Raw genomic sequence first — 72,089 nt, 5'->3', positions numbered from 1 at the left:
GATAGAGTGGAGCCCTTCCACGACCCTACGACGCATCTGAGCCGGACACACTGCAACGAGGTAAGTAATTTCTCACTTTTATTTGATTCAAACTCCAGGCTTTAGCATTCCTATCCGAACATGATTTGCATGCTAATCCTTAGACTGCCTTAGAGGACTCTAGCTAGAAAACGTGAATTCCTTTATTTACAAGTAGCACTTGTTTATTTTTGTAAGAACGCGCGTTATATGCATGTGAATAGTGACACTGCGAATTTATGCATGCTAACAGTAAAGAACAACGTGAATAGTGAAGACGTGGATAGTGCACGTGAATAGTAAAACATGAATAGTGCACGTGAATAGTAAAAGCGTGAATAGTAAAAACGTGAATAGTGCACGTGAATAGTAAAAACTTAACTAATGCACGTAAATAGTGCACGTGAATAGTAAAAACTTAACTAATGCACGTGAATAGTAAAAACTTAGCTAATGCACGTAAATAGTGAAACCTAAACTATGCTCCTCGTCCCCGCAGACGAGGGTGGATTAAAGAATTGACTAAAGCCTACGTGAATGACCCTACAGGAGAGATTTTTACAGAAAATTGGTCCTAACTAACCGGATGTCTCTATGAAAGAATACATAGTCTTAACGCGTTCTTATCAATTGCATGCTTTAGGAGCTGTATTTAAATTTTCTTGTCTTGTTCTTTTTAGTTCATTGAGATTTCGGGGACCACCGCCGAGATTCACTCGTGGTACGATAGGCTAGGTGCCGCGGCGAGAGTCCGCGTGCGTGAGTTGGGCTTCGAGCCTTTTATTGCAGCGCTGCCCCGCACCAACGGGGTATGCGATCATTTTGGCCTACGGGCCTTATGTGAGCGGTGGGTTGACTCGACCCACACCTTCCACCTTTCCTTTGGGGAGATGACCATCTCGCCCCGAGATTTTTCGCTGCTGACAGGGTTGCGAGGGAGCAACACTCCTATTCCTTTCCATTTCGGTATGATGCGACCACGGGTCGACCTTGCTAGGCTCGCTGCCTTGATTGGACAGAGAGTTCGTCTATGCACCAAATCTACTCCAGCGAAGTTTATTTCCACAGCGAGCCTCTTGAGTTGACGAGATTTCTGCGAGACAGACGATACCGACTTGGCGGTTCGCAGCTTCTTAGTGTATACTCTGAGTGAGACGATTTTCCGCACGAAAGGCGGAAAGGTACACGCAGGTCTCATTCAGGCGCTCAGCGATCTGGATGCAGCGGCTTCCTACGATTGGGCGGGGGCAGGCTTAGCCTTTCTCTACAAGTTTTTGGATCTGACTTGCCGGAAGCGCAAGGATTTCGGTGGTTACGCCTTTGCTCTGCTGGTACGTGACGCCTTCTTGACTTGCCCGTCTTATCTTCTTCGCGTTTTTCACACTCCTAGTCCTTGTTTTTACCGCAGGTGTGGGCGTATGAGAGGCACATCCTTCCCAGCCGGTCTCGATCTCGACCGAGAGTACCGAGGCCGCCTTTCATGACTCGATGGAGGGATTTTGACTTGAGTGCCGAAAGGAGTCGGATGGTGCCACGGCTCCTAGATTGGATCGACTCGCTGACCCTCACACAGGTAGATTTTGCCTAATCATGCTCGGTTTTTGTTTGAGTCTTTCTGACTTTCTCTTTGTGCATTTTTTAGATTAAGTTCAGGTGGGACGACCTCGACTTCGGCCCCGATTATACATATGTATCGATGATCCAGGAGCAGCAGTGTGTGCTCACCGGCCCCTGCGTGCGGGCATGGTATTTAGGGGACCGAGGCATCACTGGAGTTAGGGATGCTCACTGGACACCGGGTGAGATCCCCGTCTCTATGTTCGCGGTGCGGACCATGCCCTTATCGACCATTCGTCGGGACTTGACCCGTCGGTTTATTGGTAGAGTGGTGTGGATTCACGCCGGGGGCCGTGAGCCTTACTTATCTACTCTGCTGAGTGCGAGGGATGCCCCGGCGGCAGCGATGGAGGTGGATCCGGTGGCAGATGTATTTTCGAGGGAGGCTGTCGCGGCAGTCTTTAGTTAGGAGGGGGTCCCGGTAAGTGGTTCTACCCCCTTCTTATTTTACCTTTCGTTCATGAGATGTTTAGGGGTTTTTATTGTGTTTTTTTTTTACAGGAGGGGTCCTGGAGGAGTGCCCATTTATCTGATTTCTTTGACGGTACTCGAGCTCAGACGCCTGTGTGCGAGCAGCCCTACTACGCCGGCGAGTCCTCCAGCGCTGCCCAACCGGAGAGGTCTTCCCTAGGCGTGCCCCTACCAGACTACGGGAGAGATTATGCCACGATTTGCTATGACGAGTCCGGGGCAGCTTATGCGGGATTCGAGGCGGCTCCTCCTATCTTCTCCTCGAGGGTCCCATTTGACCCCTCACACGCTTCTCTGACCACGAGGGAGACTTGTACGGATTACGTGGGGCTGTCTGGTTACCTACGAGATCGCCTCAGCTTGCGCTGCACCGATCACCTGGTATGTATCATTACTTTACTTTAGTGTAGTGGAATGTATGCATGTATGTATGATTTATGTTTTTGCCTATGCTGCTTTTTATCTGTTCTTTTTTTCTTCTTTTTCTGTAGAGTGATCTGCATGCCCACGAGCGGAGGCAGAGCGAGTTGGTGCGGGAGGCCGACGCCCGGGTTGGTCAGGTGTATCAGGAGAGAAATGACCACTGGTCAGGGATGATGCGACGGGAGATTGAGGGTCGCCTTGCCGTCGAGGAGAGGGCGCGTGATGAGTCGATCAGGCGCCTTGCTGCAGAGGAGAGAGCACGAGCTGCTGATGAGAGAGCACGCGCCTCTGATGAGAGAGCGCGAGTTTCTGATGAGAGAGCGCGTACTGCCGAGGAGGCACTATCTGCGGAGCGGGCATCACACCTGAGAGATTTTGAGAACTATTGGGACTTCCCTCCGTATTAGGCTCATTATGTATTGCTTTGTAGCTTTCATTATTGCTTTGTAGCTTTTATTAGAGTTTCCCCGATGTATAGCTGATGTATAGGGAGTGGGGTGGATAGTAGGTAGGCTTTTTGTGAAAAGTAGGATAGGAAATGTATAACTCGTGATTCATATTACCATGCATTCAGTAGATTATGATGATTCCAATCATTCTCGTCAAATATATTCATGCCTTTATTTATTTACAAACAACAGAAATACTTAGTCTCTTATACATTGTTTTTGTAATTGCTCAAGTCATAACTATTGTTACCAGGACCCGCCTTTCGGTTTTCGGATCCCGGCGATTTTTCTCCTCTCCTTTTACTATCCCGGAATTTTTAAATGAGTGCCCTTTCGGGTTTTCACCCATTGGGATTTCCCTTATTGTTGCATAGGTCGCCCTTTGCGGGTTTTCAACCTATCGGGAATTTTTCTTTATTTTTACGAAAAGTATTTCTTAAGCCTATCCAAGTTGGTAGGTTCGGAGAATTCCATGCCGTCCATTGTGGTTAACTTCACCGCTCCTTTTCTTAGTATCTTCTTCACGACGAATGGCCCTTCCCAGTTAGGCCTAAACTTGCCCCTAGGGTCGGTGTGCGTCACACGGATCTGTTTCAGCACCAAATCTCCTTCTTTGATAGGACTGGTCTTGACCTTTTTATTGAAAGCCCGAGCCATCCTTCTTTGATATAATTGTACATGGTAAAGTTCTTCCATCCTTTTCTCGTCAACTAGAGCCAACTGCTCACATCGCCTCTTCACCCATTCCGTCTCGGGGATTTCTGCTTCCACTGCGATTCTCAACGATCGCTTTTCGATCTCAATCGGCAGGACTGCTTCTGTTTCGTATACCAAGGAGAATGGCGTTGCCCCAGTCGAGGTTCTGATTGTCGTGCGATAAGCCCACAACGCGAGTGGGAGATGCTCATGCCAGTTCCAATGTGATTCCACCGTCTTTACGAGAATCCTTTTAAGGTTCTTATTAGCTGCTTCTACTGCCCCATTAGCTTGTGGACGGTACGGAGAAGATCTGTGATGTTCAATGCCATATTCTCGGAAAAGATTCCTTACTTCCCCCTGAAACTGGACCCCGTTATCCATAATCATGTGATGAGGCACTCCGAACCTGGTGATCAAGTGTTTTTCAATGAACTTTCTCATTTGCTTGGATCCCAGTTTGCTAAACGACTCTGCTTCTACCCACTTGGTGAAATAATCGATGGCGACAACAATAAACTTATGTCCATTTGAAGCGTTAGGCCTTACTTTGCCGATGATGTCAATGCCCCAGGCAGCGAATGGCCAAATAGGTGCTAACACATGTAATTCCATGGCCGGAAGATGACTGCAATCGCCGTGGATTTGACAATCATGGCATTTCTTTGCATACTCGTTACAATCTCTTTCCATGGTGAGCCAATAGAAGCCTTGCCTAATAATTTTCTTAGCTAGTACTGCTCCCCCCATATGGGCTCCACAAATTCCTGAATGTACTGATTCCATTGCCTCGCGGGCTTCTCCCGCATCCAAGCATCTTAGTTGTAATCCATCAATGTGCCTTTTGTAAAGCAAGTCGTTGTGGATGACGAACTGACGAGCTAGCCTTCTAATCACAGCTTGATCCCTACGTTCTGACTCTGCCGGATATGTCCCATCTTTCATGAAGTTCACGATATCGAAATACCACGGTTTTTCATCTGTCCCTAACAGCATTACGTCTTCGTAGCACGGTTTGTGAGATCTTCTCAATACCAACGGCTTCGAAGCAAGGTTCCGGGGGTTGTCCCAAACTGACACCAAAGTGGCCAAAGCATCCGCCGCCTGGTTCTGTGCTCGAGGAATATGATAGAAACGACATTCCTTGAATCTTTGTGCCAACCCTTCTAGATGATCTAGATATGGACGTAGCCTTTCTTCCCTTACTTCCCAGTTTCCTTGCGCCTGTTCGATGATCAACTTGGAATCACCCCAAATTTTGACATATGATGCTCCCAATGCTGCTAATGACTCTAAGCCATAAATGCACGCTTCATATTCGGCCATATTATTGGTAAGAGGGAACAACAACTTCTTGGCCATCGGGATCCTTTCTCCCTCTGGTGAGATAAGTAGTACTCCAACTCCAGCTCCATTCGAATTAACTGCTCCGTCGAAGAACATTTTCCACGGTATGACTTCGATTGCGTTCAAGTGCTCATCGGGGAAATCATAACTTATCTCTTCTTCCTCTGCATTCAGGGGTTGGTTGGCTAGAAATTCTGCCACGGCCCTCCCTTTGATAACCTTCTTCGTCACATATTCAATGTCAAACTCGGATAAAAGCAACAACCATCTGGCTAACTTCCCTGTCAAGGATGGAGTTCGGTATAGATACTTCACGGGGTCCATCCGAGAAATAATGATCACTTTATACGATTGGAAATAATGCCGCAGTTTCTTTGTCAACCATACCACTGCCACACATGTCTTTTCGATCATGTTGTACTTGAGCTCGTACTCCAGGAATTTCTTACTCAAATAATACACCGCGTGCTCCACACCGGTGTCTCCCTCTTGAGCCAACATTGCCCCAATAGATCGCTCCTCAATTGCTACGTAGAGGAGAAGCGGCTTTCCCAGTTTAGGCGGTCTCAGCACTGACGGATTAGACAAATAGCTCCGGACGCTCTCCAAAGCTTGCTGACACTTATCATTCCAAATAGCGGGTTGGTCTTTCCTTAGCAACTTAAAGATTGGCTCGCAGATTGCGGTGAGTCTTGCTATGAACCGACTGATATACTGAACCTGCCCCAGAAACCCTCTCACTTCCTTCTCATTTCTCGGCGTCGGCATCTCCTGGATAGCCTTCACTTTATCAGGATCTACCTCGATTCACTTATTTCCGATTACATAGCCTAAGATTTTCCCCGACGAAACGCTGAAAAAGCACTTCTTCGGGTTTAACCTTATCTTGAATTCTGCAATTCGGGCCAAAAACTTCTCGAGCGCGGTAAAATGCCCTTCTCTTATCTCTGATTTGACCATCATATCGTCCACATAGACTTCTACCTCCTTGTGTATCATATCATGGAACAGTGCTGTGGCCATTCTCTGATAAGTTGCGGCATTTTTCAAACCAAACGGCATTATTCTGTAACAGTATGTCCCCCACTCAGTTGTGAACGAGGTTTTTGCTTTGTGCTTTTCGGCCATCTGAACTTGCATGTAGCCCATGAAACCATCCACATTCATGTGTAAGACGCTTGACGCTGCACTGTCGATCAATACGTCGATATGAGGCAATGCGAACTCATCCTTGGGGCATGCCTTGTTAAGATCTCTGTAATCAACGCACATCCTTACTTTGCCGTCCTTTTTCGCGATTGGCACCACATTTGCGACCCAAGGGGGATAGTCGATCACCTCGATGAATCCTGCTTCTAACTGCTTCTTCACCTCCTCCCTGATCTTATCTGCCCATTCGGGTCTCATACGTCGGAGTTTCTCCTTTACGGGCTTTGCTTCGGGATAAGTTGGAATGCGGTGAGTTACGATAGATTGATCAATTCCAGGCATGTCTTCGTATGTCCAAGCGAATACAATTTCGTATTTTTTAATTATTCTCTCAAATTCTTTTCTCTCTTCAATAGTTAATTCTTGAGCAATTTGTATAAGTTTAGGATTTTCATCCGTACCAAGATTGAAAGTTGACATTTCTATTGCATTGATTTCAAATGTAGGCATGTTATATGAATGAGAATGCATGGAATGATCATGATCGACATCAAGCAAGTAAGCAAAATCAGAATTCATTTCATTGATAGCATGGGCGATTACATCGTCTGATTCAAACAAAGCAGTAATACAATTTTCATCATCAAGGTCTTCGGACTTCTCATGAACCTTGGAGGTACTGGGCTCGTCCACCGCTCCCGCAGTTGTTTTGATGGTGATGACCTGCTCCTCGACATTTAAATCCAGCATCATAATCTCCTCGACAAAGCAGCTCGCTTTTCCTTTGCCCCAGTCGGCAACATCATTGAAGATTTCGAACCCCGGCAGAATCTTCCCTTCTGTGCTAGTCCATGCCTCGGGGGTCCCTGAATACGCCTTTCCATGCCCCTCGTTCACGAAGTACTTCCTTAGGCCCACTTTTCCTTCACCACTCACGTTGGACGGACCTCCCTGCTCATATCCCAAACCCCTCCGGGTTTTCTGACTCTTAAAGTCCGGAAATTCTGGCAACCCCTGATGGTGTGCTCCTAAACCCATTCCTGGGATGAAACCTCCCTTCATCATCTTCACCACATCGGTGGTCATGCTTGATTCGTAAATCCCGGAGACTTAGAATCCGGAGAAAAGTTGAGGCTCAATTCCCAATGCTGCCACCGAGCTCAATTTCTCAGCTCTAATTGTCACTATCTCCCCCCCGAAGGGGAATTTAATCATTTGGTGGAGCGTGGAGGGCACACCTCCTAACTTGTGGAACCATGGGCGTCCCAACAATACAGCAAAGGTTACCGGGATATCCAGCACTGTGAACTCAGTTTCTTCTTCATGCGGCCCCACTTTCAACTTGGCCTTGAAGACTCCTTCAATGTGCCTACGGCTATCGTCATATGCTCTAATCACAGTTTCAGAAGCTGTCAAATCTCCTCTCTCCACTCCCAACTTTGACAAGAGTTTCAATGGGCAAACATTAATGGCCGATCCATCATCGACCATCACACAGCTAGTCTTCTTTCCGTTGATTTCCGCTCGGATGTACAAAGGCTTATTGTGAGCCTTCCCCTCTTCTGGGAAATCCTCGTCAGTAAATGTGATTTCAGCCTTCTTTCGGGCCATAATTGCTCCCACTAGCGCTGCCGGCTCAGTATCGGTGGAAATAACCAGATTCTGCAACTCTTTCATCAGGTTCTCACGATGGTACTTAGAATGGCATAAGACTTCCCAGACTGTGGACTTAGCTTGCGTCTTATTCAACTGCTCAAGAACTTGGTCATCGGGCTTAGGAGCCGATCCTTCTCCAATCTCGGTTTCTATCATAGGTGCCTTCCCCTCGGCCACATGGCCTGATCTCGTCATTACCGCAATTTCCGGCTCATCATCCGATTCGTCCCAAATGTTAATAGGAACCCTCCGATTGGCATCTTCCTCGTCCGAAGAACTCTCCCAAATGTCCACAACCATTAAATCCACGACGTGAGGAACATTCGGATTCAAGTAAAAGGGATCCGCCGATCCATACAAGGCCCAACCTATCAACTCATCATAATCCCGGAGGGACACTCTGCTCATCCTTCTGGCGGCCAACAGAATAGCACCTCGTTGTATGCACATAAGCTGCACCTTATCGCTCATTGTTTCATGACACTGCTCATAACGGTGCCTCCACCTTCTAGCATAATCCACAAACGGTTCCTCGGGGAATTGCCTAATCCTATCCAGATCGTCCAGGGATCCCGTCCATGGAACATACATCTCATATCTCGCCACAAAAGCATTCCTAAGAGGTATCCAATGACCCATTTCTTCTTCTGATAGACCCTGGTGCCATAACAAGGCTTCTCCCATTAAAGTTTCCGGGAAATATTCATGTAATTCACATTGCGGGAATCCGGCGTCATACATATGATTGCGGAATAACCTCGCGTGCTCCACAGGATCCTGGTATCCACCATACCTAGGCATTGCTAACACCGCATCAGGTGTTTGGTAAGACGGAGAATCAGGGGTTTGCTCTGCTAGCATCCATACTGTATACTCCTTGATAAATCTCTTCGTCATTGCTGCCCAATCGGTCTTAACATACATTGGCAACGACATGTACCACATTAACGGTTCACCCATCAACGAATTGCAAAACAAGCTAGTGATCTCTTCCTCTTTAAAACCCAAGGGCGCCATAGCCGACAAGTAGAAGTGAAGGTGCTCCATTGGGTCCTTATTGCCGTTATACTTGCTAACCCTAGGCAACGGACGCTTGATAGGTCCAATCTGCATTGCGAAGCGCTCCGCAGTCCTGTCCTCAACTTTCTGGTACTTTTCTAGAAACAAATCCGACAACCGATCCCAATCATGCTTGCAAGAGCCTGGTAATGAATGGAACCATTCCAGAGGCTCGCCTACCAGCAAATGGTGGAACCACTGGGCAATCTCGTCCACCCCGAAGGATTCAACAAACATGTCGCGCATATATTCACGAAAGTGCACCTCGGGGTTTTCTCCACCACTAAACAGACCCAATTCTGGCACAATAGTCCGAGACGACCCTTCCCCGGTCTCTTCGGCACTATTTTCATCATACGGTGCTCCACCGTCCAACCCTTCATCCATTAGTTCATTCTCCTGTTCCTCGCCAAGGAAGGACACATATAGACCATTTCCCACATTGTTCTTTTCGTCGGAGTCCAACAACTCCTCTACATTCTCCTCAAAGGATTCCATCACTACAGTTTCTGTAAAACCAGCTCCGATCACGCTCACCCTATGATTAGGCAATGGATTGCGCCTAACGGAAGGGTTCGCTGATGAAGGATCAGCTATCTTCTTCTCTTCGATTAAATCTTGGATTTCGTGTTTCAGCCTCTCACAATTCTCTATTGTATGCCCATAACTGCTATGGAATTCACAATACCCTCTAGCATGTATCTGTGGAGTAGGTTGAGCTTTGTTATACGGGGTAAGGGCTTTCAACAATCCCTTTTTCTGCAGACGCTCAAAAACTTTTGCGTAGGTCTGATCGAACTTGGCGAACCGCCTCTTTTCAATAGCATTAAGATCAACCACTTTCACTGCTGCGGATTCCGTACTCGCGCTAGGCCCTCCGGCACTATATCCAGACTTCGTCCACTTGGTATAAGCTTTCTTCGGCTCTCCATCCCCTTCAACAGTCAAGGCACAACTATACATCTGATTGAAATCCGTAAATGGCATATACCGCAACTCATTTTTGATATACGGCAACGTGTTGCCAACCACCATTCGAATCTGATCCTACTCGAGCGGCTTTTGTTTCATCACTGCGGCCTTAGCCCTCCATCTTTTCACAAAATCGGAAAAGGATTCCCCAGCCTGTTGCTTAGTGCTTTCTAACTCTTTCAAAGTGACCTCAAGCATGGTGTTAAAGCTATACCGAGCGATAAATGACTTCGCTAATTCCTTCCAATCCCTCTTTGTCACCACCGGCAATGCATGGAACCATGTGAGGGCAGCCCCCTCTAGGTAGGTGTTAAACAGTCCCAAGACTTGATCCTCAGTCAGGATCGTGTGCTTTATTACAGCGACATACTGATTCATGTCAGCGGTGGGATCTCCCGTTCCATCGAACTTTTTCATGTCAGGGAGCCGAAATTTCAAAGGCAAAGCTGTTGCCGACAAACAATTCTTCAAGTTATAGAAATCCTGACTTCCAGAGCTTCCTCCGCGCAAGTCCTGCACTTCCTGTGTGATGTGTTGCTTCCACTCCTCTTCCTTAGCTTTCTCTTTCTCTAACTGTTTTCGGATATAATCCTGATAATCCTCCTCATTCCCAAAGCGAGGGCCACCGTTCACCTCATTCTCAGCACGCTTACTACCACTCTTGTTGTCCTTCAGTGCTAACTCAGCTAACTGGGCCAAGATTGCGGCCAGCTGATCATTGATATTGTTCACAGAATTTTCCAATTCAGCCACTTTCTCGTCGGTCGCAGACATACTGACGGAAGACTGAGTATACCCAGACGAAGATGATTCAGAAGCCACAACTACTGATTCTGAACTGTCTACTCATAGCTGATCAAACTGTCTGACAAGCCGATTACTCTCGCGAAACCACAACCGCTTAATGATGACGTCTGCACGAACGGTATCCATTAGTATGTATGCATGATTTTGTATGCATGATTCGTGGTGTGTGCGTTTATTTATTTACGATTATAAGATAAGAAAAACAAACGTTAGTTCTATTTACACGTATCACAACATCTCTCTTCCACCCTTATTCCTCCACACACTCGTTGGTCCAGGTCTCTTTCCTAGGATTTTGGTTTTTGGCTCACATTGCGGTCCAGGGGACGCGTGATGCCGTCGATTATTGCGGGAAATTAAATCATCCATCAGACAATACAGTTCGTTTTCGACGCATCAGCGTTCAGTGACTAAGAAATCGACCAAGTTGGATTGTCCTTTCAGAATAACTCGTCTTTTGTCCTTTCGCGAGACGCATTAATTCGGGTTTTGACTCCCTTTGAGCGCATCTCAGTTTTTAGACGTGGTACGAGTTATTCTTCTTAGTCCAATCGTTCGTTATTGTCAATGATTCGTTCCCTTTTGTTCGCGCGGGTTCGTGTCTTGATTTTTGGATTACCACGGGATCTTTTGGATCTATCGAGAGACGTAACCACGTGTTTATTTAGTGATGGAATCACTTTTGGATTTTATTTTAGGGAACGGACTCATCGCGTAACGCGTTTGTTCTTAGTGTCGAGGATCCATTTGCTCATTTTAGCTACGTGAAAAGACTGCGAGTCTTATTTTGAGCACACGGTAACCTTTCGGCTAGTAACAGTTCGTTGTTCTTCCCAATTCACGGGATATATCACCTTAGTGTGGTTATAGAAAATCAACGTTTCGTTGAATCGCATGTTTATTCGAGGTGAGGATATCACCGTTCTCTTTCCTTTAGGCGCGAATTAAGCAAACACATATATCGGGCCATATTTCTTGCAGTTTTGGTAACGGTCGAAATGATCGAGTCGTTAGTCAAAACCCGCAGTCTTGTCCATATGGCGCAATTATATGGTTTGGCTTAATTCGGCTTCAAAGTTTTAAATAGGGTATACACTCGTTCGAGTCACGTATTCAACGGCATTGGTTTATTTTCTTTAACTACTCTTGAGATTGATATATATCATAGACTCGGAATGATTTTGGTCGTTTAGTTCAGTTTTCTTTTCTTTTATTTTCTTAGTCACCTTTACGGACCATCCATTTCTCTTAAGAACGACACGAGGCATAGCGTAAAAGCTCATCTTTCATTCGGAAGGGACGGGCTACTCGTGCGAAACTTTTCACGTTACGACAGGGTCGTTCGAAATAGAAATGTTCTTCGTTTTCGTTTCGTCATGATCTTGTTTTATCCTAACTTATTTAAAGAATGTGAATAACGGCTACTGTTAATATAGTCTTTTGTATCGAGATGTAACTATCTTTAACACCGAACCGATTCATACTAATACGTGCTTACGTCTTAACGCATTTTCTGAACACGTGCCTTCGTCGGGACACCGAAAGGGACAAGGCGGGTCGCACATGTTCATTCATACGAGATAACTAAGTCGTCTTTAGTTCAAATCGTTTCGATGTTTTAGGGTAATTAGTATGTCGATTCATGAGTATATATTAATGCATCGTCTCATTTTCTTTACATACTTTAGGATTAGACACGTATCATGGCGGTTTGAAAACACGAACTGATTCATTTATCACATCAAAAATAGTAACAGGTAATCCTATAGAAACTTCTAAGGCTACTATATGCTGACACGGCTGACCGCGGGACCTCACAGGACCGCACAAATTCGCCCCTAACGAATGGATGGGGACCCTTTGGCGCCTTACTGTAAGGGGGAACTTACACTAGCCTCTTTCGAGCGACGAACGGACTCTCGCTAGAGGTTTCGCGGAAATTACCCAAAGGGTTTGCAATAATGCACATGAATGCATACGAAAAGAAGTAAAACGATCCGTCCCCGTTAAGGGCTTAATACACGCCTTCCGGAATCAAATTTCTCGCTTCCCCAGCAGAGTCGCCACTTGTTAGACGAGGTGCCGCGGCCTAATCTCCCGGGCGGATCGGGGGGTGGACAACCTCATGGCGACGTAAGCGGTGATTGGCGCCGAAAGCAACCAATCGTGGAATCAAGCTGCTCGGCAGGACCGGAGCTCGGAGATATGGAAGAGTCGCCACCCACGAATGGGAAAATGAACATCGATCCCTTGCGGGAGACCGGTGTGGGTTCGGAAAACTTAGGTACGAGCCGAGAAGGCTAGCTCCTTTCCGGAGAAAGGCTACTAGGCACCCCGACATCACCCGGTTATGAACCACCGGCCTCCTACTCAGCATGTTAGGCGATAACGGACTAATTGTATACTTCTTTAAGTTTAAAATTCATTTGAAACCCTTTTCTTTCTCTTTTTTTGGAACCGTTTTGAGCATATATTATTGAAAAGCCATATCAGTAAAGAATCACCCATTTATGTTATACATACACAGAGAGGGGGGAGAAAGAAGTGATTTATTTACAACCATATTTAAAAGTCATGTCGTGTGTTTATTCTACACTAACTTATTCCCCAAAAACGAGTTTATTTACATGGTTCGCACCTTAATCGTCGTTGGAACGATTTAGGTGCGTTTTAAAACCCCGTTTGATGAGGTTTACCCGAATCGCCGTTGGAACGACTCGAGTATTTGAAAACGTTTGAGATAAAAACCTTTTAATGAGAAAACGTGGTTAAACATACAAGTCAATTTTATTTTGTACAAATCCTTTAAGAAAATGATCCAAAAATTCTATTATTCACAAAGAAAATGATTTTAATTACAATGTTCGCTTAATCCGCCTTTGGAACGGATTAAGGTTTTAAAACGTGGTGTTTTGAAAACGATTTGAACTATTGCAAAAAAACAACTCTATTTATTTACATTAGGAGTCTCTAAAAATTCATTAGTTTAAATGATTAAGTTGAAAAACTCTCTTTTTGTGATTTATTTTCCCCACTTATTTAATGGACTCTCTATCTATTATAATTACATTAATAAACTTCTACCAAAAAAAAAAATAATTACATTAATAAACCCATTTAAACTAATATTCACACTCAAATATTACTCATTTGGAACATGGACCCATGAATGGGCCAAAAGAATAAAGAAAATAATTTAGACATATATATATACACATTTAAATCAAAAAAAGAAGATACGAAAATAAGAGTTAACACAAAAGAAAGTATATGTATATGAAAATAATAGGTACAACACATTTATACAAAAAAATGTGAAAATAATAAGTAAATCTTATGAATAAGAAAATAACATTTACCCAAAAATAATTTCATTCAATAATCAACAAAATAACCCAAATATCCCAACACTATATATATATATATACATAACTAATATAGTTTTAAATACCAAAAATAACATATACTAATATCTATCAATTATTTCTCAAAATGTCAAATAACTATCATTTAAAACATAGCCTAAATTAATAAAAAGGAAATACATATACATAATTATACTTATATTGTAAAATAGAATAATAAAAAAGCATACAAATATTCTAAAATAATTACATATACTAAAGGTCTAAAATAATTTGAAAAACATATATTACATAACTATACATATATATATTAAGAAAAAGGGACTGCAATGACATCTTTTACGTTTTGGCAGATTTACCGACGGAAAATCCGTCGGTAAACAGCATTTAGTGACAGAATAGGTAAATTACAGCAGCACTCCTAAATGTTTCCAGATTTATTCAAAAGCTTTAAATTAAATCTAATTCAATCGTTTTGGATTTTCGAACTACCAAAGATGGATCATAGTCGAAAACGGAAGTTCCTAAACGACGTTTTTTATTTCAAAACATTATTTAGAAATTTCTTTTATATTAAAAACTTATAATTACAACGTTTTCGATACCTGAACTACCTTTTTATCGGATCACGGTTCGTATTGGGATATCAAAACGAGGTTTTTTATTCTAAAACAAAACCGAATTTTATTCAACACGAGATGAAAATTAAATAAATACGCTAATTAAATAAAATGTGACAAAATAAATAAATATCTAAACGAATAAAAACTATAGCATAAAAAAAATAAATAGAAGAAGAGAATAAATTAAATAAAATAAAGAGTCTAGTCCTCGGATAATACCTTAAATTCGGTATCTGACGGTCGAAGCCGATTGATTCCACGAACCACGATCTTCCGTTTTTAATGAAAATTTAGTAAAAATTGAACTTTAGGAAATTTGAAATTTTTAAGAAAAAAATATTTTTTCTCAAAAAAATCACTCTCTCTCTCTAAAAATGTTTAGAGTGAGAAAGCTCTCTCCAAAAATCCTCCCCTTCTTGCATGGGGATCCGTGCCTTTTATAGGCAAACGGGTCCCCGGACCAATGGGCGACGCCCAAAGGAAATTGGGCGTCGCCCATTGGGGTTGGGCGGCCGCCCAACCTTGTGTTGGGCTACCGCCCAACCTTGTTGGGCGATCGCCCAACTGCGTTGGGCGAGCGCCCAACGCAAGGTTGGGCGCCCGCGCCCAACCTTCGTCGGGCGTTCGCCCAACGGTCGTTGGGCATTCGCCCGACGTGGTTGGGCGCCCGCCCGACGACCCTCGGGGCGTGCCTCGCGCCGTCGGGCGTGCGCACCCCGCGGCCGCAGAGCGCGCGTTCCGCGCCGTCGGACGCTCATACGTCGCGGCCGCCGAACGCGCACTTCGCGCTACCGGGCGCGTGCGCTCAGCAGCCCACGAGAGCGCGCACCGTGCCATCGGACCCGGGCATTGCTCGGACGTCGAGAGCGTGCCACTCGCGGTGCGTCCGACGGACGCCGAGCGCACGTCCCGTGCCGCCGATTTTCCTTCGCTTATTATTCTTTATATATTTTTTCAAAACTTCCGGAATCAATCGCTTCAACCGTCTTGTTTTCAGGTTTTCGTCACAGGTCCTCCGACTCGGTGTCTACACCGGTCATACTGATGTCACTAAAGGCTCTCAAAGTTACCTAAATGCCACTGAGTCTGGCAAAAGAATAATCGACTCTTGGGTAAGGCCAGTGAGAAGACAGTCAGCGTGCCTCCTATTCAACTACCAACTATACCTGACTTTACTATTCAGAAGCCAACCCAAGACCCTTCTCAACTCAAGCTGAAATGTTTCAAAAGACAACCAACTTCTACTACATCGGCATCTATCGAAAAGCAAGCCTCTGTTTCTTCACCAAAGGAACACGCCGACTTGAATGCTTCCGCCAACTCAACAAGTCAAGTTGAGCAAATTCCTGTCAATGTTGTTACCTCAAGCACTACACTGACTCAGGACATTCCTGCTCCAGTTAGCACCGACAGCATGAGAATTACCTCTTCTCCAATCCACATATCTGCCGATCAATCAGTTATACCAGAACCTCAAGTGCAGATTAGAACCACTCTACCGGTCACTGACCATGTCATTTCCTTGACTCCTCTTCCTACCGGTCATACTGATGTCACTAAAGGCTCTCAAAGTTACCTAAATGCCACTGAGTCTGGCAAAAGAATAATCGACTCAGTGCAAGCTTTGATCAAAGACCTTCAACAAGTTACTCCTCCTGCTGTTGGGTCTTCCACTATTGAGACTACTCAGCTTTCCCAAGTCACTCAGCTTCTCAACGAAGTTAAGGGATTCAAGGATTTGCTGAATGTCATCATTACTTTTCAAGCACAGCAAGCTAATCAGGATTCCATTGCAAAGCTGGCTGAGATCCAGCTGACAACAGTTCAACACTTAAATGCTCTTCAACAACAAGTTCAGACCTTATCAGCTGCGAACACACGCTACGCTACCTCTGATGAAGTGAAGATGCTCTTTGCTCAACTTCACACCGAGCAACTCAAAACCAATGAGCAAATGGCTTCTTATTCTCAGTGCTCCGTTGAGCAAATTGGTGAGGCTGTTCGATTGCTGAATCTGAACAAGCAAGAGATGGATACTGACGCTATGAATCAAAATGAAATGCTGTCCATCACCAGACAAACCTTCAATCACATACGTCACAACAATGTTCAGCGTCAATACTATGACACCTACTTACTCAAGACATTCCATCAAGTCATTGCGGGTCTGACTGATGCACTTACATGGATAGGCAAAGCTGAAGCCTTCACTGTTAGCATGATCAACGCTGCTGAGCTTAAAATACCCACCGAGGTTTCAGACAGTGGTGTGGCTATTTTTGATGGTGTCAATGAAAGCGCCGACCGACTTAAAGCGCTGTCCACAGAACTGACCAGAGTCGTCTTAATCGATGCCTTTAGGAATCCTCCTCCCGATGCTGACAAAACGGGGGAGAAAGAACAAGCGAGAACACAGCATGAGTCTAGTCAGTCCAAACAGAAGAGAAAGAAATAGATATATGCTAGCTCAGTATAGGCTAAGTATGTAGGTCTCAATCTCTATGCCTGTATGCCTGTCTTCAACTTTTGTTTGTAAACACTGACTACCTATATTAAATATCAATACTTGCATCTTTTGTTCAAACACTGAGTTATGAATTGTTTTCATGTGATGCTGTGTATTATGTCATTATGTATCTTCAATTAAAATCAGCTATGTTTAAATGCTTACAAAATTTATTGATTGAACCAAATGCTGATAACATGTTTGACATTGACTTACATGTAGTCTTATTAAACTTATTGAACAACAAATTACTCAGGGCCCTCTGAATGATAAAACCTTCCGCTTAATACTGAGTAAAATAGAATATGTTCCATGAGCTGACCTATATCAGTACCTCATCCCTTACGGGGGAGTTTGCTAAGTTATATTAGGTCAACTATCATGGGGGAGCTCAACACTGAGTTCCTCGCTGAATAGTTTTTCCAACATCAAAATGGGGGAGTTTGTTGAAACACCTTTCCACATAATTTTGATTTGACAAAATTATTTAAGTATAATTAAAAACATATTCTAAACACACTAAGTTTAAATGCTTTGATTTATTCTACTAATGTGTTTGTTCAATGTTGAGTTAAATTGTTTATAAGACATAAGGATTAAAAAGGCCCAAGCCTAATACAACAGTCAAAGCCCAAGTCAAACAGTTCAATACAACTCGGCCCGCGTTTATCAAAACGATGTCGCTGTGTACCAAAACGCAACTCAGCAAGAGAAGGATCTAGAAGACCTTCAGGGAACAACTTCGGAACGAAGCTGCTGAGTTGGTTCGACAAAGCGTACAAGACAGCAGCTGGCTAAGGAAAACTTCCAGACAAAGTATTTCTACTTTGGGTAAAGTTCAGACGACACAGTATGCTGTCCAGTTGACTTTACCATAAAAGGAGAGACATTCTGCCGAGCTGACCAAAAGCTGACCGAGGACAGAAGATACTCAAATCCGATTGGCCGAGAGCTCTGAGCAAGTCAGGATGACAATGACAGGAAGCCGTTTCCCTCCAACGGTTATTTCGAATTTAAAATGACCGATGCCTCAAGACGTCTCTATAAATAGTGCCATCAGAAGCTTCATTCAATACAGAACTTGATCAAGCCATTACGCTGACCAAATTTCTACGCAAGTTCTGCAAGCAAAAAGCAAAGCAAATCTTACACTACATTTCATATTTTTGTGTAAAAGTCTAGAGTGATTATTCAATCATCTAAGGTGTCTTATCAATCATTGTTTAGGACAAACACTTATCATTTCTAGAGATTAGAAAGGAGAGGCTGAGTACTTGGTTATAGTACTCAGCGAGAGATTAGGATTGAGTAGAGGTATAGAGGAAGGTACTCTTGTTATACTCAGTTGCTAAGATTGTAAAAGGTTTGAGGCTCTACCTTTAAAGAGCTCAGTAGAGGATTCAAAATCTCGGAACGTGTTCCGGGGACAGGACGTAGGCTTAGAAGAAGCCGAACCTGGATAAATCTGCTGAGTAACGTATTTCTTACCTTAAACTCCTTATATATATTGCTTGCTTAAATAACCAAAAACTGACCATGTAAAGAGGTCAAGCTGAGTTGTGCGCATCGAACATCTGAGCTCAGGAATAGACTTTAAGTGCTATCTTCTGACTCAAGTCAAGAAACTGACCTAGTCACCAGTTGACTAAGCCAGTATCTTACTGATTACTCAGCGCCGCTGTTAAAACCTTTTCTCTTAAGAAAAGAAGTCTGCCCTAAGAATTAAAAAAGTTTAAATAGTTCCTAACCCCCCCTTGGAACTATACTTGTAACGTTATAAGGGACCAACATAATGGTCATTGAATTCAGCCAACTGTATTGTTTCTTAAAATCTACCAAATTCTTCTAGGTAAGAGATGAGGGGTGGTTAGGAACCCTAGGGTTTACCTTTTTTGGTTTCTTGACTTCCTCATCCTCTGAATGGGGATTTTGGATGGGATTATAAGCTTTGGGTTGACGCATTTTCTTGGTTGTAGCCCTAGGTGCCATAAAAATCAAATTCAAAAGAAGAAAGAAGAACTTACAAGTTGATCGAAGACAGCAGAGAGGAGATGAAGATGAAAGCCTTTTCCAGTCTAAAGTTGGGGAAATGTGAAGCGATGTTCTTTTAAAGAGTTTTGAATCATTAAGAAAATTAATGACTCAAAACGGCGGGGGTAGCTAGAAAGGATTCTTTTATGAAGCTGATGTCATCAACACGTAATCGTAATGATGATGATTCACTAATCAAGAAAGTCATAAAGAACGGTTTCAAAGCAAACTGGGGGGGCTTCTGATATGGTGTATAATTAAGATTGGGCTCCGAATGGTTCTCAAAAGCCCATTAGTCCATACTTTTGGACCAGCCCACTTAAGGTCCCAAAGGCTTTTGACAGAAACAGCAGGGATAAAAAGCCTTGGACCTCAAACACACGCTAAAGCCATTTGGTGAGGGAATTTAGATTTCGGACCAATATGGTGATGACACATGTATCCAAGCTCAAGTTCAAATATCTATAAATAGGAGCCAAGTTCAAGAAGGAATGTACACAATTCTTAATACTACAATACTATTTCATTCTCTCTAAGCTCTGTACTATCATACTCACTTAGGCATCGGAGAGGGTTTGCTGGTCACCGGCCCCCTGTCTAATTGTTTTCTCTTACAGGTCTTTGGAAGCTACATTCAAGTACTTTGAGGATATTCCGATATCACTAAGGAACCGTAATCGATTTATGCAACGCATTTGATTGTGGTATATTTTATGTTCTCTAAATTTCTTCTTCACATCTCACCTCTATGTCTCCTATATTTCTTCATCACATCTCACCTTTATGTCTCCTATATTTCTTCATCACATATCTTCTCTCTTTGTCCTTTATTGATTTTTCAATGTTGAACCCGTTAAATTCAAAACATAAAATCCGTAATCCTAAAAAAATTAACAATAATCAAAGAATCCAAATGTCATCATCTTCATAAAATATGAGAAACTTCAAAAGGGATATGTCATTGTGGAATCCAGGCACCCCTATCAGCTTCTTGAAGTAATTTGATGTATTTCAACTGCAAGAATTTTGGCGTAAGTAGTTTTTTTTTTTTTATAGAATTTGAATTGAGCTTCCCATTCATTCTTCTCACTAATAACATTGTTGATGGGGTCCTAGTGTGCTTGTGCTTAATTACTAAGTATATGTTCGTTATGTGTTTATTAGAGGTGTCAAATCTTGAGCAAGCACTCAATACACCCACGATCAGGGGATAGTGTACATTATCGTATCAAGTCATAATCTAGTAAAGACTGGGTGTCAAATCCACGAGAGTTGTCGGTAAGCAAGTATTATCCTAATAGGTTCATTATTATTTAGGCCAGCGATTAAGTTGATTTTAGTCCTAAACTAACACTACAATTACTCTTATTCTAAAGTGAGACAAATTTTTAGCATATCTATTCCAACAAATGCGAATAAAATAGATTGCGGTAAGATTAATTTAATTGGTGTGTTCTAAAGTTCAAACTTAAGTTTCATGCAAGTAATCATAATGCTCTAATTCTAATCCTGACAACCCCTTTTGGCACAAATCTACTCTTTTTAGCCCGTTAGAAAAATGTTGAACCTAAACTCATAAACTAAGAACCCGTAAGTACTTGTAGAGTTGTCAAGCTTACAATTTTTGAAGGTATTAATCCTGATAAGGCCTCAAATAGACACAAATAGATTAGAGAAAGTAAGCATAAAGATTTAGTAAGAATCAAAAGACTGAAATTGGAATTAAAATATGTGTTGATAAATGATGAATATGAATATTTAAAAGTAATAATCTTACTAAGTTAATTCTAGCACTATAAGTCCTAAGAGAATAAAAATATTCCGTTAAAGCACTTGTTAACTCGGTACTATGTCCCGATGAACTGACCACATGAAATTTAGGTGGACAAAACGTGATTAAATCTCACTTAGGCATGCTCATGTCTAATTCATCACTAATGTTACTAATTTGTGATATTATCAATCAACTAATTAAACATAATTTAAATTGAATGAAAAGAGAAGTTGACTATTGGGGAAAACACCCAAATTGTAGAATAATCGGATTATTCCACCAAGGGATAAAATCAGTTTTAGAAATTCTGAGATTTAACAACAATGCAATTTACACTCTGAAAATGGCAAATGTAGATAAAGTGCTCCCATTTTTTCCCAAATTCCAACATAACTTCTCAAACTTGGACATATAATAAACTTCCACTCCCATTTTCCACAAAGCATTACCTTAAAGTTGTCCTCTTTTTTATTAACATATTAGGTCTGACATGCTATGCTATTTGATAAGTATATATGTGTTGTATTACAGTTAAATACTATATTATAGTTAAATAGGAAGTATAGTTGAAATAGGAAGCAATTACGAGTCTTTGTGTTAGACACGATTTAGGAAGCAAGGGGTTTTTCGATTCCCCTGTTATGTATATATATTTGGTTATATTCATTAATAACATAACATAAAGTATTGCTCTTAAATCTTATATGGTATCAGAGCTTCTAGGACCAAACGTTCGAGGGTTTGAGTCCTAACTATCTCATTAATTTGTGGAATTAAAAACACATGGTGGGATGAGCTTGTGTTACACACGCTGCAAGCCCAATGGGCATTTGCGTGTGGGGGTGTGTTCGATATTAATATATGATCTATGATTGAGCCTTAATTTTGCCATTCGGAACCTTGGAAGGATACACTATCTCGGCCGGTTGCCAGCCCGACCATCGTTTTCTGATGCTTCTTTATATCGGAGCATTGTGGGCAGCCTCCAATACTTGACAATTACTCGACCTGACATTGCTTTTGTGGTGAATAAAGTCTCTCAATTCATGCACGCACCTATAGAAGACCATTGGGGAGCGATCAAGCGTATTTTGCGATACTTGAATGGTACTAGTTCTCATGGGCTTCATTTTGTCAAAGGACTGACAACGCGTCTCCATTGTTTTTCTGATGCCGACTGGGGAGGTGATAAGGATGATCGCAAGTCCACTAGTGGATACACCATGTTTTTCAGGTCTTCACTGTTGTCATGGTCCTCTCGGAAGTAGAAAACGGTATCTCGTTCATCCACTGAAGCTGAATATCGATCCATTGCCACTGCTACGTCGGAAGTCAGTTGGCTGCAAATGCTTCTAAAAGAGACTGGGTTTCCTTTGACACAACCTCCAATCTTTTGGCTGACAATCTTAGTGTAGTGTATCTCTCGACCAATCCGGTCTTACATAAATCGAGCAAGCATCTAGAAATTGACTTCTATTTTTTCCTCGGTCGGGTACGATCCAAGTCTCTTGTGGTGCAATATATCAGTACGGCTGATCAGATGGCTGATGTGTTTACCAAGCCTCTAGCCCGTGGTAGATTTCAGTTCTTATGAGACGAGCTTAGTACAGCTTGAGGGGGTGATAAGTATATACGTGTTGTATTATAGTTAAATACTGTATTATAGAAGTATAGTTGAAATAGGAAGCAATTACGAGTTTTTGAGTTAGACACGGTTTAGGAAGTATAGTCGAAATGCCTGCCTGATAAGGTTTCAACTTCACGGAAGAATTCACAAATTGAAACCTAACTTAATTCAATCCAAATTGATCATTTTAGATACAATACTAAAGATTTGTGGATGAGCAAATGGCATCATCTATCAAATTTAAACTACATTCTCACTCATCAGTTGATGAGCATCTTTCTGCAGTTATCATCTCCTACAACAACATCGAAGTCGAAGTCGATCTTTTCCTTTGCTTGTGTTTCAGTTGATGTAGGAAAAAGGATCTCTATTAGGTGATGCAGAGATTTTGCTCACATCGTAAGCCCTTTTTGATCCTTTGTCTTCCTTTACATTTTCATTTGCAGATGTTCTCATTTCCTCTATGGAGGCCAAGCTCGGAACTGCTATTGCTCGCCTTTTAGGCGTTGTCCCCGTATTTTCATCAACCTGCAAAAGTAATCAGACAGTTTACTCTTGACACTTAAGTATGCATCAAATAGACAACATCATCCATTAATACAATCATACCAAATAATCTTGTGTTAGACACTTCTCTGCTGTGTTTCTGATATTTGATATATTTTCACCATGAATTTCTTGTATTGACTGGAGCTGATCCGAGCAATGTGTAGCTATAGATTCTAATTCTTTCGTACTTTCTTGGTCCCGGATTAGTGAATCTAACAGATAAGAGATTCCACAAGGAATTAATTACAAATTTCATAGAGAAAGTTTGATGTTGTGCAGACAATTAAGCATATATTACCAGAAATAGCAGCCTTCATAGCACAAGTTCTGTTATCAAAATCTGCAGAAACAGCAGAGCACCTGGATAAAAACTCTTCATGTACAATGCAATTTTTGCTCACATTCTCCCTGCAAAAGAACCATAGTTAGTTGGTGACTCAATAATATACTGCAGTTTGAGAAGAAATTGAAAAAAGAAAAAGACTATTGCACTTACTTCACAGTAGAATCCAGCTCCAGAATGCTGCTTTTATTGAGATTACTTATGTTTGATTTCGCATTTTCCCATTGTTGCCACGAACAGTCCGCCCACTTTGAGCTGCAATTCATGAGAAGATACAATCATAAGAATGACAGAGCTACATCAAAAAGAATTATGTTCTTACAGCTAGGACATCAAATTAACTGAATTTACATGGAGAGAGAAATCAAAACCTAAGGGAGTAATATGAATGACGTGTCACATTCCATTATCGAGGCCTAAATTGGTACCTTTTTTAAACGTTAAGCCTGTATCGGTGCTATTTTGGTACTTCCTCAAAAACCACAGGCCTATTTTGGTACCTTGTCCCCGTATGTATAGATATTCATACAAAGCATAAATGGCATAGATAATTGTTTGGTCCTTCAACATTAGCTTGTAATTGTAGAATCCATATACAGCATTTTTTTCTCCCTTGATATCAAAAATTCGAATGGATAAAAGGTCAGTTCGGTCCTTCAACTTAGCTTGCAAGGCCAATATGGCCCGAAGTAAACTTAAAGTATCATTTTTAGTCCTTTAACTTGGCATTTCATTTCAGCATTAGAAATTGACATGTGTCAAAATTCCACTAATCATATATGAATGTCACTTTTGAATTAATTTAACCAAAAATTCCAAGTTGTGGGACTAAATTGATATCTAAATTTGTTCTATAATCGAAGTCAAGGCACCAAATTCACTCTTGAATTATCCAATTCAAATACAATTTCCATATCTAGAAGAGAGTTAATTTATATTAGACTAGTAACATTTTGGAGATACAAGCCAAGATAACAACATACCATTCCTGGAGGATGTCTTCCGCAGCATCCCTTGATAGAGCCACTGAGAATGTGTCTCCTACCAAATCTGTTTCCACGTTTTGTGCATATTTAATTATGTCCGCCTTAGCTTCAGCGGAAACCTGTTGTATGCTTGACATCTCTTGCTCAAATCGCTTGTTCTCTTCTCTGCTCAAATCCTGGATGCTCTTGGAGGCTTCCGAGACCTAGCAATACATGCAAATTACAAGAATCACACACAGTATATCTTATAGTACCTTATTTGAACAAGATTAGATCCACTTCATACACACCTCTACATAATCAATCAGCACAGATTAAATTTTGTTTTATTAGCTTATACATACCTCTACATTCTTAAGCCCTAAGATTAGAAAGATATGTTATCTCATGATATGAAATTGTCTAAGTATCTTAGCCATATACTCACCATAGCTGTTTTTCTAGATGTTAATGCTGCTAATATCTCTGCAATATTTTGCAATGCTTGTTTTTCTTCTCTGGCAGACTCTTCCTGTTTCAAACAAAAGTTCATCAAACATTCAGTGGATGCCTAAATCAATTACTTCAAAGTGCAACATATCTCTGCAAGTATAGCTTACTTTAAACTTCTTCTCAAACTCAGTTAATTGGTTAGTTGTTTTCATTTGGCTTTTTTGGAATGCTGTCGTGATCTTTGATGCCTGATGATTGATGTCATTCAAAAAGTCCGTTGTAGCCTTTGTAATTACTTTAGAAGACGTCAAGCTTCTTTTTAAGCCCTATTATTTCAACATGTTATAAAGAAAACTCAATAAAAAGATCAATTAAAGCAGAAACTAAATATTGAAAAGGCAACTTATACAGTACCTCCTCCTGTTTTTGAGCAGATAGAGCTAATAGCTGCTTTTGCTCATTAAGCATATTCTGGAGTTGCTCAATGACCTCCTTGGCCTCCAGTACAGCAGCATCAAGAAACTGCCAAGAAAAAAGAACATTCATTTTATTTACCCCAGTCAATTTTAGAATACAAAATTCTTTTTAGTGCAATCACATACATGCTCAATGTTCATTGTTTGAGATGAGGTTGTAGCATATATATTCTCTAGGTCAGACGAAGCTTTGTGTTGCATTGTGTTGGCAACTTCCTTGAATGCTGCTACCCCCGAGGTGCATGTCTCTGAAATTTTCTTAATCCTTGATTCTAAAATTTCTGTTGCCTGCAGTATGATTGGACACAATCAATGAGATAAGACTCATAAATTAGCAGTTAACAAGGATTTAGAAAAATGATACAACATATTTGTCTTACATCACATTTACTGGCAAGGAATGATTGGGCATGTTCTTCCAAGCATCTTATTTGTTGCTGTTGCTGAGAAACTGACCCAAGGATGGTCCTGTGCAGGTCTTTTAAACTCTGGTCCAGATGGGAACCAAATATCAGAATCTGTCTCTGATTTTGTGCTTCCATCTTGTCTTTCTGATCTGTTGCGGAAAAAACAACTTTTGCTAAACCCATAGATTTTAGAAAGAAAAAAAGGAAAAAGTGCACGATTTCAACATAAAAATATGTGCAACTCTTGGAATTCATGTAATAGCTTTCATTTAACATTTATTCAACACTTACAAGAGTTAAATACACACACACAATGTATGGTGCAAATCAAAAGTTCTCTCTCTCTCTCTCTCTCTCTCTCTCTCCCAGCTCCAGAATTGTTTTATGAACTATGAAGTTCAATCTTCATCACAATTTTTTCTATATTTCGATTTTAAAATCATTTTTTAGCCAATTGTTATTCCTGCAGAGCCTTTACCAAAAGCAACTGCTTTCTTAAGGAAATAGACTTTCTTGGTTCTTATATAGTACATCTGGATGGACATTATTAAAAGATTCTAAGGAATAGTTAGGAACGGTTACTCATACCCAATTTTCCAAACAAGGAAGTTATGTCCTCTGATGCAGTTTGCAAATCACAGCGCATCTCCTTTGCCCGTTCAATTAAAGAACTTTCTGATAACAGAATTATTACTATTAATCAAATGCTTGGATAAAGAACGAAATTGGATTTAAAAATGCTCACTAAGTGGACTTACCAGAGCATAGTAGCTTGGAAATGATAGACTCCTTTTCCTTTAGCATTGAGATAGCTATCTTATGTTTCTCTTGAAGATTAAGCAGTTCCTTATTACTTTTCTGCAAATTCAACTGAAAAAGTACCATTTGAGAATATTTTGACAAACTGCGTGGCTCAGAAAAGCTCACAAGATTTAAACAGAACTTTCAGATCACAAGTACCTTGCAGTCCTTGAGCTCACTTTCTATATCAAGTTTCTCCTCCTGCTCTGTGATATAGAGGTTGCGGAATTGAACAACTTCCTACATTAAGAAGAAAGCAATTGAGTATTGCAATCACCTAAAGAATAGGAAAAGACACAGTGTGGAAGTGGAAGTGGAAGTCAGCTATACCTTGTCCCTGAGGTTGAGATCATTTTCCAGCTGCTCTATCTTCTCAATCCTTGTCTGCAGGTTGTTGCAAAGTGGTTGAAATTCAAAGAAATGAAAATATAATTGGTAAAAAAGAATAACCATTTTGATTCTTATTAAATGGATGTAAAAAATTCTGGTTTTCAAAAACTCTGTACAGTTTCCTTAATCTAGTAGAAAAATATTCATCACAAGTATTGTGTATAACTATTCACCTTCTTGTCAGCTTCATCTTTGACAAATCTGTCGTGCGGAACATAAACACCATTTTTTTCCCTTGCTGCCCGCACATCTGCGTGAATTTGTTTGTAAGCAACAATCTGGTTTTGATGTTTGTATATACACACACAAAAATAAGAAAAAAGAACACACAATATGAGAATGCTAGTGTATCATCTCCAAACCTGCTTTCATTCTCTCAATTTCCAAATATAGATCCTTGAGCAATACAGCTTTGGACATTTTTTGGTTTGCCTGGAAGATGACTTGTGATATTGATAAGAAAGTAATGATAATGAGCCAAAATCACAACTTTAAATACGCAAGCCAGACAAACCTCTGGTTTGTTTTTAATGTTTTTAGCACGATGAGCATAATCCAATGTGCTTAGTGTTTCTTCCAAAGAATGAGCAGAAGGAGAAATTGTAGCAATGATGCATGTTTTTGTCTTTCCACCCAATGAGTCTCTTAAAAGCCTTGTCAGCTTACTATCCCTGCATTATAACACATGAATGTCAAAAAGAGTTAAAAACAATAATCAAATAACACCGAGTTGGATAAAGAAGTGTAAGGAAGACCTGTATGGTATATGGGCTGAATGTTCCGCAAGTGCATTTATAACACGACCTAGAGTAAGTAAACTCTTGTTTATTTCTCCAGCTTCTCTTGCACGTCCCTGCAAATTGTTTTAACATTTTATCAAATTTAAATAGCTGCTCCAAAGTCTAAACTGAGAGGGCTGAAATCAAATAGATGGCTTATATTATAAATTTGAAATTTTGGGTGTTCAAACCAATTCATCGGTTAATTAGTGTTCAATCCACTAGTCTGCAGCAGATTATAAGAATGTACATTGTATCAAAGTTTCATGATCGGTTAATGTTATAGCTACTCCAAACTGAAAAGCTTAAACCAAGTACTGCTAGAAAAATATTGTGCTACTGCTTCTGAAATTTGGGTTTTCAGGACAAATCAAATTACAGCTAGCATTCCATTACGCTGAGGAAAACCATAAAGATGCTAATTAACCATAAAAAGTAGTATTTTCAACTAAATTCCTAGTTAGAATAAGAAAGACATTATTGTGTTAAAATTTGTGTCTGAAACTACCATTACTTCTGGATTTTGTTAGGAAAAATCCCCTCCCTACACACTTCTCATATTCTTTACACGCTCCGCGGTTTCTAAATATTAAGGTACCTAATGGATGTTTCAGCAATGGGCCTGTACTATTAATTTTTATACCTATCTTGACCTAAATGTGATATGTTTTCTGATTCAGCCAAATGTTCTCTTGCACCTCCCTTGATAAGACTTATTAAAATGCACAACACTTTAAGCTAGTTATGTATTTCGGGTATGGACCAGTACTAAAATTTGTAGAGTGAATACCTCTTTTGCACCAGAACGTGATATGTTTTCTGATCCAGCCAAATCAACAAGATTAAGCTTGCCACATTTAATAATATCCTCCTCTCCAACAGTAGCTTCTTTTACATAGATGGTAATAGAAAATACTGAATGAGACCGACTGCATGAGAAAATAATTAATGAATTTAGTACTTTCTCCTATTCTCAATTCAACTATTGGCAAAATCAGACAATTTAGATGATGAAAATAACCTGCTCCTCTTATTTAACAAAGTATCTGCTGTGCGCCTTTTGGCTGCTCCTCGTTCCAAGAGAGTGTAAATTTCATTAGCACTGTAGACAGCTTCTTCTTCAAGGCCCCTCACAACCACACAACCCTTTCCATCCTCCATTAATGAAATGGGTTTCTTTTGCCTATCTTCTGTAGATCTCATAGATTCTTCTGGAGCTAATAAATCAGTTATTTCTTCATTGTACAGCTCTAAAAATGTGACTTTCATGCTATAGTCAGCATTTTGAGCCTCCAATGTATCAAAAATGTGGCGAACCGCACGTGGAATAACACCAGCCTCGGCAGGTAAGTCGCCACCCTGCATATAAAAATAAAATGTGATAAATAGAACAAGGGAAAATACTCAATTGACAATAAAAATAACTAAATACACAAAATGATATCCTCCTTACCTTATTTCTCATTCCACCCTCCATAGTGTAGGTTTTACCTGTGCCAGTCTGCCCATATGCGAAGACTGTACAGTTAAAACCATCAAGAACTTCATTTACAATGGGCGCAATTGCTTGATCGTATATGGATCTTTGTTGTGATTTGGGCCCAAACACCTGATCAACATTTGGGAAACCAAGAAAATGACAATTGATCTTTTGATAGAAATGCAGTAAAGCAGTGAAATTGTACCTTGTCAAAGGTGAAGAGTCTGTCTACTTGCTTGTTAGCTATACTTTGCAAAACAGTGACTTCTCTTTTATGCTCGTTACATGATATAACTCTTGGAACGTTGATCTTCTGCTCTTCATCACTCAGTGGTCTGATTCACAAATATTGGCAAGTCTCAATTAATTGGATATTTGCACTGATATACAACTAGAATTTTCTACTTTCGGGGTTCAAGTATTAGTTAGTGACCTGATTTTCTGCTTAGTTCTTTTGGTCTAAAATTTCGGTCTTTGCTAAGGAAGAAAGGATAATTGCCTAGGTTTTTTTGAAGTAACTGAAGAATTAATTAAAAGTTAAAAAAAAATATACAAACCTGCATCTGAGAAGAACTTGAACATTAACCTCTTTATCTCTATCCTGACGATTGTAACTCCAATCGGACCCTCTAGAATCTGGTCTTCGCCTCTCCGGGCGAGGTGTGAGAAAGGGAGATGGAGACGGCGTTACCCCCAATCCTACTTTCTTAAACTGGTCCGGAGTCAATGAAAACATCTTCTTTTGCTTGAAAAAAGAAATTCGGAACTAAATGTCGAAAAAAATCAATCAATCAATCTCGAATTTTAGAATGGAATTTGAAGGAAGTATGTCGAAGAGTACACTTACAGACTTGTTAATTAAACCGAGAAAGGAACAAGAAATGAACTTTAATTTCTATAGAACCGAGAAAGAAGTCTTTTGGGTGAAATTTTTCCTTTTGGTTTGATGAATGCTTTTGGTGATTGTGGAGCAAGGGTTTTAGTGTATGGCACTGCGTTTTCAAATGAAGTTTCCCTTTTTTTAATTTCTAACGGCTACTTGGAATATTTGAAAAGTAGAGCACCGGCATCATGTTTTGGAGCTTTGGAAGAAGTGGGTCCAGCTAGCAGTTAAAATTCAAATGAGCCGCGCACGTTCGCCAAATTGTTCATTCTTGGATTGGTAACTCCTTCCTTGTGCCATTTGGTTTGCTGTATAAATTTGTCATATCATCCTAAATCTTATGTTTTAATTCAATCCTAACGTTCATCAAAAAAAAAAAAAAAATCCATCCTAACGTGAAGTGCAATTTAGCCTAAACGTGAAGTAATTTGTTTTACTAAACAATTTTTTTTAAATGATATTATCAAATAAGTTAAAAATTTAAAAATACTTAATGTATCAATTTTAAATATTGAAACTTGGTTATTAAAAAAATTACTGAAAGTTATTATCAAACATGTCTTATGTATTTATTGGTTTTCATCTTGTTTAATAAATCAAAATATCTAATTTAAAATTCTACGTTGAATATTATCAATAATAAAAATTTAATATCATTAAACTTCTATTTTATTGTAATGATTTATCAAACCGTTATATTTTTCACAGTTTCAACATTTAACATGCATCACCATTTAATTTTCATTTTTATAAAATAAAAATATAAGCCTCTAATCATTAACTTTATATAAATTAATTGATCTCTTATTGACATTCTCATTGCATTCGTAATTCATGTTTTGAGATTCTTGACTCAATCAGTCTTCCTCTCTCTTCGGATCAGGTTGATTTCTTTTCTCGTCCTTTTCAAACTAAAGGAGGTAGTTTCAGCTCTGAGATATATGGATGATTCTAAAGCTCCCAATCCAGATGGCATGTTAGGTAAAACATTTTGGAATGTGATGGCCTTATTGCTTAATTTGCTTAATGGTTTTTTGTTCCCGCCTAAATTGAATCATACTTTTATTACTTTGATCACTAAAGTTAAAGAGTCGTGTACTTTGATGGATCTTCGTCCCATTAGCTTATGTAATGTCATTTACAAGCTTGTGTCGAAAACTTTAGCTAATCGGATGAGACATTAATTTGCAATCCATTATTCATCTCTCACATAATGCTTTTGTTTCCGATTGTTTGATTACTAACAATGCTTTAGTTGCTTTTAAATTATTCCATTCTATAAGATATATAATCAATGGTAAGAAGGGGGTTTGTGCGGTGAATTAGATATGAGTAAGGCTTATGATAGAGTTGAATGGAGCTTTATCAGGGATATGAGGTTCCTAGAGGTCTTGTTAAGCCTAATAGAGGTCTTCGTCAAAGAGATCCAATTTCACCATATTTATTTTTTATCTATGCGGAAAGTTTTTCAACATTGATTAGGAAGGCGGGAAGTAATAAAGTTTTTCATGGTATTCATGTTAGTAATTCGGGCCTATAATTTCTCATCTATTTTTTTTCCTGATGACCTTGTTCTCCTTTTTCGAACATCCTTTATTGAGTGTCACGTTGTTAGAAGATTTCTTCAAGTTAATGAAAGTTCTTTAGGCCAATTTTGACAAAACATATATGACTTTTAGTTCTGGGGTGGATTTGAATTGTAGAGACAAATGTTATAATATTTTGGGGTTCCTGAAGTGAGCTCTCTCATAAAATATTTGGGTCTTCTGACAATTGTGGGTAGGTATAAGAAAATGTTTTAAAATTCCTTCCGAAAAGACTATCAAAACCAATTTGTGGTGGCAAGAAAAATGTTTGTTTCGCGGTGGTAAAGAGCTTCTGATTAAAACTGTAGCACAAACGGTGCCAAATATAGAATGATTTGTTTTTGTGATGACTTGCAAAAGTTAATGGCATAGTTTTGGTGGAATGATGAGTAGTTCTAATAGAATTCATTATATGATTTGAAATAAGCTTTGTGTTTCGAAGGTGCAAGGAGGGTTGAGGTCAATAAATGTGCCAGTAAAATTTCTACACACCGTTTGGAATGTAGCAAAAAATAGTGTGTCATGTAATGGGAATCTGGTGAAAATGGGTGGGATCGATTGATAGATGTTGGCTTTTGTGGTTTTGTAGTAAAGAGAGTGAAATGGTGCTCCATATTTTGAAGAATTGTTCAGCCTCATAGGTTTACTAGAAGCAAGTGAATCTGTCTATTAAGGTTTATAAAATGGCGGGTTGCTCTAGTGCTAAATGGGTTGATAATGTTTTTTAGGAACTGTCTAATCATGACCTTACATTTTTGTGTGGATTAATATGGTATATGGAGCTTGAAAGAAACATAGTTGCTCACAATCAACAATTGCTTGGGTTTCAAAGAGTCATGGATTCTTTGGAAGGTGTTCTTAGAGCATGTCTAGTGATATGCTTTTGGACCAATTTGTAATTTTCAGGGAGTCTCCAATCAGTATAGGAGAAAGCTGGAGACTCTCCAAAACCAAGCAGGTCGCTGAATCGAGCAACTTGTTTGGAAAAACAATGACTGAGCACATGCTAATTTACAAGGAATGGAATTGAAGTACACCGCCTGTGTTGTGATGAAAAGGTAAAGGCGTGGGAGTTAATTGTGTAAATTGACGCATGATTTGTTGAAAAACCAAAGATAGTGGCCGACAAGTTCTTCTGTACCACTTGTTTTCAATTTTTTTAATTTAAGTTTGGTTGAACAACCAATTATTAATTATACTATTTTTTTTTATGCTCTCAAATACATACAACACAAGGGTAATATTTGAGTGTTTCTTTTTTTTTTATAATTTGATATCAACGGTAAAACCATCAACGGTAATATTTTTTTATACTATAAAACATCCCATTTAACTCATAAAAATCATATTCAATTTAAAAACCTTCTTCTACTCTTAATATATTTTTTGTGCAATGGATTCCAATGATGAATACAGTCAATATCACTCTTACGTTCCAAATTCTCAAAACGCAGCGAATCCAAATTTCCAAAACCCGACCTTAAATACTTATAATTCTCAAAGTTCTCCAATCCGATCTATTCCACATAATTTTCAATATGATCCTAATATGTCATATGCTTCGAGTCCTCTGATTTATTATAATCCTGACGGTTACTTTCCTCTTGTGAATGCAGCAGATAATCGGCCAATGATGTCGGGACACTTTCCTTGTACCCCGTATCCTCAAGAACCATATATGGTTCCTGAAAATATGAGAAGAGACAGCTTCGGATAATCCACCATGCCAGATGAATCTCTAAACACCGGTTCCGTTGCCGAGTCTAAAGTTCCAATAGTTCGGGAATCAAATGCAAACAATAAAAAATTAACGAAAATGAAGTAGACCAATGTACGTGATGTACATTTATGCCAGAATTGGTTGATAATAACCACAGATCCAATTGTGGGCACAGATCAAGCGAAGAGAGATTATTGGAAGAAAATTGCAAGTTACTGTACTATAATAAATGGAAGAAGGAAGGTCCTGATGTGAATGACCAAACAACTTCCTGTCATTGGTACAAAATTAGTAAGGATGTATCTGGTTTCCATGGAGCATACACTACCATTAGGGATAGTCATCCAAACGGTCACAATGAAGCACATGTAATTAGTAAGGCCAATGAGCTATTTACTCAGAGATGTAATAAAAAAATTACTTATATGCATTATTGGGAAATCCTCAAAGGACAACCTAAGTGGCATGAGTTTTCAGATAAAAACAAAGCACAAGGTTCTTCAAAAAGAACAAAAAATTCTGCTTCAGGTGCCTACACTTCTTCAGGCTCAGCTCAGGAGGCAACTCAGGGTGGAACACAGGAAGCGGTCGAACAACGTCCAATTGGTTAGAAGGCGGCAAAAAAAGCCGCTAAAGCTAAAAACACTATCAATGTACCTGATGGCTTAGATTGTGATGAGTCAAAAGTGGATAGAGAGAAACGACAATCATCTCTTGATATTATTGCTCGTGCAGTTCAGCAGGGGGAAGAAAATCGTCTTCAGGAAATTCATTTATAAGATTTCGCAATCCTCGGTAAAGATACCTCGACTATGGATGATGAAGCTCTAGCAGATCACCGTAAAATGTGCCACTATATTAGGACTAAGTATGAATTTTAATGCATGTTATGTTATGTATTTATTTTTATTATGTTATATATTTATTTTTATTCATGTTATGTTATTTTAATGTATTTAGAATTAATCTTATATTATGTGTATTTACTTTAATCTATGTATTTACTTTAATCTATGCTACGAACCTATGTGTATTTATTTTAATCTATGTTATGTGTATTTATTTAATGAATTTTAATTTTTAATTTTTTTAAATAAATAAGTACTTCATTAAAAATACTGAAAATACATTGAAAATATTAAAAATAACATTGAAAATTACACCGAAACTACAAAAAAACATTAAAAATACTAAAAATACATGGCTTGAAAATACTAAAAATAACATTGGAATTACCAATCCCTCATATTGATAGGCTCATGGCTTGGCGACAAATTCATAAATTCATAATCGATATCGTCGTCATCATCTTCATAATATTCCATGTTTTCTGAATTAGCATAAACCCCAACAGACTCCTCTGCAAGATATATCTCTTTATATTCCTCTATTATTTCTGAATAGTCGTTTGGAAGATTTTGCCAAGGACCATCACTCCAATTTTAACCAATGAGGTAGTTATTTTTCTATGCACAAGCTTCTTCCAGTTGTCTACATACGGAACGATGTTCATCCCATTTTTCACAAACAAAGAATGGATAAGCTTCATAAATCTCATAAAATGAATTAGATTTTGACAATTTTAGAAAGAAGATGGCATGAATTTTCCTTTCTGTCGCACGCAATGCACGGTATTGCCTTATTTTCACACTCATCAAATTGATGAACATATCTTTCCATGCATCAATAGGCATAAATCATTTTAGGAATGTCTTAACATTCGCTGGAATATTACCTCCGATGAAAGCATTACACCATTCTAGCATGCAAAATTCAAACGGAATGTAATGCATATAACATAGGAACTACAACATGTGAAGAGATCGGACTGGAAATTGGCCATCGACCGGAAGCTTAAAACAAAACATATATGGGAATAGAGGATGAAACATGCATGGAGTAACAAAAGTATCTCCATGAAAACGAACAGCATCATATTGATAAGATAACATGGGTTCAGTGCAAGTTGGTCGGTCGAGGGTTTCGACAATACTCTGTTCAGGCGAAAAATTAGGGAAATTTTCATCTGTAGTAGCATTATAGTGAGATGCAGCCATTTATGAATTTTTCAGTTGAAAATGAACTGAATGTAGAAGTAAGAGTTCTGAACGAGTCATAATTTATAGATGTAGGATAAGTTATTATTCCTTTCGAGGAATTCAATATTTGCATCATTATAGTATGACTTCAAACTCCCCTTATTGATAGTTTGACTTCAAACTCCCCATAATTATTCTTATGACTTCAAACTTTCCTATATATACATCTAAAATATGTAAACAAAAACTCATAATCTAAAATATCATCAGTATCTCACCAAAATGTCTTCTGATAGTAGTGCAGAATAAGAGCTAATGATATAGAGTGCGATTGAAATGATTCAAGAGGATGATGAACTTGATCTTTATCTACTTCAACAAGTACAACAACAAGTCAGCCACAATTCTGAACCTCGAAGGAGAAAATATGTAAGACGCGATCGAGAAGCTGTTGTAGAACGTTTGTATAATGACTACTTTGCTCCTGAACCTGTTTATTCAGCTGAAGTTTTTCGCAGACGGTTCCGGATGAGTCGAAATTTGTTCCAACGTATAGTGGAAGACCTTGGAAATCACACAACATATTTCCAACAAAGGGTCGATACGGCAAAAAGAAGTGGTTTGTCTCCACTTCAAAAATGTACAGCAGCTATGCGTATACTTGCGTATGGATCTTCGGCTGATGCTTTTGATGAATACATAAAAATTAGTGAGTGCACAACGTTAGAATGTGTGGAAAATTTTTGTCGTGCTATTATCGAGGTGTATGGGCCTGTGTATATGAGGAGGCCTAATGATGCCGATGTACAACGTTTAATTCAGATGCACGAGGAACACTATGGGTTCCTTGGGATGCTTGGTAGTCTTGACTGCATGCATTGGGCATGGAAGAATTGTCTAGTTGCATAGAAGGGACAATATACCCAAGGAGATTATGGATATCTAACAATCATTTTTAGTTGCTTTTGTAGATCTTTGGATTTGGCACGCATATTTCAGTGTTGTTGGGTCTAATAATGACCTTAATGTTTTGAGCATATCTAATTTGTTCCAAGATAATTTAAAAGGAACAGCACTGACGGTTCAATTTACTGTTAACAACAAGACATATAATATGGGCTATTATCTAACTGATGGTATCTACCGAATGGGCTGCTTTTGTGAAAAGCTTTCCACATGCTAATGACTCTCAACGGATATGTTACAAACAAAGGCATGAGAGTGCATGGAAAGATGTTGAACGAGCATTCGGGGTACTTCAAGCCCGATTTTCAATAGTACGTGGACCATCACGTACTTGGCATAAAAAAAACTCCACGACATTATGGATGCTTGTGTAATATTACATATGCATAACATGATTATTGAAAATGAGAGGCACACTTACTCAAGAAACTTTCCAACTGAGGAATTTTCTCAGCCCATAGTTCCTGATGACATTCAACATGGGCCTGTTCCGGATTTTGCTGCTTATCTCGTAAGGGTTTTACAAATCCGTGATAGAAACCTGCATGGTCAACTAAAATTTGATCTAGTTGAGCACATTTGGGAACGTTTCGGAATCACCGACCTTACTACTTGAACATCGGAAAATTTACACTTTCAATCATGTATTCCGTTTAAATTTTTTTTCATATATATGTTTCCTTAATATAATGCACTTTTGTTAATTACTGAAATCAATTAAAATTCGGAGAAAATAAATTATATTTACCTATTAAATTTTAAATCCAATTAAATAAATTATTTAAATTATAAATATTTATTCAATTAATATTAAATATTGATAGATTTTTATTTCATTAATGATTTTTATTATTTTTATAAAATAGGTTATTTGATTAAAAGTAAAGAAAATTAAATATGACGTGTGGGACATGTGATTGTGAGTAACCACTAGAGAGGATTTTTTATTGGAGTTGTTTTGTGGAGAGAGTTGTTAGAAATTGGTGAGGTGTAATGACCACTATAGTTGCTCTTAATGGTTTTATTGCATGTTTTCAGGTGGATGATGTGTCTACTCCTACAGTTGTTGTTTCAGATTCAATAATGCATCGGTCTCCTTCGTTGGTTGTTCAAAATTAATTGTGATGTGAAGTTCTCTCTGAGTAATCGGAGTGCTTTCAGTTTTTTCTGGTCTAGGATTGTTTGGTTAAGTAGCCATGTCTAGCGAAGGACCTTAGATACTACTCTGTCTACATCACATGCTAAGCTTCAAAGAATGCTAGGTACTTATAAATGAGTTGAACTCAAATACAAGTTTGACCTCAAACCGAGCTCGAAGCTTATTAAAATTATGACAGTCGAGTCTGAGCAAATAAAAATTCGGCTCGATTACTTTTTTTTTTTTTGAAAATGCTCGATTACAGCCTTAAAGGAGACTAAATCTTTCGTTTATCTAGAGTTCATTCATGAGCGGTGTCAGGCGAATTCGGCTGCTCATAATCTTGTTATCCGGATGGTTTCATTTTCAAATTTAGAAATCTTTATTGGAAATTTCTCATCTTGTGTGATTTCTTATTGTGTTACTTCTTACTTTGTTGGTTTTCTTTGGTTTTTATATTGGATACTAAATTGAGATTATTATTGACATCATAGAGAAAAACAAATTAATCAAATTAATTTATGAAATGATTATCGCAATTATACTTCACATTCTATCAGAAATAACTCATTACTAATGAGCATGGTTGTCAAAATCGGACCGGTCAAACAACCGAAAAAGATAAGGGTCAAGGGTTTGATGTTTAATCGGGATCCAACCGGAGTTCAACCGATATTCAAAAATCATGTGCAAATTATATTTTTATTCATATGTAATCTTATAACATAGTATAATATCAACTATATTCATAAAAATTATACTAATATAATAACATTTATTTAGTATCAAAACATGATATCAAATTAATAAATTTAACATGACAAATAAATATAAATTTTTTTAAAGGGATAAGTACAAAAAAAATGCATGTGGTATACCGGATTTGCGAACTCGGCCATGTGGCATTTTTTTTTTGCAAACAGAGGTCTGTGTTACAAACCGTTAGCAAACAGAAGCTAAATTGACTAACGGTGTTAAAATTCAAAGAGAAAAGAGTAAATTTGGTCCTTATATTTATTTATTTGATAAATTAACCCCCCTAATTATCTAATTATCACAAATAAACCCCAAAATCAATTCTTCTTCTTCTTCTTCTTCTTCTTCTATTTTTTCTTTTTCTTTTTTCGATTCCAGATTTCCAAAATCGGAAATCTGAAAATTCGAGATTCCTGGAAATTTCCAGGAATCTGGAATTTCCAGATTTCCTTCCTGGAAATTCCAGATTTCTGGAAATTTCCAGAAATCTGGAATTTCCAGATTTCCAAAATCGGAAATCTGAGATTTCCCAAATTGGAAATCTGGAAATTCTAGATTTCTGGAAATTTCCAAAAATCTGGAATTTCCAGATTTTGGAACTTATAATAATAGAAGAAAGAGAGGAAGGAGGCGAGAAGAGAAGAAGAAGAAGAAGAAGAAGAAGAAGAAGAAGAAGAAGAAGAAGAAGAAGAAGAAATTAATGGAAGAAGAAGAAGGTATTTTTTATTTTTATTTTTGATTTTGGGGTTTATTTGTGATAATTAGATAATTAACTCTTTATAAAATAAATAAATATAAGGACCAAATTAACTCTTTTCTCTTTGAATTTTAACACCGTTAGTCAATTTAGCCTCTGTTTGCTAACGGCGTTTAGCACAGACCTCCGTTTGCAAAAAAAAAAAAAAAAACCACAGGGCCGAGTTCGCAAATCCGGTATACCACAGACATTTTTTTGTACTTATCCCTTTTTTAAAATATATATACTTTTAAAATTAATAATGATTATTTTTATTAATAACTTTACATATGCTAATAGGATATGTATTTTATAATTCAACTTAAATTTAAATTTATTATATTTTTAAAATTTATTTGTATATATTTAAAATTTAAATGATAATTAAACTATATTTTTTTTTTGGTAGAAACAGGAAAGGAAAAACAAACGAAAAGAAACTCTAACCTGGGATCAGTCTAGGAAAACTGACCCCAATTCTATCATCTAAAAGAATAGAAGAGATAAAGATAGGAGGATCCGAAAGGGTAGTGTCGCCCAACATCCCCTCATGACCAGCCGCTGCCAATCGATCAGCAACCCGGTTCTGCTCTCTGAAGATGTGGCTGAACTCAATAAGCTCAAAGGAAGAGCAAAACCTTTTAATAGCTTTGATAAGGTTGCGGCTATTAAGACAAAAAGCATGATTATCAGAAATCATTTTAATGGCCTCCATGTTATCAGATTCAACAGATAACCTCTTAACACCTAGGCTTTTGGCAAGCTTGATACCAGAGAGGATACACCAAAGCTCCGCTGAAAAGGAAGAGCCCAGCCCTAGATTCTGGGTGAACCCAGACAGCCAGGCGCCCCCCGCATCTCTAAGCACCCCTCCGGCAGCAATCTTCCCATCATTGAGACAAGAACCATCAGTGTTCAATTTCACCGCCCCCTCTCGCGGCCTGCTCCATCCAAGGAGGTGGACCTCTCTCTGCTGGATAGATCTGGCAAGGGAGTCCCCTTTGAAACTTCGAGTAATAATAGAGAGTTTATCCGAGATGAACTTAGCTAAATTAGGAATAAAAATAGTTTTTTCACCGAAAATCTCCTCGTTCCTCCATTTCCAAATTTGGTGGCAGATGATTGCAAAGAAAATATCACCATGCTCCATGTTAGCCAGAACCTTCCCACAAACACCATCAGAAAACCAGTCACGCTCAGAATGTGCCAGGAAGGAAGGAAGAATGTGGTGTGGGAGAACTTTCTTCCACACCTCTTTACTCTTTGAGCAGTCCCTAAGAGCATGACACAAAGTTTCATCATTGCCCACGCACCTACTGCAAGCTCCAGAATCCACCATATGCCGTCTGTGCCTATCCGAATTAGTAAGCAACCTGTCCTTAACCCCAAGCCACAGGAAACTCCTAATACGGTAAGGGATTTTAAGGGCCCAAATGAATTTCCAAGTATCAGAGAGAGGACTAGACCTGTTAAGGGAAAAAGCTTCAAAGGCCGACTTGCAGGAATAAGCTCCATTATTAGTCAGGGCCCAGCAATGCCTATCCTTATCTTCCTCTAGGTTACTTATCTTCACTCCTCTAATTCTAAGGAGGGTATCAGGGCTAAAGAAGGATTCAAACTTAGTCCAAATCCAGTCCCCCTCAGAGTCCACCACATCGGCGATCCTCCAATTACGGATATTACTAGGCGGAGGGGAACTACACACATCTAACAAAGGTCTGTCTCCAATCCAGACATCATACCAGAAACTGATGGATTTGACATTGCCCACCTCCGAGCCAACCCCCGAACAGAACTCAGCAAACACATCGCTAAGCCCTTTCCAAAGGAAAGAACAATTGACCACTCTCTCCTTAGGGCCCCCAAAAATTTTATCTTTTCGATACTTACCAGAGAGAAGACGAACCCAGAGAGCGGAGGGGTTTTTCCATATTCTCCAGAGAAGCTTCATTAATAAGACTTTGTTGTTGTCCTTAGCTTGTCTTATCCCAAGACCCCCCATACTCTTCGGCTGGAAGACCTCCTTCCAAGGGACAAGGTGAACCTTTTTCCCTTCTCCAGACTCTCCCTAAAGGAACCGCCTGTTAATTTTGTCAAGCTCACTAAGCACAGGCTCAGACAGTCTGCAGGCTTGCATGACATGATTGGGGGCAGCGCAATTAACAGACTGAATTAACGTTAGACGACCTGCCAGGGAAAGAGAATTCGCTTTCCAACTAGCACACAAACCATTAGTTTTATCCAAAGTTTCTTTGAAAGAGGCTTTGGAAACTCTGTCGCTATGGAGGGGTACCCCGAGGTACTTTCCCAAAGAGTGAGTAAAAGGAATACCAGATAAATCACTTAGCCTTTTACAAACGCCTTTATCCATATTCTTAGAGCAAAACATCTGTGACTTCTGGATATTGATCTTCTGGCTATTGATCTTCTGACATGAAGCATCGCAGAAGCACTTAAGGATATTCATAACCACACCAACTTGCTCCTCATTCCCTTCCACAAACATCATCACATCATCAGCGAAGAAAAGATGGGTAATATGAGGGCAGAACTTATTGATGGACACAGGATGGAAACTCCCAATGTTCACGGCCTCTTGGATCAGGTGCGACAACCTCTCCATAGCAATAACAAAAAGAAAAGGGCTCATAGGATCCCCTTGACGGATCCCCCTGGAGGGAGAAAACTCATCAGACATATCTCCATTGATCAAAACCTGAAAAACAGGAGAAGAAATGCAATCCTCAATCAAACTCCTCCAGCTCTCCGGGATACCATCTCTCTTAAGGCTATCCAGAAGAAAACTCCAGTTTAACCGGTCATAGGCTTTCTCCAGATCCAGCTTGAGAGCCACAATCCTTTTCTGACCCTTCTTCATCTTCATGGAATGAACCATCTCCTGGGCAACAACCACATTGTCCATCATCTGCCTACCAGGAACAAAACTACCCTGGTTTTGACTGATAATCTCAGGAAGAATACGTCGTAGTCTATTTGCCAAAATTTTAGTGATAGCTTTGTACAACACATTGCAAAGACTAATCGGCCTCATTTGTAAAAAGGAATAAGGTTTTTCAACTTTTGGGATCAGGACCAGGAGGGTTTTATTCACTAGCCTAATATCATTGGATCCGCCGAAAACACATTTAACAAAACTGTAAATGCCTTCCTTCACAGTTTCCTAGTGTTTATGGTAGAAACCAGCAGGAATGCCATCGATCCCCGGAGCCTTAGTAGCTCCAATACTAGAGAAGGCCAGATCAATTTCTTTATGGTCAATAGGATGGAAAGCTTTCTTAATAGCATCCTCCTCCAACCTAGGAAACGAAATCCCAAAAAGGGCTTTATCCAGATCCACCTCATCCTCTTTAAATAAGTCTTTATAGAAGTCAAGGGCCAGGCAACGAATATCTTCATCCTCATAGACCCAATCACCATTGGAATCTTTGATAGCATCGATACGATTCCTTTGCCTTCTAACAATAGTAGACAAGTGGAAAAACCTGGTATTCAGGTCTCCGTCCATTATCCAAGCCTTTCTAGACTTCTGAAACCAAAGAAGCTCTTCCTGTCTAAGAACAGCTTCCAATTCGTTCTGGAGAGATCTAAGATGACAATTAAGACTGTGATCAAAACGGATCTCCAAGCAGCGTTGAATGCCTTCCATTCTTCTTAAAAGTTTATTCTTTCTTCTAATAATATGGCCAAAGATGTTTTTATTCCATCCCACCACACTCCTTCTAAACCCCTCAGCGGCAAGGAGGACATTCGAATGAGGCTTCCAATTGTCCTTGACAAACTTTTTAAAATCAGGATGGGACTCCCAGGCCACCAGGTACCTAAAGGGTCTATTCCCTTTAATCCGATGACATTTAACCAGATTAACGAGGATAGGACAATAGTCAGAGTGGCGGAAAGGGAGATTCAGAACGTTAACTTCGAGGAATCTATAAATTGCAGCAACATTCGCATAGACTTTGTCCAACCGAACAAACACACTATTCCTTTTCCAGGTAAACTTGTGACCAGCAGCTCCCAAATCCGACAACCCGCATACATCCATATTCTGCTTGTGATTGAGGCACCTGTTCACATAATGATTACCCCCCCCCCCCCCCTTTCTGATCACTCATGAGGGCAATATCATTAAAGTCCCCAGCCACCATCCAAGCATCCACCATGCTAGTACTAATAGAATACAGGATCTCCCACAGCCTTTTGCAGTTAGCCAAAACAGGATCGGCATAAACAAAGGTGAAAAAGAAGGGTTTATTACCAGGGTAACAAACCTTACTATGAATAAACTGTTTATCCATACTGATAATATCAATATTAATCCGACCTGCCTTCCAGAAAAGCCAAATCCCCCCTGCCCGACCAGTAGCCTCAGATCTGACACAATTCCAATTCTTAAAATTTCTAACCACCTCATCTGCTTTGTAACCACTAATCTTGGTCTCAAGCAAAGCAAAACAAGAAGGATTAAATTGCTTAATTAAATCTTTAACATGGATGCGGGTAGCCTTACTAGCCGCACCTCTTACATTCCAAATAAGAAAGTCCATCAGAACGGAAGACTACTGACCACAGGCCCAAGCCCTAGACAAGCTATTTGGGGCTCCTGAGAGCCTTGAGGAGGTGCCGGCAGACCCCCTTTTATCCCAGGAGTCCAAAGAACTATTGTTCTTTTTAGGATTAGCCTTAGGTTTCTTCATATTAATCTTGTTGACTCCCATAGTTTTACCAATCGAGACTTCAACATAAGCTTTCGAAGTACTAACCTCATTGGTCTTCAGATTACCAGTTGGGCCAATTTCCTGGGAGCTCCCCTTGGCAACCACCTTGGGATCGAATAGAGGATTAATAGAGTCACCTAAGACAGAAGTTGGCTCAGGAGACTCAAGGCCTGGCATGCTCAACTCCATGTGCTCATTAGAAAGATCCGCGTCCTGGCCATCCTCTGTAGACAGGACCCCAAATCTTGACCCTGAGCCGGAAGCTGCGTCAACACCAGCACCAGTCTTGATATCGGGGGGCCTGACCTTGCTCACAGGAGCAATTTGTAGAGACATCATCTCCTTGCTGATATCAGGGGGGTGGTTACGAACAACATTAGCCCGTGGCTTTCTTCTAACTGATCTTTTTGCCAACATATAGGGCCCCAAATTCCTCCCTTCTCCTTGACTCTCCTCAGTTCTAACTTTATCAGTCACTGTCACCTCCTCAACCACCTTCCTTCTCCTAGGACATCTATCATAGGTATGGCCAAACATGCCACACTCGTAGCAGATATTGTGAATACCTTCGTATTCAATGTGATAAAACGAACCCTGAACACAGAATTTGGACAGAAGAGGCTTAACAAGATCAATGTCAATACAAACCCTGGCAAACTTGCCTCTCACTGCCCCAACGGTAGTTTTGTCCACATGGTGAACTTTCCCAACAAGGCCTCCAATTTTATTCAGAAATCTTTCGTTATAGTATTCAATGGGTAAGCTTGGGAATCTAACCCAAGTAAGGATCCTATTCACAGAGCAATCATGAGGATTAAAATTTGGGACCCATGGTCTCAGAGCCAACACATGATTAGATATGATATAAGGTCCACCATTAACAACTGCATTAAAATCTTCAGCCCTTGTAAACTTAATGACATAATAGTCATTCTCCAGGTCCGTAATGGTAATCTTCCCTTTCTTCGCCCATTGAGCTTGGATCCTCTGAGCAAAGTAATTAAAGCCAATCCTTTTCCCAAGCACAGTGACAATTAAGCCTAATTTCCATTTCGATCTAAGGACTCGTTTATCCTCAGAAGAGAGACGAATCATCGGACACAGCGGGTCCTCTTGCTCACCATCCTCAGCATCAGAATCGGAAAAAAAACTCGTCAGACTCATCCTCGATAAAAACATCCTCCATCATGGGATTCTCCTCAACCACCCCTAAGACCTTATCTCTCCAGGATGAATTCCCCAGACCTTTCTCCAAGGTAAAATTTTCAACCTTGTCCACAGTTTTACACGAGCCTGGATTAGCAATAGCATAATTGACATTTAGCCCCGCATCCCCCTGGGCCAAAGACTCGCCCATAGGGTCTGCCTCAACATTCCTCATTACCCTAGGACCCGGGGACACAACCGGATCCCGCGCCTGTCCATCAAGCATAATTGCCGGCACACCCTCGGCAGGATTGCCCTTCTCTGCCCACGAATTAGGGATCTGCTTACCAACTTGCAAACCGCGGTGCAGATCCGCACCCAAGACAGGGCCACCAGAAACCCTTGCTTGCCCTCCCTCATCACTCTCCGTCACTCCGTCCGCTACAAGTTTCCCTCCCCCGTCCAAACCTAAATCCGCAGACATCTCCCACCGATCAATAACCGGCTCTGATCCCATACCCCTCGCGCCATCCCTACCAGACACAGGATCCGGCGTCTCACCCCCCGTGCGGTCCGGCGGCAGAACCCGTTCCCTTCTACGCTCCCGAACCCTCTCCCCGCTCACCCTTCTCGCATCCAAGGTCGCCGCTGATCTCCAGACACCCCCCTCCAACACCCCATCTGACGCCAGATCCTCGACCCTCTCCTTCCCAGCCGCTCGATCCCCCAGACGCAGCTCCGACCGGCCGCCCGTACCGCCCCTTGCCCTAGCTTTCTCTCGACCGTTCTCTCGCTCTCTCTCTTTCTTTCGTCATGACAATGTTGAGAGAATTTTTTTCTAATGATGTTTTTTTGATAATTAAACTGTATTAATATTGAGAAAATATAATAATTTTTTAATGATATTTATCTAAATAGAAAAAGATAATACTAAATCATATTTTAATTATAACATTATTATTTATTTTTAAATAGTTAATAATAGATATAAGTGAAATAGTAGTGTAATGGTGAGTATTAGAGTCTATAGACCAAAGGACCAAGGTTCGAATCCTACCTTTGTCAAAATTTATATATATTTTTTTAAGTAAACATGTCTAAAAGCAAACTGGACCAAACCGCTTAACCGGCATTGGGTCAACCGGTTCATTGTTGAACTGGACGGCTTGAGCGGGTCTGAACAGTTTTCAAGGATCTAACAACCGGACCACCTCCGGCCCGAAATTATAACCGGTTTTGGTCGAATCAGGTTGGACCGGCCGGACCTTGCTAATGAGTCAACAGACTAAAATTCCGAGCCACCCCAGCCCCTCCAGTTCCGCCCCTGCCTATAACATAACTATCAAAAACTAAACACAACAATTCCAATTTCCAGACACTCTACATCATCTCCATCTATTACCATATATTTTGACAAATGTCGCAAGGTATTTCACTTGTATGCTTGAAATAGGAAAAAAAGGTAAAAAAAAGTCTCCTTTCTTCAACTGGTTTTCCAAAAATTTGTAAGAAATTAAAAATGTCAGGAGTATAATTATTAGAGAGACAAATCAGAACAATCACTTCACTAAAACCAACAACAACAAAAAACTCTCAAGAACATCAGGTGTTGAACAGATTCAGGTGAGGGTACCTTCATGTCAAAAGATTCACCATGAGCTTATTCTTTTTTTGATATTTGATGCCATCAATCACTTAAGCCCCAATTGTATGACTACTACAGATCTTGATTCTGCCAATATACAACTCCATCCTAGAAACTCAAAACAGCATCAGCCTCAAACGACACCGAAATCCACAACATACAACAGCATTAACTCTGCTACAGTGAAACATTCCTTCTGATATTTTCTTCAGCTCATAATTTGTTTAGATATATTTAGTTGAAATCTCAGATAAGATTAATTGATTTCCCAGAAAAGGTGCATCAAAGAGATACTGATCCATAAAATACTACTTCAGCCGGGCCTGTCATGTATACATGGTTGTCTTCCTCCCTCCACTCAATTTCCAACGGTCCTCCAGGTAGATCCACCGTGCAATTCTGTATAGCCATAAATGTCAGGACACTATAATGTAATATTAAAATAATTAAAAGATAAAGTATTTGAACATAGCAACTGTCAAACATCATTTGAAGGAACCCTCCCATCAAAACACACAATGAGGCTGAAACTCATAACTAATAGTTCAAATCTATAATTGAAAAGAACGAAAAATGGAGTGAACAAGAAAATATGTTTTACCTAATTATCCCAGAATGCACTTGTTTTGAGTTTGACTTTGAAGGAGACAAGAATGGGACAAAAAGGGTAAATGTGTCTTTGTTTATGTTTTCCTTGAGTGATTTCTAGTTCTCTATACAACAAAAGATCAACTACTATGAACAGTACATCATACATGTAGAATACTCTTAAAAGAAATTTTATCATTTTGGTTTTCCATATTTATGCCAAACTAGATATTGCCCAACACATGTCTCAGTTCCACATTTTTTAATGGACTCCTAATAGCAGCATCTTATACTTACCCTCCCAGCTTGGCCTTCAAGAACAGCAGCAACCACTGTTGCACAGGCTCCAGTTCCACAGGCTAGAGTTGCCCCTATAATCATAAGAGGGTGCGTTTCAGTCAAAGAATCCAAGAGGATCAATGGTTGCAAAACTGGTGTGAATGAGCCATGATTTTGTAGCATAAGAACTTACCTGCGCCACGCTCCCAGACGCGCATTTTTAGATGTGAACGTGAGTGAACTTGCACAAATTCTGCATATCAGTTACAAGACAGATTGAAAAAATTATATGAGAACAAAAATGATTGACAATAGAATACTGCAGAATCTAATTTAAAACACAGCACGAAAGAAGCCAAAATGTCTAAGGTGCTGAGTCTGAGTTTAAGGTTTTTACTATTGACAAGCTAACTATTACTGCATATCCAACTCAACATTTCCCAACCTAACATCGTCACCTCTCTCTCTCTCTGTCTGTCTATGATAAAAAGATTTAAGTCATTTCTCATAATTTGTCAAGAAATGGACTCATACTCAATTCAGTAGAATAGCAAACCAGGCTAAAAATTGCATCAGGGTTGACAGAAATGGACAAGCGTCGGCTTAAAAGTGAACTAGATATCCCTACTTATAAATATGAGATCAATGACTTAACATAAAGGGTGGCCCGGTGCACTACGCGTCCCCGCTAAGCGAGGGTCCGGGGAGGGGTCCCACCACAGCAAGGGTCCCATCAATGACTTAACATACAGTTTAAAAAATCATTAGATGTTTTTCTTGCATTGTGGGGAGGAAAAGAGAACCTCTCTGTAGTGGAACATAGCCATCAGTTATTTGGTACTATTTCATCACTAGCTGTTATTTGATCTAGTGGTAAACGACCTTTTCACCAAAATCTAGGCTTCCTCCAGCCAATTTCTGTTGGCTAAGCAGGCAAATACAAAATATTCAAAAAAAAAAATCATAAGTTCATACAGGAACATGTAGAAGAAGGGCAATAAATGTAGCCTTAGTAGAATCACAAGATACGCAAGCATTAGCACATCTTCATATCCCAAAGTTACACACCCTCTAACTTGTAAAATCAAATGCTACTTGAATTAAAAGCACATTTTGGAATGGTTTTTCTTTTCTTCTTCTTTCAAAGTTTTTGTATTTCATCTCTACCGCTTGATTACTTGACCATTATTTTTTAACAATAATCCCTCACTCCTTTTCCTTGTTTTCTCTGCAAAAGCCAGCCACGTAACTCAAGGCTTGTAAGCTATGAAGGGTATAAGGTGTCGATCTATAAAACACAGAGATATCAGTATTCAATATTTTCAATGATTCCAGACAGGGCTTCCACACAATAGGATCCACATAGAGTAAGAACTGATTACATCTTTTATTATTTGACCCACATAGAGTAAGCCATGATGTTGCAACAGGAATACAACTTTTCAAACAATGTATGAGCAGGCAGCAAAGATGAGTTTCAAGGCCTACTCCACTTGCAAAACCTTGACCATATAAAATCTAACCTGTATTGGTTCGTGCAGGGAACACAGCATGATGCTCAAACTTGGGGCCAATTTCTGCCAAATTCAAATTATCAACCTCCAGATCCTGTTTACAAGCATAAAGAACAGAGAAGATTATGAATAGAAATCAAAGAAACAATATTTGAACAACCAATCAACTGTTTTAACCTCAGAAAATATAAATACAATAGATGATGTTTATATTATCAATTCATGTTATCAGTACAGTTTCCATCAAATGATATAAAAAATAAACAAATTGTTCAGGACACTAGAAATTTAGTACAAAAATATAAAATATAATTAATATTGTTGCTAGCAAAAACATATAAAATATCCTCAGAAATAGTTGCTTAACCTTTTTGTTAACAAAAAAAGTTCACCCCTTGTTTTTGTTTTCCTGTTCTTTTGGCAAAAAAGAGATAGTATATACATGCTTCAAGCTCTTTATTCCTCATCACTAATTGGCTAACAGGTTGAGACACCTTGGATGCTTACTCTCAAAAAATAGTGAAAAAATAAATGCTAGTTCAATCACATATTGCATTCATTTTTTGCAAGTTTCTAAATTCACTAACTACATAAGGCCAAAAAAGTAAATAAATCAAGAAGAAATGCTCTAAACAAGATACAGCAGATGGACAACATGAGCATTAACATTAAATCAGAAGTGGTTCAATCAATTGGCTGAAGTTAATACCTTGTTTTCTTTGCTCCCAAATGTTACACAATGAGGATTTCCCATACTAACACAAGTCACGTTCCAGGTTACTCCATCTACATTTAGTTCTGCTTTAACAACAGCACCATCTTTGTTTGCAGATAATTTTGTAGGTACATCAGACGCTTTCAGTATTGGCTCACCCATATCAACCTTCACTTTTCCATCCTCTTGAATTTCAGGAACAATTAAACCAGCACCAGTATGAATTGTAAAACTATGCTTTCCATGTAAAGTTTCCAGTTCAGCAATGAATCTAGCAAAGCACCGCACCCCATTACCACACATCTCCGGCTCACTACCATCAGAGTTAAATATTCTCATGGTGTAATCAGTGCCATTTGTCCCCGGCATTGCAAATATCACTCCATCTGCACCAATGCCAAAGTTCCTATCACACAGCCTGGCCGCTTGATCTGGAGTAATCCTAGGTTCTGTGGAATCCCTATTATCAACCTAATCCAAAATTTCAAATCAACACATATTAAACAAAAACCAGCAATTGATTTCAGAAACATGCCACACCAATGGAATTAAGTTCTTAACTTCTTTAGTTTCAAACACAACATCTCACGCATCAATGAGACAAATATAGGCAACTGGTCTTATGAGGCTTAGTATACTCGTTTAACAAAGCAATTTAAGAGTTTAATGAACAAACTGTTATGGAACTTGTAGACGTGTTTTGAGCTCACACATTATCTCTTACACTAATCAATCATCTCTTATACTAGTACCACTCATGTCAAAATTAATAAGAATGACATAAAGAAAAATGTCAGACAACATTTATATAATAGAAAAGAGACGAGTAACAAAATCTCTAAAATGAAACTCAATCCAAAATCATTTCCAAATTTTGAGATTATACCGTCTCTTTTAACATTGAGAAAGTCTCTTCCGCCTTTTATTGGCAAAAAATGTGGAACTTATAACTTCGAAAGTATTAAAATTGTGAAGTTTCTGTCACAAATTGATCTCCCAAGTTTGATGAGGGTGTGTGAATTTAACCAGAAAATAGCTGGGCACTAGACTTTTGAGATCCTATCTAATAATTGATAGTGTTTTTTATTAAAAAGAAAAGAACTTGAATGCATTCAGGAGTCAAACAAAGGAAAGAGTTACCAAAATGAAGTCATTGCCGAGGCCTTGGTACTTGACAAAATGAAGAACGCCACTTTCTTTTCGATCAAGAAAAGACGTAGGAGAGATTTTTTCGGAAACTTCGGCGCTCATGGATGAAGCTACTGACAACCGAAAGGCAGGGTTCCTTACAGAGACAATTGGTCTGACAGAAATGGAGTGAGGAGCAGACAACGAAATAGAAATACAATTTGATAACGAGAGAGAGCGAAGGCCATTAAGTGATGTAAAGGCTTGCTGAGCTGATGGAGCGAAGGAGTTCGAGATGGCGGCTGCTGCTACGGCCATGGCTGTCACTGCGAGTCGTTTTGCTCAGATGAAAACTAGATACGAATTTCTGTAACTTTGTTCGAATTAAAGCAAAGTTTCGTGGAAAAAAAAAGTTTGGTTTAGAATGTCGTTTTACAATGACACTGTCGTTTTGCTACTTCGTTTTGACTCGACCCTTGTTTGAACTACTGCTTTATATAGTCTTGTATTAGTCCAGAGCCAAGGTTAAACAGAAATTTGCAGAGATCGCATGGAAACCCACGGAACTCTTATTTATGGCAATATACAAGAACTTTCATCTTTCTTGTATGTTGCCCCCAAGCCAAAACCTTCGCCTTCGTTATTGCTCCCAATTTAACGCAGCAGCTAATGCAAATAAGCTGTTTGATGAAATGCCTGAACTAGATGTTGTTTCAGCTACTTCTATAATTGGGCGTTTTGTTAAGCAGCACCAATACAAAGAATCCATACATTTTTTCTGCAGAATGCTTTTGTCGGACATTAGGCCTAATGATTTCACTTTTAGCACTGTAATTCACTCATCAACTGCACTAAAGGACGTTTCTTTAGGGAAGCAACTTCATGCTTGTGCAATGAAGATGGGCGCTCACTCTATTGTCTTCGTGGGCAGTGCAATTCTAAATTTCTATGCCAAGTTGAGTTCAATCGAGAAAGCTCGGAAAGCTTTTGAGGATATTGAACAGCCAAATGTTGTCTCATACACGACTTTGATACATGGGTACTTGAAGAAGGAAAGGATGGAAGATGCTCTTCAGCTATTTCTAGATATCCCCGAAAGGAATGTTGTATCATGGAATGCGATGATTGGTGGATGTAGCCAGTTAGGCCACAATGAAGAGGCTGTGAATCTTTTTGTTGAGATGATAAGAGAAGGGTTGATACCTACTCAATCTACATTTCCTTGCCTCTTTAGTGCAGCTTCAAACATTGCTGCACTTGGAATGGGGAAAAGTTTTCATGCATGTGCTTTCAAGTCCTTGTGTAACTTTGATGTGTTTGTTGGCAATTCTTTGGTTAGCTTTTATGCAAAATGTGGAACCATGGAAGACAGTCTCTTGGTTTTCAATGAACTTGTTGATAAAAATATCGTCTCTTGGAATGCTTTGATATGTGGCTTTGCGCAGAACGGAAGAGGAGAAGATGCTGTGATCTTCTTTGAAAGGATGAGAACTTCAGGTTTGAGACCAAATAGTGTTACACTTCTTGGCCTTTTATGGGCTTGTAACCATGCTGGTCTTGTTGACAAGGGTTTTTCCTACTTCAATCAAATAAGGCTCCAGGATACTGACTTGATCAAACCTGAGCACTATGCTTGTATGGTTGATTTACTCTCCCGCTTTGGTCGTTTGAAAGAAGCTGAGGAGTTCGTTAATGATTTGCCATTTGATCCCGGCATCGGGTTCTGGAAAGCATTGCTTGGAGGCTGTGGCATCCACTCGAATACGAAATTGAGTGACTTAGCGGCACAAAAGATCTTGGCTTTGGATCCTGAAGATGTTTCATCATATGTAATGCTTTCAAATGCCTATTCTGCTTCCGGCAGATGGCAGAATGTGTCGATAATAAGGAGAGAAATGCAGGAGAAAGGGTTGAAAAGGATTCCAGGTTGTAGTTGGATTGAAATTGGAAGCAAAATTCATGCCTTTGTTAATGCTGATCAGAGGCATCACCACAAGGATGGAATTTACAGTGTCTTGAAATTTTGCATTGAGCAGTTAAGAGAGGTCGCAGTCTCTGAATTCTTACTAGATTATTAACTTATGCATTTAGTTATTCCTGAGAAAACTTCAAGTCTAGAATGAAGGTGCGGAAATGGGCTAAACCGGACTTGGAGCTCCTTCTCTTTACAGTTTTAGTTAAAATTTGAATCATACATGCATATATCAGCCTGTGTCTGTGAAGAGCAGCGTCAAAGGTTGACCTTAACTTGTTACGTTGTTAATATATTTAGAGATTATTCGATATAAGTTATCTGATTACTTTGTTTGGTATTTTGATTATTCAAGTATTAAGACCTCCTTTTTCTTGTTTCAGCAATAATGGATATTTATATTTAAAGGGTGTTTGTTTCACCTTTTTCTATCTGTTTTTTCTTGTTTCACTCCTAACAGGAGATATAAGACTTTTTGGTTAGAAATAGAGAATCAGTCGTGTTTCAATCAGCAACTTTCTCTACCATTGGCTTTTTTTTCCCTTCAATATCCTTTCCAACATTGGTACCTCTGCCTTTTACCTTACAAAATCACAGATTGATGATACAGTCCAAAGTTTGGGCAAAAACCTGCAGAATCTTCTTCAACTTCTTCTCTAGCTGCCTTGAAGACAAGACAGGTGTTGTTCTATTCCTGCTATCGTAGTGTAGTTGAATTTTGCTTTCGGAATTTAGTTCTTTTGAATTGAATTGTTTGTATTTTGGGTTAGGAAGCATCCATCTCTGAATAGAATTAGGTACTTTCTTTTCTAGATATTTCTGCCTAATAAGTAGACATTCACCCAGGATTCTCTGGAAGATAAGAAAATATAGTAGTGTGCCTCTGTAACTGAACCATCTTGATCAAGAAATCTGATTGAAATTATCACTAGAAAGAAGATCAGCTGACTTTGAGGTTTGTATTTATTTAGGCTATTTGATCTAGCAATCATCGTTCACAAGATGCAGCTGTCAGGCAGTACTAACTTCGTGATGACATTGAAATTATGACTATCTGGCATGTCAATATACAAGTAAAGAAACAATATTACTCTGCGAAATCAGGTCATGAATCATGAGCCTTTTTAATTTTAAAAGTTTCAATGGCACTGCCAGAAAATGCAAGCAGGTCAAAATAGAGTCTACACCAACCTAACCCTGCTCGGATGGCAGCAGCGCATGTGATGGTCAAACATCAAGTAGCTCCTCACCCTTTCACAAAAGTGGAGTAGCCATTGGAACACACTCAAGCGTGTAAAGACCTTTTGTATAAATATCACTACACCGTGATTTCTAAGCAATGTGGGATGCCATAACTCTTCTAAGGCTCCTTGAAGACAAAACATTGTGATTTTTTTTTATAAATTCAAATTGGGGCTAGGCCAACAAGAATTTTATTTTGTTGCTTGTACTCAAGTACATTGTTTTTACTGAGATTATGAAGTTTGACTTTCTGTTTTCTTGATTCAGTTGTTGATGATTATTGTTTTAAACATATGAGGGAACTTCCAAATACTTGCTAAAACAGCAGATTTGCATATTGTCGTGCCTATCATGTATGAACAACAGATTCATTCATGAATAACAGGTTAAGATTAGATGATACTGACTTGATAAAACCTGAGCGTTATGCTTGTATGGTTGATCTACTCTCCCACTTTGGTCGTTTGAAAGAAGCTGAGCAGCTTGTTAATGATTTTCCATTTGATCCAGGAATTGGGTTCTGGAAAGCATTGCTAGGAGGCTGGCTGTTGCATTCACTTGAGTACGAAATTGAGTCACTTAGTAGCGCAAAAGATCCTGGCTTTGGAACCTGAAGATGTTTCATCATATGTAAGGAGAGAAATGCAGGAGAAAGGGTTGAAAAGGATTCCAGGTAGTAGTTGAGTTGAAATTGGAAGCAAAATTCATGCCTTTGTTAATGCTGATAGAGGCATCACCACAAGGATGGAATTTACAGTGTCTTGAAATTTTGCATTGAGCAGTTGAGAGAGGTTGCAGTCTCTGAGTTCTTGCTAGATTATTAACTTAAGCATTTAGTCATTTCATTTCTGACAAAAATTTAAGAAGTGATTCAAGTCTAGAATGAATGTATAGAAGAGGGGACTAAAGTGGCTTACCTGTGCAGAATTAGATAAAACTTGAGCATATCCACTAGTCATCTGAAAATTTCATTGGTCTACCTGTGGAAAATTTCATTGGCCTACCTGTGGAGCTTTAATTTTTTTTAAGGGTGAAAGCACCCAAAAGTTTCATTTAAACACCCATAGGTATATATTAGAGATATTTATTAGTATTTACTGTTTATAGAATTTACTGAATTTATTTACACAACAGTCAGACAGAATTAGAGTTTCACTGAAACGTGAACTGTGTTATGTATTTATACCATTTTACACATCAATGACAATCACTGAGAATCATATTGTTTCATGGTATCAGAGTTTAACCCTACTTCTCCCTCCCTTACCTAAAATTCCGAAATCTCTATCTTCCTCCCCTAAACCCTAACTTCCGCCGCCGCCGGCAGAAAACCCTAAACACACCATATCGCCGCCGTCGACTCCACCTTCCGCAGCTATGACCAACACTTCGGCCACCTTTAACACAAACACCAACAACACCGCCAATTCCAACACTGAATCCCCCATGAACGAAAACAACACCAGAAATCATCCCTCCCTATCCATCTCAAACATATCCACATTCATTAAGATTACCCTAGACATTGAAAAAGGCCACTATCCAACCTGGACAGGCTTATTCAAGCTCCATGTCAACGCCTTCCAAGTACTAGACCACATTATTCCACCATCTGAAACCCCTGCTACTTCCCTCAAAACTAGAAACCCTGACCTATGGTCCCGTATTGATGCCGTTGTTCTTCAATGGATATCCCTTGATCTGTTTCACACTATTATTGAGGCTGATTCCACCGCAGCCATAGCCTGGACTCGTTTACAGGACATATTCTCAGATAACAAGCACTCCCGTGCCCTTTTCCTACAACAAGAATTCTCCAAAACCAAGCTCGACAATTTTTCTGATATCTCCTCCTACTGCCAAAACCTAAAATCTTTGTCTGACCAACTATCCAATGTGGACTGCCCTGTTACCAATGATTAGATAGTTCTACAACTAATATCTGGTCTCACTGATGCCTATGACACCATTGGAACACAGATTCGCCATGCGGACCCTCTTCCCCTTTCATAAAGTCCGATCCATGCTCATATTAGAGGAAACAGCCTGTGCCCGCAAGAACCTTCCACCGTCTGATACTGTTGCCCTAACCGCCACCTCTGCCGACTCCCCCGCACACCAGTCGTAGTTTCCACCTACCCGCCCGCCGCATCAGCGCCAACAATCCTATTATCGCGTCGGCAGGTACGGTCGAAACAATCGCGGTCGCGGAGGTCGCTATCACTCACGGCATGCTGCTCACTCGGGCTACCGCCCTGCTGCCTACACGCCCTGGGCTCCTCAATACCCATGGGCACCTCAACAGTCGTGGGCCACTCCACCCTGCCCCTTCCCGACAACCAATTGGCAGCCACAGTACTCATCAGGCCCGTCGGCCTCTCAATTTGGCATTCTTGGTCCGCGCCCAAACACACAGCATGCACATGTCAATATGCTCTCCCCATTATATGCTCCGACAGACATTGCTGAAGCAATGCACACCATGTCAATCACACCACCTCCTGATCAATGGCATATGGACACCGGAGCAATATCTCATATGACAACTCAAAAAGGTACGCTTACGTCTTATTTTAATTCGAGCTTCAATGGTAATATTATAGTTGGTAATGGTACTTGTGTTCCAATTTGTGGATCTGGCAATACGCAATTAGACACCAAACACTATCCCTTAAAATTAAATGATGTCTTACATGCTCCACAACTCATCAAAAATCTTATTTCCGTCCGTAAATTTACAAAAGATAACCATGTTTATGTTGAATTTGATCCTTTGGGTTTTTCTGTGAAGGATATACAGACGGGAACACCTATCATGAGATGTAACAGTAAAGGGGGCCTCTATCTAGTCACATCTAGTCATTCTGTATCGTCCTCCTCTCAGTCCGCGTTTACTACGTTGTCTTCCGATGTCTGGCATAGTCGTTTAGGTCATCCAGGACCTCCTATACTGAGTGTCCTGCAGAATAAAAATCTAATTTCTTGTAATAGGGTTAAGGATATTTCTGTTTGTTCTTCGTGCATTAATGGGAAACAAGTCAAATTACCATTTCAATCCTCGTATAATGTTGCATGTATGCCATTTGATTTAATCCATAGTGATCTCTGGACTTCTCCTACTTTAAGTTCTAGTGGTCGTCGATATTATTTATTGTTTCTTGACAGCTGTACCAACTTCTTGTGGACGTTTCCATTAGCAAATAAATCACAAGTATTTTCTGTCTTTCTTACCTTTAGTTCATATGTTCAAACCCAATTTGAGTGAAAAATTAAAGTTTTCTAATGTGACAACGGAGGAGAATTTAACAATCAATCCTTTCGTCAATTTTGCAATGATCACGGGATGCAATTTCGTTTTTCGTGTCCATACACATCACCTCAAAACGGTAAATCCGAACGCATAATCTGAACTATTAACAATGTCATCCGCACCATCATGAACCATGCATCAATTCCATACAAATTTTGGCATCATGCACTTGAACTTGCAACATATCTCCTAAACATTTACCCTCACAAATTCTTAGGGTATAACTCTCCCACCAAAATTTTATATCAAAAAGATCCCACCTACTCTCATCTCCGTGTGTTCGATTGCCTTTCCTTTCCTCTCATTCCATCCACATCTCGTCATAAACTCGAAGCTCGATCCTCTCCGTGTGTGTTTCTCGGCTATCCGTTGAATCACAAAGGGTATAAATGCTTTAATCCTTGCACAAATAAATTTATCATATCCCGTCACGTTGTGTTTAATGAGTCAATTTACCCATTTTCGATAACATCTGCGCCTAACGCCTCTATATCTATACTTCCCACGGAAGACGCAGGTTCTTTACTCCCTGTTTCCACTTTATCACCTCGGCCCCCCAACTCGACTCCGTCCCCGTCAACACCGCAGTCCCCAGTCGTAGCGTCTCCTCTTGTCCATGTCGTATCATCGTCGTCTCGTGTCTCGTCCATGTTGTTATCGACACTATAGTCCTCCGTGTCTCATGCCCCTATTGTGTCGACAACGCCTTTGTCACCATCTCTCGTCGCGTCGTCTATCGAGTCTGCCGCGTCATCTATCTCCTCCTCCTTCAAGTCGTCTGACGTCTCTCCCACATCATCTTCCCCATCGCAAACCACAATCCTATCCCCTGCCTTGCCATCCCTGCCTACTAATTCTATTTCCCTAAAAATGAATAACTCCCTAATCAATCCAAAAAATCACACTATGGCCACCCGCGCCAAACATGGCATTCACAAGCCCCGTCAAATGTTAAATTTGTCTGTTTATGCACCTACCCACATATCCCCCATTCCTAAAACAACAATTCTTGCATTAAGTGATCCAAATTGGACACAATCCATGACTGATGAATTTAAGGCTCTTATTGAAAATAAGACGTGGGTACTCGTACCCCGTCCGAATAATGCTAATGTCATTCGTAGTTGGTGGATTTTCAGGCACAAAACTAAATCAGACGGATCCTTCGAGAGGTATAAAGCACGCTTGGTTAGTAATGGATCAGGACAGTTAGCTGGTGTCGATTGTGGTGAAACGTTCAGTCCTGTGGTCAAACCAGCAACCATCCGGGTTGTTCTTAGCATCGCTCTCTCCAAACAATGGAATATCCGTCAATTGGATGTCAAAAATGCATTCCTCCATGGCAATCTTCATGAAACCATATATATGCATCAGCCTTTGGGTTTCCGTGATCCCAAACATCCTAATCATTTTACACATCAATGACAATCGCTGAGAATCATATTGTTTCAGTATGAAGTATCCTTCGTCGGTGAATTTTGGATTTATCGCTACATAACATGTACATGTGTTTGCGAAGAGCATCGACAAAATTGACCTTAATTTGGTAGTTTGTTGACATATTTGAAAATTATTAGATATAATTATTTGGTATTTTGTCTATTGTAAATTAGTTATTATTTACCAATTAACAAATGACTATAAAGGTTCCTATAAAAAAAAACAATGAGTATAAAGGTAAGTATTTATGGGTTTATAAGTATCAGGTTACTACACTAATTATGGTGTCTTCTATGCTTATTTTGTCAAAAACAAAGTAAACTATTACTAGTAATTTAAGAATATGGATGATGTAAGAGAGAAGAAAACAACGGAAAGAGAGAAAGAATAATTTTGGTAATTTATCTTTGAAAGATTGTCCTAGCAATACCATGATCTTAAATAGTAGTTGTGTTCAGGGGGCGGAGCCAGCCCAGGGTTCGGGGGGCCGAAGCCCCCTCGCCACCGACTCCGCCCTTGACTACTTGTTGTTTTGTCCCGTGTAGCCCCCTAAAATTAATATACATTGATTCTATGTAGAATTAGTTCAATGTTTAAAGGTGGATGAGATGGTTAAAAATGCATGTTCCTATTTAAAATGTCCTAGTCAACTCCTTCGAATCTCATTTTTTTTTAGAAAGTTTTTATTTATTTTAACTTTATTTTCAATAATTATAAAACATGTTACAATTATTAATTAATTTAAATGAGCTCTTTATTTATTTTATTTTTTTAGAATTGCGCAATGCGCTTACATTAAAGAAGAAAGAAAAATCTCCACCAGACCTGGATGTGATTCGAACCTATGACCTTCCAAGGTATAGGTAAGCTCTCAACCACTAGGCTAAGAGCTTCACCACAGGCTCTTTATTTTGATAACACTTTTGAATTCATTTTTTTTTTGAAAGATTTTGAATTCATTTTTATTATGTCTTTACCATTAAAAAAAATTAATTTTTTATTTTTAAAATTCAAATAACTTAGTTTTTAAATTAAATTTTAATTTATGAAAAATTTAAAAATAAAAACTCTAACATTTTTGAGAAATTAGCATTGAACTAATAGAAAATTAAATATGTTTATTATTTTCGCGTTTGACACTTTTAATGTTTTAGCGAACACAACAAAACGACAGTATGTTCTCTGAAACATTAAAAGTGCCTAACGTGAAAAGAGTAAACATATTTAATTTTCTATTAGTTCAATGCTAGTTTCTAAAAAATGATACTCCCTCCGTTCCACAATGCATGTCTTTCTATAGAACTTTTTTTATTCCACAATACATAACATTTTGCTTCAATCTATGCACATTAATTTACTCTTACCAAATATACCCCTATTTAAATTGACTTTTTGTCTTGGGAATAGATAAAGTTACTAATGAATCCAATTAATACAAAAATAACAAAGTTTTTTACTTAAAATTAATTGCATTTCTTAATTAGTGTGCATTAACCTTAAAAGACATGTATTATGGGACAGAGGGAATAATATTTTTACTGTTTTAATGCGTTGGATACTAAAAGAAAATTTACCCAGCCCTCACGGGCTGGACTTTGAAAATTTACCCTTAACCCCACGGCTAAAATTACCCCCCCCCCCCCCTCAAGTCTGAATTTCTGGCTCCGCCACTGGTTGTGTTAGAAATGTAAAATTACACTTATAAATCCTAAAGTTGACATAACAACCTTTAGGTCAAAATAGACTAATCATAACCTTCTAAATACAGAATAGAATGTACGGACTACTAAAATATAACAGGTAGGCAATTAATAGAATAGTAATAAACTGGTAACGGAATAACAAGAATAAATGTCATCCTAAGTTGGAAAATAACCAATCAGTCATTTTTCTTATGTTGGTACTTGACATCCCTCTCCTCCTTTTGTGCATTCTTGTCCCCGAGAATGTATGAACTCTAGAAACTGAGCTACTAACATATCATAGTCTTCCCACGTAGCATCAAAGGCAAAAACGTCAAAGCAAAGGATCAAAAGCTAGGGAACAACCTTATCATCCACGGTAACATTCCTCGAATTGATCACTTTAGACGATTGAATCACCGTCAGTCCATCCTCAATAAGAGGTAGAGTAGTCAAAAGGAACCTCTAAGCGTCATGTTTGATACATGGAAAACTGGATGGACTCTGCAATTACAAGGAAGTTGATGCATACATGTTGCCTTTTCAACCTTAGCCAACTTGAAAGTGTCCATAATATACTTGGATGAGAGCTTTTGAGAACTCGTTGTCATGGTAGATTATCTATAGGGTTAGAGCTTAAGAAACATCCCATTACCCACCTGAAATTCCCTATTAGATATATGCCTATCTGCAAACTGTATCCCTAGGAGCATTCATGGTCCTTGACCCCTGGGAGGTGTTTGGGACATTACATCCCTGAGAGGCACTTTGGGTCCTTGTTTTCTCATGTGCCTCCTTGAACGAAGCATGTCGACCTAGATAATTTTTTGAAGAGAATTCATGTTAGGTCATGCACAAATAGGGAAAAGGAGAATAAATTAAAAGGATCATGCAAAAAAGGAAAGGTACCTGCAAGCAACGTGTTATAGCGAGCCATCCCTTCGGGAGAAACTCTCCCCTTCCCCGTTTGGAGGAAGAAGTCCTCTTGTGAGTGATAAAAAAAACTCATTCCACGTAAAGGACAAATCAACGGAGGTCAGGTACCAGGAAAGTTCGTCCTCCTCATTAATAAGTTTCCTTAGTTCCACTCATAAGGAATTTTGGATAGGATCATTATTCCATGAGGAGCGGAAAGGAAATCCCTTGGGATACAAGTCCCCATCTACGGGCCTCCCATGTTCATCCTTTGGTAAACAGATCCAAAACTAGTACGGTTTAAAATCCTTCACACTGGAGCTCTTATTGGTAATGAAGGGCTTCTAATCATACGAGGATTTACTAAACCAAACGACATCATCCTGGTCTAGAATGGCTCGATTCCACATGTGGCGGAAAAAGGGCCTCATTCAAGACCACGTCCAAATCTTCACAGAGCTTGACTCATGACAACAAATCAAGCCAATCATTCAGAGAGATTTGCACAAGACAGAGGTCAAACTCACTGAGGATGTTTAATACGCATCAAAAAATGGTAGTCTGAGTCTCTATTCTAAAAAGATTTTGTAAAACCCATATGGCCTTCAAAAGCCTATGTGATCACCTGGTCTGGGAAGGGAAGCACAGCCTCTAGCCGCCTAAACTCAAGGTTTTTAGAGGTCATTTGGGCAAGAGTAAATTCATCCACAAGGGAAGCATGCTCAAAATTCTTAGGTTTTGAGACAGGAGCCTTTTTAGTCTTACTGGTCGAGGGGTCGGTGGAAGCTCGTTTCTTTTTAGGAGCCATAATAGCAGAAAATAAAACAAGGAAAGAAAGATGTTAATGTATTTACTTGAACGGAAAAAGCTAGGTCTTCGGAGAAGAAGGAAGCAGTAAGAAAATCCAGTAGAGGTTTCATGGGTGTCGAATCCACCAAAGATAATTATAACTTCACTTAGCCGAAAACAGATTGTAAAAGAGTAAGTAAAGGTCGTACCCAAAGGATTAATACTGATCTAATCACAAATATAACCAAGCAATTAACAAAAAGTAAATAGGGAGGATTGAAATTGTTGATTAATGAATAAATGAATTTGCAAAATTGAAATCAAATTAAATTGGTGATTCTTATATGATGGAATTTCGATCAAGGGAAATTCGCAGGCTGAACAATTATTTCCTTATTGATCATTGAAAGTGAGATGATATCATAATTGACACGATCTGGATTGGTTATAGTCGTTCCTTATTCATTCCCGGCCTAATCCTTCCTTAATTGTAAAGCAAATCCTAGAGCACCTAAAGATAAGCCCCTATTCGGCCAGACAGTTCTAGCTTAGCACTTAGAATTTAATCTGTCGAAAGCATTAGGGATTAGAAGGACCCAATCTAAGTTAACCGAATTCTTAACGATTCTGATTTAAACCAAATCACATGTTTATACGCTTGAACATAGTTAGGATTTCAGATGATTACAAATCCTATAGCCTAACGTTGTTTCAATGAATGAAAAAGTCGAAGCCCGGTCGAACTGTAACCTAAACTTTCATTGAAGGTCTGATTTAATAGATCGATAAATATGTAAACAGATCACATAAAATTAGATTACTGAAATTAAGAACAACAATCTCACAATTGGAAATAATGCTAGCCTTTGATTAATCCCTTAATCGATAAAGTGTTTAGCTACACATAGTCATGAATTCGACTATGATAACCATTAAAGATGATAAAAATAAATAAAGCTAACTAAGAACCCAAAAAGAGAAAAAAAAACTAAGAGAAGAAGTTTTGTTCTGCATCTATTTATAGAGAAAACCTCATCCCAAAAGTTAGGTAACCAAATAATATCTATCTAAATCAGCAACCTCTTTTACAAATTTTGAATCCCTGATTTTCTACCTTCTTTTTCGAGTTGGAAAAGGTCCTGGTCAATTTGAACATCAGCAGATTCGGAGGTCCTTAGTCTTGGGCAAGACTAACTCCATTTTCGCTTCAGCTCCTTTAATTCAGCACCAAATTCCTTTCTGGTCCAAAGTTTCTTCAATTAATTCCAATTCTGCTCCTTTTAATCATTTGAGTCCTGTGGAGGCAAATCAAACCAAAACAAGCAATAATACCCAAAATAACACCAAATTAATTAAATAACCTAGCACTAAAGTGGACATTTGAACGTTGAATTGGAGACTTATCAAATACCCCACACTTACCCAATGCTTGTCCCCAAGCATATCAGATCATGTCATCAGCTCTTTACTCTTATGATTTCGTGTTTACCAACCTTTCTCGACCCCCCCTTATAATGTAAAGATTATCAGCCATCAATTCTCAAAGCCAAAATATTATTCATGTTTAAACACACAACGTAACCACTTGAAAAATCTCAGCAAACAAGCTTTTCACCATGTACATAAGGTGTGAATTAGAATCAACAGCACCCTCACGGAAATCACTCATTACACTCAAGTGTTTAGGCTATGATTAATTTTCAAGAAATCGCTCAATTCACAACCTAGAATGCAATTACCATAGGCTTGCCAATATATCAAATCTCCACCACTTAGTATGAATTCAAGTCAATAAATCAAAGGGACTTAAAACAGGGTGTAATGCAGGCTAGGGGTAAGGTTTGGAAAGGAAATGAGAGAGAAGCGTGATTGATGAGAATGGAAATGGCCAAAATAAAAATCAAACAGACTTATAAACAATTCTCATGAAACATTGAGCAGAAAAACTTCTTTTCTTTTCTACTTCTTTTTCCCTTTTTTTTGTTATTTTTTTTTTGCACTAAAATTGTTATTAACAAAGAGTAGTTACTGTTTTGTAATCTAATATCCATTGAGACACAACCACATATAACTAAAGGACTTATGCTAAATCCTCATACTTTGATGAACTTGTGGTCAATTTGAATATGGAAATTGCTCAAAGCAACAACTAAACATAGAAATAAATGAAAGAATGTACAAACTCTGATGGCTAGAACGTCCCTGGCCAAGGGACTCGAACAAAGGTGTGTCAAGAATGGAAAAAGGCTCAAATGTGGCTAACTAAGGGCTGATACTGTTATTTTTGTTAGTCTTGAGCAAGACTAAGGGTTCGAATTTTATTTGAAATGGCTAAGAAAAGAAACCTACTGCCCTTATCATTTTTAATACTCGAATACATCAGTGTGGTCTCGAAATGCATAACATGGCAAGTTCTAGAATTCCAAACTAGAATTCGATAACACTCTGAAAGAATAGAACAAAGTGTAATGTTTTTGTTCTTGCATTTAGGCTCAAAAACTTTCCAAAAATTGGGGTCAAATTGGTGTTGCTTCATCGAAAACGTCTGTCATGTAATGGGAGATTAGTCAAGTGATTCATATGCATGCGCAAGACAATTGTGCAATCTCGACTTTTTGAAATCGACAGCTTTATTCAAAACAAAACTTAGGGGTTTCAATACTGAGTTGGCAACCTATTTTCAACCAAGTGCAAAACTGAGAGCTAGCATTGTTATTTTTAGGGACAAAACAAAGGGTGGACACCCCACACTATTGCAAACTTATTCACAATCAGAAATTGGTGTGCACCTCACACTTAGTCAAAAATCAGTTCTGATCCCAAATTTACATCAAAAAATAAAAATATAGAGCAGCACATGTAAACCAGAGCAGAGCTCCCATCACACCAATCAGCACCAAACATATATATTAACATCCTATACTACTCAAGTCTCCTCCCCCACTTATAACATGCATCGTCTCGATGTAAAAAGAGAAACCATTAAGCATCTAAGGTCAGGAGTAGAATAAAAGAAAAGAGTAAGAGTTACTGTCCCGTGGAGGATGGTGGCCAGAAGTTGCGGGTTGTGGTGAAGGGGTTTGACCTGCTGTCGGGTAGGAATGAGAGGGGGAGTGGCGGCTTGAGGGATAGAATTAGGGACTTTTTTTTTCTTTTATACCTGTAAAATCAAAACCCAGAAATTTAAGTCATTTGGAGAAGATGATGGTAAAATTGGTTATTCCATATGAATTGAATAAATAAAAACAAAGACTGAATATAAATGACAGATGCTGGTCCTAGGCAGGACCAACACTACTGAATATAAATGACAGATGCTGGTCCTGGGCAGGACCAACATTGCTGAATATAAATGACAGATGCTGGTCCTGGGCAGGACCAACACTGGGTTGCCTCCCATTAGCGCCGCTAGTTAGCGTCTTTGGCTAGACGGAATCGAGCTTCAAGGCTAATCTCCAGGAACTTGTATCTCCATAACTTCACCACTTTCAATCGGGATATTCTCATAAAATGGCGTGAGACGATGGCCATTTACTTTCTGCACTTTCCCGTTCTCCAAACGCTGAATTTCCACTTTCTTAGTCTTCAATTTGTGAATCCTCGAACTCTCACAAGCTCCATTCCTTAGTTCCTCAAGTTCTTGTCCTTTCAACTTCCTGAGTTTTCCTGCTTCATCAATATTCATGTTACACTGCTCAACTGCCGGTGTTTCCTATCTCCACTTCTTTCTCCTCTATTTTGCTGCTCACATCTAAGCTTTCTTCAATTACTACTTGCATCATGTCTTCCCTACATGCTTCAAAAACTTGATGAGTTATTGGTTCAATAACATCTATGCCACAAACGGAAGATACTTCATTAGGAATTTTCATGGCCTTATAAACATCAAATTGAACAATTTTACCATCAAACTCCATAGTCATTGTTCCTTTGTGAACATCAATTTTTGTCCGAGCAGTTGTTAGGAATGGTCTACCTAACAGTATTTCCGATGAATTTGAAGAGTGATCTTCATCTTCCATGTCTACGACATAGAAATCAGCTGGGAAAATTAAACCATTAACCTGCACAAGAACATCTTCCAACAAACCTTCGGGATAAACTATAGATCGGTTAGCGAGTTGGATTACTACTCCTGTTTCCTCTAAAGGACCAACATTTAAAGATAAATAAATTGATTTAGGCATGACATTAATTGATGCTCCTAGATCACACATTGCTCTCTTAATACTAGTACTCCCAATTTGACAAGAAATAGCAAACATACCTCTATCCTTACATTTTTGGGGCATTTTCTTTTGGAGTACAGCAGACACATTCTCACCCATGGTAATCTTTTCATACCCAATTTTTTTGATCTTGTTAGCACACAATTATTTAAGGAATTTAGCATATCGAGGGATTTGTCTAATAACATTAAGCAATGGAATATTCACCTCAACCTTACGAAATACCTCAAAGATGTCTTTCTCTTCTTTTTCCTTCTTTAATTTGGCTAAACGTTGAGGGAAAGGGACCTTAATTACAAAAGGCATGTCTTGCTCTTCGGATGACTTACCAGCTGAACCTTCTGTAGCTAAACCTTCCGTTTCTTTTTCAAATACCTCCTCTTTGCTTGCAGATTTCTCTGACACAGTCTGTTCTGATTCGGAAGTAGGCTTAGTCTTGGGCAAGACTAATTCTTTTCCGCTGCGAAGTGAGATTGCACTCACATTCTATCTTGGATTCACCTCAGTTTGTGAATGTAACTTCCCCTGGGACTGTATTGCACTCAGAGTGGTCGCTATCTGACTCATTTGCTTCTCTAGATTTTGGAAGTTGGCTTGAAAATTGGCATTGACCTTGCCTTGTTCTTCCTGGAATTTCAGCAGCTTAGACATAACAAATTGATCATTGAAATTTGACATCATACCTGAATTTGGATCCATTTGAACATATCTATATTGTTGAGGTCTTTGTTGATATTGTTGGGGAATATTCGGTTGAAGCACATTATTTTGCTACTTGTAGCTGAGGTATGGATCATACTTATGTGGAGGTTGCCCTTGATATCCAAAGACGGCATTGATCTGCTCCGGTGTACGTTCATGCAATGTGGGACATTCATTTGAGGCATGTCCGATAACTGAGCATATCCCGCATGTTTTCACTTGAGCTACCTTCCTTACAACCAAATTTTGTACAAGAGATGTCAAAGTATTTAATTTTTCTTCAATGGAAGAAGTACCTACCTCATACGCTTTTCGTGGAGCATCTTGTTGTTTCCCAAATTGTTGGGAAGTTGCTGCCATGCTTTGTATCAATTCTTTAGCAGCAGATGGCGTTTTATCAATGAGGCTTCCCCCACTTGCAGCATCTACCATTTTTCTTTCCATTCCTAACATTCCCTCATAAAAATATTGAACAAGAGAATGTTCAGTGATCCCGTGTTGGGGGCAGCTTGCACAAAGCCTCTTAAATCTCTCCCAATAATCATGGAGTGTTTCTATATCTTTTTGTCTGATACCGCTGATTTCTCTTCGGATCATTGCTGCCCGCGAAGCTAGGAAATATTTTTCCAGAAATGCTTGGGTCATTCCGACCCATGTTGTGATGGATCCTGAAGGTAGGTTGAGGAACCAATCTTTTGCTGCTTCCTACAAAGAAAAAGGAAAAACTCTCAATTTAACTTGTTCCTCGGTTATTCCTTGTGGGCTCATACCTGAACAAACAGCATGGAATTCCTTTAGATGATTGTGTGGATTTTCACTTTCCATCCCGTGGAACTTAGGTAAATAGTGAATCAGACCCGATTTAAGTTCGAATGCTGCGTCCAGATTCGGATACGTCACGCACAAGGGCTGCTGATCAGCTTGGGGCGCGTGAAGTTGTCTAAAGGTTCTTTCTGCCATTGTTTCAGTTTCAGGTATCTCGCTTTCTTCGTTGGAAAATTCCTCTTCCTCGCTAGAACTGGGAATTCCAATGGCTTGTGATTTTTGTAACCTCACTTCTTTACGAAGTTTTCTCGCCAATAACTCTATCTCTGATTCAAAAAGAAGTTGTTTAGAAAGTTCAGACCTGGTCATATACGAAATAAAATCAAGTTAGATTAATCCCCGGCAATGGCGCCAAAATTTGATTGGTGTCGAATCCATCAAAGATAATTATAACTTCACTTAGCCGAAAACAGATTGTAAAAGAGTAAGTAAAGGTCGTACTCAAAGGATTAATACTGATCTAATCACAAATATAACCAAGCAATTAACAAAAAGTAAATAGGGAGGATTGAAATTGTTGATTAATGAATAAATGAATTTGCAAAATTGAAATCAAATTAAATTGGTGATTCTTATATGATGGAATTTCAATCAAGGGAAATTTGCAGGCTGAACAATTATTTCCTTATTGATCATTGAAAGTGAGATGATATCATAATTGACACGATCTGGATTGGTTATAGTCGTTCCTTATTCATTCCCGACCTAATCCTTCCTTAATTGTAAAGCAAATCCTAGAGCACCTAAAGATAAGCCCCTATTCGGCCAGACAGTTCTAGCTTAGCACTTAGAATTTAATCTGTCGAAAGCATTAGGGATTAGAAGGATCCAATCTAAGTTAACCGAATTCTTAGCGATTTCGATTTAAACCAAATCACATGTTTATGCGCTTGAACATAGTTAGGATTTCAGATGATTACAAATCCTATAGCCTAACGTTGTTTCAATGAATGAAAAAGTCGAAGCCCGGTCGAACTGTAACCTAAACTTTCATTGAAGGTCTGATTTCATAGATCGATAAATATGTAAATAGATCACATAAAATTAGATTACTGAAATTAAGAACAACAATCTCACAATTGGAAATAATGCTAGCCTTTGATTAATCCCTTAATCGATAAAGTGTTTAGGTACACATAGTCATAAATTCGACTATGATAACCATTAAAGATGATAAAAATAAATAAAGCTAACTAAGAACCCAAAAAGAGAAAAAAAACCTAAGAGAAGAAGTTTTGTTCTGCATCTATTTATAGAGAAAACCTCATCCTAAAAGTTAGGTAACCAAATAATATCTATCTAAATCAGCAACCTCTTTTACAAATTTTGAATCCCTGATTTTCTGCCTTCTTTTTCGAGTTGGAAAAGGTCCTGGTCAATTTGAACATCAACAAATTCGGAGGTCCTTAGTCTTGGGCAAGACTAACTCCATTTTCGCTTCAGCTCCTTTAATTCAGCACCAAATTCCTTTCTGGTCCAAAGTTTCTTCAATTAAGTCCAATTCTGCTCCTTTTAATCATTTGAGTCCTGTGGAGGCAAATCAAACCAAAACAAGCAATAATACCCAAAATAACACCAAATTAATTAAATAACCTAGCACTAAAGTGGACATTTTACGTTGAATTGGAGACTTATCAAGGTTTGGGAAGGAAAATGAGCACATAAAGAGAATGAGCACCAAGCCAGAGGTATTTGTAGGTAGTCTCAATGCGTTTGAAACGACATTAACGATTAGACTACCTGCATTTAATGAGAGCAATGATGGTAAACAATAATCTAAGAGTCACAAACAATGTCTTGAAGAGAGAGAGAGAGCGACATGATTAACATCTGGCATGACGTGCACAGACACAGCGGTACAAGTTCCCAGGCCAGTAACTCCACGCTTACGAAGTGACGTGCAGTCACACGCTTCATTAAAGCGTCCCAAAGAAAATACGACAATGTTTTCAATCCTCTATGACATCTAAAGATTTGGTAGACACAACATCCTTCCTTCGACATTCGGAACCTTAAAAAGCTCAAACAAGGACTAGATGGGGGGCATATGATACCCAAAGGAATATTCCATGGAAACACCTTTTACACATGGATCAATATCACCCTTCGGATTTGGAGGATTAATGTAATCGTTCGACATAGAGAAAGGAATGTTCTTTAAAGATGTGAATGTCACCCTCCTGCCACATGGAAGAATCCTCTGTTGGGGTTTAGTGTCCTATAGACAATTATTCTAGGATACAAACTTAATGTAAATGAAGTGTTCTTTATATCATTTGTTTTAATGAGATATGTTTTCATAACTATATAAAGGCAATCCCTTTTAAGAACTAAATAAAGTCTAATAAAAGGAAATCCATAAGTTTGTTTAAAGTGATTATAAAGTGTTCATACAAGCATGAAGTGAGACGAAACTTTATAATAAACTAATAAACTTAAAACCACCCCAAGTCAAGTAATATGTTTAGGATTGACATATCACTGCTGAGACTTGTATGTAACAATGTCTTCTGTCGAGACAGAAAGCTGATCTCACAAGCTTCATATATACAGATATCTGGACAGTTACGTGGATCCAATGAAAATGAGTTCATTAGGATTGGGGACCCGACTTGAGATAACAGAATGGGTAGATTCATCCTTGTCACCTGTTCATCTCATTGGTATTAATAGGTATAAGTAATCCTCAGACTCAAAGGAATGTTAATTAGTAATTCTGGATTACGGAATGTGACGCTTTGATCCTATTGTAACACGATCCATAACAGAGATGACTCTGGGGTGTGAACGGCAGACGTTGGGTATCACATGAAGTAATTGCAGGATAGTTATACATTGGATTGAGCATTTATCACTCCCGATAAATGGGAGATACGTCCATGGATCGCTTGTGGAAGACTTGACTCTAAATCCTTGCAAGGTGATAGCTTAAGACTTGAAATACAGATTTCACTTAACCTATCTAATTGGAGTTGACTCGGCCTGTACAAGTAAAATGAACATCTCGCTATATGTGACTTGACATTATCCATAGTCATAAGATTCAGTTCAAGGATGTAGTTGATAAAGGATCGAATTATACTGTAACTAATACGGAAAGGTCAACGACAGAATCAACCTGTCTTCTTATAGCTCTGGGGGAATGTTTCGGATTTGCTAATCACATTTTGCATACTCATTCCGTTATGCAAAGATTAAATATAATTCTCTGAAAATTAATTTAATAGTTGCGTACGGCTAGAAGCAATAAGAACCTAATGGGTCACATATAAGACTTGGAACCCAAAAGAGAAACAGATGTTAATTAATTGATGGAAGTCCAACTGAGTCCGCTAAGGCCCAGTACATGGGGTGGGGCGATTTTATGTATATATAATACATAAACATTTAATTTTATTTTAAACAATTCTAATTAGATTATAATTGTGAATTAAATTAATTAAAGGATAAATAAGTTAGGAGTTTTAATGAGATTAAATTGCACCTATTATTATCCTATAAGGTTACTATTATTATCTTTATATTTAAGATATAATTATAGATAATAAATAAGAATTATATTCCGAATTAAATTCTTATTCAGTAACCTAATTCTATCTAACTAGAGTTTAGATACAAGAGAATATAAATACCCCCCATGTGTAATTTTCGAAATACACAGACTAAGCCGGGAGAGAGAATTTTCGACCCACACCATAAGGACGAGATTATCCACTGTTCCCTTCCGTTCAATTGATTACATCTCTTTTCTCTTTATCCTTGATCTTGTGTTGATTAATTAGAGACAATCTATTTTGGTTGTTATATACGGTTGAATTCTAACTTGATCTTCAATTGTTTGTTTTGTGCTTGGAAACTCGAAGTAAGAGTTGTGGGCACTTCGTTTGCAACGGTAGATAGAACTTCTAAATGATATTTCTTTCTATCCCTCTTTATATGAAATAACGATTAACGGATCTTGGGTTAATGGAAATAGGTTAAAATTTTTATATTTCCGCTGCCAAACGTTAGCCTATTTTCCTTCAGTGGTATCAGAGCTTGCGTGAAATCCGTTATTTCATATATGAAAATTTAGAAGTTTTTCAATCAGATTGAATAAATATTTATAGTTAGGTTAATTAACAAAACTGTTTTGATTAATTAGTTTTAAAGATAAATAAGTTTTAATTAATTGC

The 72,089-nt window shown here is 39.0% G+C and overlaps 3 protein-coding genes across 4 annotated transcripts; 1 reads left to right on the top strand and 2 right to left on the bottom strand.

Annotated features, from left to right (window-relative positions):
- Positions 1-22,739: 22,739 nt before the first annotated feature.
- LOC136206893 (kinesin-like protein KIN-5B) lies at positions 22,740-30,283 on the bottom strand. 2 transcript variants are annotated; one of them, XM_065998099.1, is made up of 24 exons: positions 30,081-30,283; positions 29,791-29,999; positions 29,439-29,568; positions 29,207-29,362; positions 28,775-29,112; positions 28,544-28,682; positions 27,730-27,827; positions 27,489-27,645; positions 27,337-27,406; positions 27,148-27,224; positions 26,915-26,968; positions 26,744-26,824; positions 26,542-26,653; positions 26,372-26,458; positions 25,757-25,932; positions 25,503-25,664; positions 25,315-25,422; positions 25,068-25,226; positions 24,896-24,979; positions 24,466-24,671; positions 23,636-23,737; positions 23,438-23,547; positions 23,200-23,351; positions 22,740-23,118 (listed from the first exon to the last, which is right to left on the bottom strand). In XM_065998099.1, the coding sequence occupies exons 2-24, from the start codon at positions 29,967-29,969 to the stop codon at positions 22,933-22,935; spliced, it is 3,123 nt and encodes a 1,040-aa protein (XP_065854171.1). In that variant the 5' UTR covers positions 29,970-29,999; positions 30,081-30,283; the 3' UTR covers positions 22,740-22,932. The 2 variants fall into 2 exon arrangements, with proteins under 2 accessions (XP_065854171.1, XP_065854172.1); XM_065998100.1 differs by having other exon boundaries at positions 30,085-30,283.
- A 16,119-nt stretch (positions 30,284-46,402) lies between these two features.
- On the bottom strand, positions 46,403-51,209 carry LOC136205620 (diaminopimelate epimerase, chloroplastic). The gene is made up of 6 exons (XM_065996298.1): positions 50,821-51,209; positions 49,675-50,151; positions 48,975-49,059; positions 47,645-47,704; positions 47,470-47,543; positions 46,403-46,983 (listed from the first exon to the last, which is right to left on the bottom strand). Exons 1-6 carry the CDS (start codon positions 51,124-51,126, stop codon positions 46,867-46,869), a joined length of 1,119 nt encoding a protein of 372 aa, XP_065852370.1. The 5' UTR covers positions 51,127-51,209; the 3' UTR covers positions 46,403-46,866.
- Positions 51,210-51,249: 40 nt separating this feature from the next.
- On the top strand, positions 51,250-54,981 carry LOC136205619 (pentatricopeptide repeat-containing protein At5g42450, mitochondrial). Its single transcript, XM_065996297.1, has 2 exons — positions 51,250-53,460; positions 54,533-54,981. The coding sequence occupies exon 1, from the start codon at positions 51,384-51,386 to the stop codon at positions 52,884-52,886; it is 1,503 nt and encodes a 500-aa protein (XP_065852369.1). The 5' UTR covers positions 51,250-51,383; the 3' UTR covers positions 52,887-53,460; positions 54,533-54,981.
- Positions 54,982-72,089: the final 17,108 nt, after the last annotated feature.

The sequence above is a fragment of the Euphorbia lathyris genome, chromosome 9 (genome assembly GCF_963576675.1).
Source record: "Euphorbia lathyris chromosome 9, ddEupLath1.1, whole genome shotgun sequence".
NCBI classification, from domain to species: domain Eukaryota; kingdom Viridiplantae; phylum Streptophyta; class Magnoliopsida; order Malpighiales; family Euphorbiaceae; genus Euphorbia; species Euphorbia lathyris.
Note: the sequence above shows the minus strand (reverse complement) of the source record. Positions and strands in the feature narration are given on the sequence as shown.

What these genes read in the sequence shown, in the direction of transcription:
- LOC136206893 (XM_065998099.1), bottom strand. Translation starts at nt 29,969, where the DNA reads ATGTTTTCATTGACTCCGGACCAGTTTAAGAAAGTAGGATTGGGGGTA. An exon ending in AGGGTGGAATGAGAAATAAG is followed by an intron (nt 29,113 to 29,206) that starts GTAAGGAGGATA and finishes TTTTATATGCAG; the next exon opens with GGTGGCGACTTACCTGCCGA. An exon ending in AGTTTGAGAAGAAGTTTAAA is followed by an intron (nt 24,980 to 25,067) that starts GTAAGCTATACT and finishes TGTTTGAAACAG; the next exon opens with GAAGAGTCTGCCAGAGAAGA.
- LOC136205620 (XM_065996298.1), bottom strand. Translation starts at nt 51,126, where the DNA reads ATGGCCGTAGCAGCAGCCGCCATCTCGAACTCCTTCGCTCCATCAGCT. An exon ending in CCCTGCACGAACCAATACAG is followed by an intron (nt 47,705 to 48,974) that starts GTTAGATTTTAT and finishes ACTGATATGCAG; the next exon opens with AATTTGTGCAAGTTCACTCA. An exon ending in CGTCTGGGAGCGTGGCGCAG is followed by an intron (nt 47,544 to 47,644) that starts GTAAGTTCTTAT and finishes TTATGATTATAG; the next exon opens with GGGCAACTCTAGCCTGTGGA.
- LOC136205619 (XM_065996297.1), top strand. Translation starts at nt 51,384, where the DNA reads ATGGCAATATACAAGAACTTTCATCTTTCTTGTATGTTGCCCCCAAGC.